We start from the raw sequence: 72,089 nt of genomic DNA, 5'->3' as shown, positions 1-72,089 counted from the left end.
GATGATTGACATTTTATATCATGTCATGCTTATATAGTATTTTCATCATTTGTCACCTAATTGCTCTAAATTTTTGCAATTTTAGAACTTGATAGTTGTGGCATACCATCAATGATGAAGTAGGTATAGATCTAGTGGTAAAAGTCTTCTTTCTAGAGTTCTTTAAAGAAATACAATTGAATTTGATATCATATAAGTTTCTAATGAGTTTAGAAATTTATGCAATCGAATCAAGCAATATAGTTTGTTATTAATTTCTATGAAGAATAGTTTTAATGACATTGAGAAAAGAAAATCTAGTTATAATCAACTTAAATTTAGTCAAGAGAATTGGTAGTAATGTGCTTTATTATGTATACTAGGATTACCAAAATGTGATTTGAATATGTAAAATAATTGATTATTTTAATATAAGCTATTTTTCAAATAGAAAAGTAGACCTGTACTACTAATTGAACTTCATTGAATTATGTGTACATATTTTTTGCAAGCAACCTAATTGTAAAAAATATTCTATAGACTCAATTACATTGAGTGATAATATAAGAAGTAAACCTTACTTGACTTAATTATAGTTAAGCTGAGCATTTCATTATTTTGATTGCCATCAAGTAGGTCTATTCAAAGTCCCAATTCTGAAAAATACAGGTCCAAGATCAACTTATAACTAGCAAGATATGCACATGCATTTGATAGTGAAAAAGATATCTTAATCACCTACCAACCTAGAGCCACTATCAAGGATAGTATTCGCTCATGTTACCCACCCTTGCTATATCAAAGAATAGATCATCGCTTCTATGATCAACTTGTGAGGTAGAAAAGTTGGTGCATTCCCTACCACACTAGTGAGGGATTCACTCCAATGAGTTGACCTTGTAAAACATTCCAAATTAATGGTCCTAATCAAAATCATTTAATATCAAGAGAGCTATGTGCCTTATTAAGCATGCCTTGAAATTTTTTGTACAACTAACTCATTAAAGTTAAAGCTAGTAATAACTATTTTTAGGCACATTAAAGTCCCATAGAGGTGATATTTATTAGCATATGGTTAATACCTTCACTAGTCATTGACCTTAATTAATCAATCAAGCCTATTTGTCCTGATTTGACTTGTTTACTTCATAAATTTCCTTGACTTATCTGAAGTAAAACATAAGAAACATAATTAAGAACGATTAACTAAGCAAGTCACCTATCATAAAATAAAAAACCAACTTTAATAGTTTATCATTAACAAACTAAAGTGTTGAATACAGCTAGTTTTAGACCTCCATTAGAGTTCAAGAGAACTTTCATGATTTTTAGGAATTGATTGCTCCTCATTCGTGAGGCGAAAAATATTGGGGGAGATTCATTCTCTAAGCAAGTCACCTATCATAAAATAAAAAACCAACTTTAATAGTTTATCATTAACAGACTAAAGTGTTGAATACAGCTAGTTTTAGACCTCCATTAGAGTTCAAGAGAACTTTCATGATTTTTAGGAATTGATTGCTCCTCATTCGTGAGGCAAAAAATATTGGGGGAGATTCATTCTCTAGAAATTAAAATTAGTAGGGCTTCTACTCAGATACAAGTAGAGGCAGAGGGAGATCATCATCTAGATGTCAAGATGGAGACCATTTTGGAAACAAAAATCATGGGTAGTAACAAAAACAAGATTCAAATGTATAAATAGTGGAAGAGGCCACTCTAGAGGCAGGGGGAGCCAGAGGGCCGAGGTGGCTGTGGCAAAGAAATCATAGTGCAGATAACACAGAGTATTATTATTATGGCAAACCAAGGCACATGGAAAAAGATTTCTATAAAAAGTAGAATGATATAAATCAATTCAATGGATTCATGAGTTGAGTTTTCTCTATAAATGTTAAAAATCAGGCATATTATGAATACCAAGGCCCTCTCTCAATCTAGACCTTACAATAGGACTATACATCTATAAGAACCTTAGGACAAGTAGATCTTTACAAGAATGGTGAAAAACATATTAAACAATGTTAAAGCTGATGTATAGGCATCAAAAATATATATAGAGAGATAATTCCAAACAAGGCAATGCAATTACCTTGGTTAGAATTCCAAACAATGTAATGTAATTACTAATACCTCACAAGATCTTCACTTGATAAAGTCAAACTTTTCTAGATTGCTTTATTCGAAAGTTAGGCCCTTTTGGTACCTTTATTACATAGCTTACACCGAACCGGAATTCCATATTAATGGCTTTTTTATATTGCAAGACGACTAAAGTACCAATGAGCTAATTAGCACATAGACAAGATCATTTCTTGTATTTGCATAGTGAGCAAAGTTAAAGGCTATATATGGTTAATCTAGAGCATTTCTGACAGCCCTATAGGTGCCAAAAACATATAGCAATGTTTGGGACAAGTATTGGCACAAGATAAACAATGTTACGCATTTTATTACAAAAATTTAATGAATTTTTAGGGCTTGTTGAAAAGGATTGGCCAATCAACTTGCTATAAAAAAATCCCCATATATAAAGGTAAGTCAAGGCTCATTCATTAGAGATAGAGGTTGTAGTAGAGTAAAGACCAAGGATAAGAGAGGCGAGACCAAGGGCATGCAACCATGACATTTAGGTAAGCAAAATGAACCCCTAAATATTTATTTTCCATTAATGCACAAAGGTGAACAATCTTATGCATAATAGCATTCAAGGTTTGGATCTATTTTAGATCTTTGCTAATCATTATAACTTATCATTCTATGGTCTTGGCATAGAGATGTTCCCATGGGGATCTTTATACTTAAGTTTCCTTGCTAGTTTGACTTAATTTTAAATTCTAACTAAACATGTGAGTTCTCAAGATCAAAAGAGAAAATCTCATTTAAAAATATTTTCAAAACTCAATATTCTCTCTCTAGAGTAAATTTTTCTCTCTAGAGTAGTTTTCTCTCTGTAGCTTTTTACCTTTAAAAATATAACAATTTTTACTTTTGGGCTTAGGGAGGGATCTTACATCCTTCGCCACTCAAAAAATCAAGATATCCTCACCTCACATACTGGGAATAATATCTAAGGAAATCCTCTTCTTCTCCTAAGTGGCATCTTCCATTGGATATAACTTCCACTTGACCAAACACTTTCTCAAAACCCTGTTTTAAAGGAACTTTTCTCAAATAGCTAAGATTTCCTTAGGTTGGAGTTCTAACTATCCTTTATGTAAGCATAAAACAGTGGGTTCCTCATAACGGCTAATGCACTCTAGCTATTAGTGAAGATGGAGGTCAGGGACTGTTATCCAATATAAGATCTACTAAAAGAAGTATAAGCCATACACACTCCATAGTCACTGTAAATGCTACCCTATACTCAGCTTCATAGCTCGAAGTCAATTGTTCCATGAATACATGCTACCCTAAACTCAACTTCATAGCCCAAAGTCGATTTTTCCATGAATACATGAATCACCAAAAAAGCCACTAGGCGAACACTCATGTGTCACATAACATCTAGCCTAATCGAAATCACTAAAAGCATGTAGATAGATATCACCCCCCTTAGCATAGAATAAGCCAAGGGGCTAAGTTCCCTGTAAGTAGCAACCTACCAATGCTTACTTTTGGGACTATGCATAAATCTGGTCAACTGGGAGACTCTAAATTGAATGCCTGGCCTTGTATTCCATAGATAGATGATGCACCCCTAATAACTTACTGATAAAGTGATGCATCAAATAGTTCACCTACATCCTAGATACTGGTGTAGTAGCATTAGGGAAAAAGGGAGCTCATTTTGGGGCCCTGTAAGAATTTCACTATTTTTTGATTTATTTCTCTCCTAAAAGACCTCAAAAATAGTAAAATACGAAAACGTCGCTCAGAACTGTCAGTAAGGACTACAGAACTGTCAGTTCAGAAAGGAATAAGATAATCTTTTGTCTAACTAACACGATTTTGTATTAAATATCTCCTTAGTTTTTTTTTGTTTCCCGAAGATTCTGCATCTCTTTTGACGACGTGTGCAGGCCTCTCATAAAGAATCCATCACTGAACTTGATGATTGTACTTTTTCAAAATATTTACATGGATACCGCCACACTTCCACGATTCATGTTACAAAAAGACTATGAGATTGACAAGCAAACTTCGCAACCTCAGAAGCACAAAAAATGGCCGATACTAGTGAGTCACAATCTCAGAAGAAGTGATTCCACCATCTTCACATAGACTTAGAAGAACAATATGCTCCAGCACAAAAAAGACGAAAGGATACGGTGCTGAATGCTCAACAACGGAAAAATATGAGAAGAGAAGGGCTTCAACATATTGACTTATGGTGCGATGGAAGCATATATCCAAAATGTCTAGTAAAAAACTCTACACCTCCATTTGTCAATCCAACCACACTACTGAGGTTTGCGGGCGATGGACAAAATGGACTTCTTGGTTATATTTCAGCACAGTCTGCATTTGCAAAAACGTATAAAATGATGTACCTACAAGAAAAGGGAGCCAGGATGCAAGAGATAGCCATTCGTGCAAAATTGGAGCAACAGTTGCAAAATGAAATTGAGGAGCATTCAAAGAGTAAAAAAGAGTTGACAAGAGCAAGAAGGAAGAGAACCATGCTTGGAGACAGACTACGAAGCAGGAAGATTAAAAACATTGCAAATTTGAAGGCTGGGACTGGTGGATGCAAGCGAAGAATTCAGGAAGCAAGGCTAGTTTGAAATTTTTCATTTTGTATACTCAAAAAGGCTCTCAAATGACTATATCTATTTCGTCCATTAACGCAAAACAAGAATGGAGGTGTTGAATGATATAGGCATATTGTGTTGTTACTATAGGAAACTATTGGAGCCTACAAAAGAAAATATGGATCCCAACCTTCTTCCTGTTAAACAAATGAAAGGATTGCTTTCTTGTGGTGTAGCAAAAGGTTTGATTGAAGAAAAAAAATACAAAACAATCAAACGTAATGTTGTAGAGGACTTTATATCCAATAATCAAGTTGATGGCACTACAATCCAAGAGGCTCTTGATGTTAGTGGAGTTAGCAGGAAGGGATATAGTTCGATTTTCCATGCGATATCCTCAACTTTGAAAGATCAAATGATTAAACAAGTTTTACTGCCAAATCCAGCAACCGTGTGGAGGATAAGAGGTCATTTGAATGAAAGTATAGATGAGTTTCTTGGGTAATATATCCATATTGAAGAAATATTTCATGGTGGTAAAGGAACCACTGTGTATGACCCTTGGAACAATATATTTGTCGATCTACAACAACTTCAAAGAAGAATGGTCGAGTTTTATGGAATAACATTTGAGGAGTGCAAAGGCATTTTGAAATTTGTTATCAAACTGGATGAGTGTGAGGTTGTAAAGGAAAAGAAAATGGAAAGGATTACTATTACATTGATGAATGGAGCACTTGATACATCATTGACTGAAGCGAGTTCGAAGTATTTTAGTGTGCAATCGGAGAAACACATATGGTGGTTAGGCTCATTCCAGGTATGATCATTCTTTGTTTCGTACTTGATTTTAGCCATTGTCTTCAAATCTTTTATAGTAAGACTTTTGTTTTCTATAATCACAAGTGAAGACAGAAGACCATGAAACACTATTGGGTGTTTCACCACACGAAAATACCAAGAATAATTAAAAGACAAGTGCAAGGAGAGAATCTCCATGTTGCAGGAAAAGGTGATTTTCAAGTAGAGTGGCACATGGCAGGGGATCTTAAAACACTTAAGTGCATGTATAACGTTAGTAAAGGAGGCAGCTCAAAGTCTCCTTGTCTTTACTGCAAAGAATCAGCTCAAGTAATGGATTCCAAACGGTGGAAGAGAGCACCTAATAGAGATAAAGTTGACCCTGACTTCAAGGCCATTCTTGACATTCCACTATGTAATGTTCACATATGCACATTGCATGGTCTATGTCGAATTATTGAGAAATTGGTATTTTTGTATATTGGATTTGCTTGGAAACTCCGTCCTGAAAAAAATAGAAAGGATGCTCTTCAAGCATTGGAAAAAGTGTTATCCGATATAGGTCTGCATGGAGGTGATCTTCATATCACAAAGGATTTTAAAAAGTCTACTGTGACGTGAAAAATTGATATCTTTCATTGTCAATTTTGTGCATATTTTGATGGTTTCTCAATGGTAATAAGGTGGAAGCTTGTCCAAGAAGATTGCGGCCCCCACAATGGAATAACGGCGTGGTGATGCAGCGGCTTGGCGGCTACCCTGATAACAGCATTCTATCTTCAAATATAATGGTTTTACTTGATTTAGGGTGCACACATTGTAAATGCCACAAGTATGCTTGATAAATACTTTGGTATGGTAGATAGGCTAGTGATGTGGAAAATAAAAGTGGGCCTTCATGCTCACGTGGATTTTTATTGTATTATTAATATGGTATTCACCATAAGGCTACAAGTTGGGGAGTGTGGAAGGCATGTGGAGAAGTGTGTGTAGGTGCATAATTGGGAAAGATTCTTCTAGAATGCCTACATGGAAGAGGAGAATTCCGCAATGTGTAAATGGGATCTCCACCTACATGCCACTTAGACTTGGCTATTATCTCATCACACTCTCAAAGTCAAAAAGTCTTCAATTTAATAATCAATAGAAGACTTAGCCTAAAAGGACAATTGATGGTGACATCTACCCTTATGTCACTGAAGAGTTGAAGATTTTTATGTTGTAATTTGTAACAATGGAAGAGAGGGTGATTCTCCACCTATAAAAGGAGCCCTCCTCTCCCTTTCAAATCAAGGAATGAGCCTCCTCAATTGAGCATTTTGTGTCATTGTTGCCATTCTCTTATCTTTCAAACCCCTATTCAAACACTCTCTTTACATGTGAATGTCTCATTTAGCATTAGCTCCTCATGCTTAACTCAATTTTGGACCTCTTTGATGATTCATGATACGTGGGATAAGGAGTTATTATCTTGATGGGCCTATGACTTCTCAAGGTAGCCCTTGCCTTATTTCCGCCCTCCTTTGGAGGTACCAATGGTTTTAGCGGTAATGAGCATGTGGAAAGACTTTGGGGACCATAGGTAAATCTTTACGATTGTCCACTGAGCAATGTTAACCCTTACCCTCTAGCTTGAATCATGAAGGAGATGAGAAGCAAGAGGCTATGTGAAAATTGAGGTTTCATGCAAAGAGAGGGAAGTGCAGTTTTTGTGGTCCAATATCCAAATTTCAACTGGTAATTACTCATCACTTGGGTATTGATTTCTAAAATTGATCATATGGCTAGGAAGCTCTTTATATGCTCTTTTCACTCATGTAACTAATTTCTTAATCCTTTACTTCATTGATGATCAGAATTTCTCCCAAAGTTGCTAACTTTTAGGCGAATTTTGACAGTTTTATAGTCTTGTGGTAAAATGCTCATAACTTTTCGCTCGGTTATCCGTTTTTGAAAGTTTTTATATGGACGCGAAGCTCTCTTCAAGCTCTACGCATCTAAATAATCCTCTTTTGCACAGCCTATATGGATTTAAAACTGCAATTCTCTATGTATCTCTGTTTTTATAGACTTTTGGCCATTATTTCTTCTTAATCATGATTAATTCCTCCTAATCTCTTATCAAAAGGCCAATCCCATGTGTCTTATCCTCTTGTAAGTGATTGCTATATTCATTTGCTTTAATATGTTCCGACCAAATCGTCCAATTCGAACGGATGAACCTTACCAATATTCTCCATATGTTTCCGTTCACATAATCCTGAGTCGGAAGATTTTCTTCCAACAAAGAATCGCCCTCTTGTTTGGAGCTGCAAGATTGGCTGAAATTCTTACTTCTCCGGAGCCTTTCATATTTCCTTCCATGAATTATGATCTCACCTTTGATGTGTATATCTTTATCTTATCCTAGGAAGAGAAAGGGAGGTGAGGAGGCTGTGAGGTTTCATACAAGTGTGTTTTGATTCTGAGAAGTGACCGAAGTCCAAACCCCAACTTCGTGTCACATCTTTTGGTGGAGATGACGGGCAGGTTTTACTTAGAATTATTCTATTTTAACCTCAAGGTCCCACATGATCAAAGGAAAGTTATTTTGAAATAAGCAAATTTTCCTTGTTACTACTCATCTTTTGGTGCAAGATGTTCAACATTCCGATGTTCCGAGGATCGGAAGGAGAAGACCCGGGGAGTTATCTTCGAGAGTTTAACCGAGCATGCCGCTTGACGAGTTGGTCTATGAAGGAGAGGGCAGAAATACTTCCAGATTTCTTGGAGGGTGTGGCCTTAACTTGGCATGAGGCTTTGCCAGAGGAGTCCAAGAATGATTGGGAAAGGTTGACCAAAGCAATGAAGGAGAGATTTGGGACAGTGGAGTCACCAAATGCTTTACTATTGCAATTGGATCAAATTTTCCAAAAGGAAGGAGAGTCAGTTTCTGCCTTTTCAGTGAGGTATGAAGCCTTATTCATCAAATATCAACAAGCTGCTTTACATGTTGTTGCTTCTTCTTCTTCACCTTCTATGGAAGATTCAAAGAGTTATTTAGCAATGGAGCACCTTAAGATGAGCAAGTTTATCAGGGCTTTGGATCCCCGCTTGCATGGAAAAGTTCTTAGCAAAGATCCCACTAATTTTAAAGAGGCTCTTCGTATTGCTTTGAAGAAGGAGGCCACTCTTCATATTGAGTCCACATTCCAATCTTCTCCGAGTGTGCCGACCCCATCACGAGTAGAGATAGCCTCAACATCTCAGGTACAAGCTCCATCCTTGGATCATAACATTGCACAACTTATGGCAGAATTTGCTGATTTGAAGTTACACTTAGTCAATGCGAGGCCACCTAGGGTTCCACGAGCTGAGGATAAACCTAGGGATAGAAGTAGTGTCACATGCTATGAATGTCAAGAGAAGGGGCACTATCGCATTGAGTGTCCACAATTGAGGAAAAGAGAGGATAAAAGTTTAGCACTTTTAGAGGAAACATGCTCAGAAGAAGAAGAGGAAACATTGATGCCATTAATGGCAAAAAGGGGGTCGTAAAACTAGGAGTCAGGAAGAAGAAGAACAAGAAGATAAATCTGAAGAAGAGGAGAAAAATAAGAAGAAGAAGAAGTCATCTAGGAGAAAAATTGGACAATCTGACTTTCCTCTTGGACAAGGATCTCTTAGTTATGACCTCTTAACAGATCTTAGGGAAAAAACAACACAAATCACATTTGGGCAGCTTTTGGCACTCTCTCCAAAGCTCAGAAAGGAATGGGGTAAGCTGGCTAGCACAAGGGAATCTAAGAAAAAGAAGAAGAGGGATAATGGGACTCCTATGGTTCAAAAGGTGGATATTGATGTAGGAGATGATGTGCCTATGATTGATGTCATCATTGAGGGGCAAACAATTTCTAATGCATACATTGATGGAGGTGCGTCAATCAATGTCATGAGTGAAAAAACAATGAAAGATGCCGATTTAAAGTTGTCTTCTTCTAACTCTCCCTATCGCATCAAACTTGCTGATAATACTAGGGTGAAAACCTTAGGAATTGTCAGGAATTTGGGAGTGGATGTATGTGGTATTTCTGTGCCTACAACTTTCCAGGTCATTCCTACAAAGCCTGATGCTAGGGCTTACCCATTGATATTGGGTAGGCCATGGCTTCGCCAAGTGAAGGCAATTCAAAAGTGGGAGACAGGTGATCTTCTTCTACAAGGTGAGAATAAGAAGGTCCACTATAACATCAAGAGTCGTCGCAAGAAAGTGGTAAGAGGTGAACCTTCAACTTCCGAAAGTTCAGAGTCAGAGTCATCCGATGAAGAGGAGACAAGTGGTAGCTCCGAGGATTCCATCTCAAAAGGGGAGGTGGAGGGAGTTGCATTTGGTCTTTCCCCGGGAAGGGATCGAGGGGATATTGAAGACAATGGAGCCTTGGAAGGGGAAGCTTCTTCAACCATGTGCAAGAAAGGAGATGTGGACCTCACTAGTCTTCACCAACAGAATGAACTTCTTCTTGATGAGTCCATAGTAGCAGGTACTGAAAGGGAGGATTACTTAAAAATGTTGGATGGATTTCCTAACCTTTTTGCAAACAGCTACTCACAAGTACGCCAAATTACCCTAGTAGAGCACAAGATTGATCTCAAGCCCCAAAGTAAGCCAGTGGTACAGCGGCTAAGGCGTTTGGGAGTAGTGCAAGCAGAGGTGCTTAAGAAGGAGGTAACTAATTTGCTTGAAGCTGGATTTATTTTTCCAGTAGAGAATTCAGAGTGGATTTTCCCAGTTGTAGTCACTCCCAAAAAGGGTGGAAAATGGCGTGTGTGTGTGGACTTTCGCCCTCTGAATGCATGCACAAAGAGGGATTATTATCCTCTACCCTTTCAGGATGAGATTTTGGATCAAGTTGCAGGTCATGAATTGTATTCAGTGTGTGATGGATACTCTGGATACTTTCAAATCCGGATTTGTGAAGAAGATCAAAGGAAAACCTCATTTATCACCCCTTGGGGAGTGTATGCCTATAGGGTGATGCCATTTGGCTTGACCAATGCACCAGCAACTTTTCAACGCTTCATGAGTCAGGTATTTGCACCTTACTTGGGGAAGTTTATAAGGGTCTTTCTGGATGATTTTTGCATTTATTCAAGCTGCATGGATCACTTGGAAAAGTTGAGGTTGGCCTTGCAAAGTATTGATGATGCAAAAGGGTGTCTTAATCCTGGAAAATGCCACTTGGCACGAAGGAAGGTGGTTCTCTTGGGACATGTTATCTCAGAAGAAGGCATAGAGATGGATCCTGAGAAGGTGCAGGCAATTGTGGCCCTCCCACCACCTACTAATGTAAGGGAGGTAAGGAGGATTTTGGGTAAAACAAAGTATTACCAACGCTTTGTTGACATGTTCTCTGAGAAGATGTATCCTATAAATCTGTTAACAAAGAAGAATGTTTCTTTCCAATGGGGGTCCGATCAAATTTAATCTTTTTGTTTGCTCAAGGAATGCATGAGTCAAAGTCCAATTGTGTAGCCTCCTAGGTGGGGGGAGGACTTTTATGTGAACCCAAGTGTCTCATCACATTCAGTGGGTGCTATACTCTTGCAAAAGGGAGAGCAAGGGCGTATGCAACCAGTGTACTATGCAAGCCGACAACTCACTGATGCCGAGGAGGGGTATGGTGAAATGGAGAAAGGTGGTTTGTCTCTTGTTTTTGTAGTAAAGAAGTTTAGGTCATACTTGTTACCTCACCCTTTTTTCTTCCTCACATCTCAACCTTCTTTACAATTCTTGGTCTGCAAACCCAATCCTGCAGGAGGGAAGATTGCAAAGTGGATTTGCGAGCTTCAAGAATTCTCTTTCACTTTTATTACAAAAAAACACCACTAGGGCCTCTCTTGCAGATTTGCTTACAGGAGGAAGGAAGAGGAAGAAGGAACAGGAGCAAAGGAAGAAGTATATGAAGATTTGGAAACGCCACCAACTGCTTTCACTATGCATTTTGATGGAGCCTTTAGCCCTTCCAGGCAATGTGGGGCTGGGGGGATAGTTTTATTCGATCCAGAAGGAAAAGAGGTATGGGCCAAGGGTAGGGAATTTTCAAAGGCTATATCAAATAATGTGGCTGAGTACAATGCATTAATTTGGGGATTAGAAGATTGCATAAAAGATGAAATTAAAGAGGTAGAGGTTAAAGGGGATTCACAATTGGTCATCCGACAAATGAAAGGAGAATATAAGGCAAGGAGTCCTAATCTCCAAGAATTGTATAAAAGGGCAATGGAGTTGAAAGAAGCTTTTGAGTTTTGTAAATTTGTGCATGTTAACAGGAAGGATAATCAAAAGGCTGATGAATTGGCTACTAAAACCTTGGCTTCTTTCAAAGTAGCTACTCTTGCATTAATGGATACAGGTTGGCCTGAGCTCCAAGATGTTCAACACTATTTAGATACAGGATACTTCCCTCCTGGATTGAATCCTCAACAGGAGCAAAGGCTTACCAGGAAAGCTCATCCTTATACAATTCTAGGGGATGTTCTTTACAAGCAAGGTAAGGATAAGATTCTTAGGAGGGTGGTGAGCCTAGAGGAGTCTAAAAGGATTATGGAATTATGTCATGAGTGTTCAGGTCACTTTGCCTCAGCGCCAGCACAACTCGGAGGATCCTTAACACAGGGTATTTTTGGCCTCGACTCAGCAAAGATGTCCATGAGTGGTGCAGAAGCTGTGAAGTATGCCAGGCATATGGGCACAAGCAATTGGTTCCCGGACCCTTAAACCCTATCCCAGCATATGGTCCATTTGAAAGGTGGGGATTAGATTTTGTGGGCCCACTTCCTCGCTCCTCACATGGGAAGTATTACATATTGGTGGCCACAGATTATGCAACAAGGTGGGCAGAAGCAAAGGCAATGGTCAATAATAAAGCAGTGGCTGTGGCATCCTTTCTCAGGGAATACATATGTGCCCGATTTGGGTGTCCATTAGAAATCCTTACGGATGGGGGGAGGTCTTTCAGGAATGACTTAATTAAAGCTTTGGTGCAGAAATTAAAAATAAAGCATGCTATGTCAACTCCCTATTATCCCCAATGTAATGGTTTAGTAGAGAAAACTAATGGACTGCTTTGTGGATCCTATGGGCCTATAGGACAACTCACAAACTCTCTCTTGGTTTCACACCTTTTCAGTTAGTTTATGGAATGGAGGCTATTTTGCCAATAGAATTGGAAATCACAAGCCTTCGCACATCTTTTGCACGCTTGAATAATGAAGAAGAAACACATGCCCAACGCCTAGCACAACTGGAGATCTTGGATGAGAGGCGACTTCAGACACTTCAAAATTTGGAGGCTGCACAACAACGGCGCAAGGCAAGGCATGACACTCTCACGAAGAAGAAGAAGAAGCCAGAACTCAAGCAAGGAAGCTTAGTCATGAGGTATGATGGCCGCGTGGAGAAACGGCTAGATAAGAACCTTCTTCGACGCTGGGAAGGCCCCTTCAGGATAAAGCAAAAGTTCAAAAATAACACCTATCTTCTAGAGGATGCAAGTGGCCAGGAGGTTCCCGGACGTGCCAATGAGTACCGGCTAAAGATATTCTACCCTCGAGCACCATGGCCAGCAGACCCCCCAGACAAGCATGGAGGATCTGCTGGGGGGGAAAGATGTGACGTGAAAAATTGATATCTTTCATTGTCAATTTTGTGCATATTTTGATGGTTTCTCAATGGTAATAAGGTGGAAGCTTGTCCAAGAAGATTGCGGTGCCCACAATGGAATAACGGCGTGGTGATGCGGCGGCTTGGCAGCTACCCCGATAACAGCATTCTATCTTCAAATATAATGGTTTTACTTGATTTAGGGTGCACACATTGTAAATGCCACAAGTATGCTTGATAAATACTTTGGTATGGTAGATAGGCTAGTGATGTGGAAAATAAAAGTGGGCCTTCATGCTCACGTGGATTTTTATTGTATTATTAATATGGTATTCACCATAAGGCTACAAGTTGGGGAGTGTGGAAGGCATGTGGAGGAGTGTGTGTAGGTGCATAATTGGGAAAGATTCTTCTAGAATGCCTACATGGAAGAGGAGAATTCCGCCATGTGTAAATGGGATCTCCACCTACATGCCACTTAGACTTGGCTATTATCTCATCACACTCTCAAAGTCAAAAAGTCTTCAATTTAATAATCAATAGAAGACTTAGCCTAAGAGGACAATTGATGGTGACATCTACCCTTATATCACTGAAGGGTTGAAGATTTTTATGTTGTAATTTGTAACAATGGAAGAGAGGGTGATTCTCCACCTATAAAAGGAGCCCTCCTCTCCCTTTCAAATCAAGGAATGAGCCTCCTCAATTGAGCATTTTGTGTCATTGCCATTCTCTTATCTTTCAAACCCCTATTCAAACACTCTCTTTACATGTGAATGTCTCATTTAGCATTAGCTCCTCATGCTTAACCCAATTTTGGACCTCTTTGATGATTCATGATAAGTGGGATAAGGAGTTATTATCTTGGCGGGCCTGTGACTTCTCAAGGTAGCCCTTGCCTTATTGCCGCCCTCCTTTGGAGGTACCAATGGTTTTAGCGGTAATGAGCATGTGGAAAGACTTTGGGGACCGTAGGTAAATCTTTACGATTGTCCACTGAGCAATGTTAACCCTTACCCTCTAGCTTGAATCATGAAGGAGATGAGAAGCAAGAGGCTATGTGAAAATTGAGGTTTCATGCAAAGAGAGGGAAGTGCAGTTTTTGTGGTCCAATATCCAAATTTCAACCGGTAATTACTCATCACTTGGGTATTGATTTCTAAAATTGATCATATGGCTAGGAAGCTCTTTATATGCTCTTTCCACTCATGTAACTAATTTCTTAATCCTTTACTTCATTGATGATCAGAATTTCTCTCAAAGTTGCTAACTTTTAGGCGAATTTTGGCAGTTTTATAAAGTCAAGCTTGCTTTTATTCTAGCCCAAAAGCAAAGACGAAGACAAACTTTGGACAATTCAATGGCAGCAGAGAGACATAGACAATGGAGGGATTCGAAGATATTTAGAAACCATAAATGGACAAGTAAACATGAATAGCAGTTTGTAACTTATTGGTGTTATGTCCACATGTTTTCAAACTCAATCAATAGAATTTTTTTTTGTGGAACAAGTGACTCTTGGTGTTATGCCTATATGTTTTGAGACTCCATCAAAAGTATTTCTTTTGTGAAACATGTGATCTATATTAACAAGCATCAATACATCCATGAGCTACACATAAAAAATTCAATCAATACTACTTAATTATGCTACACACTATTGATCCTTACCAATAAGGTACTGAGTGTCAAACGCTTTTAGAAGCTACTGAGTGTGGGAAGAGTACTGAAGTGTCGTACGATGATGGGACAAATGCAAAAGGGTACTGATCGTCCGTACGGACAAGGAACTGATGAATGTCAACATAATGTTTGTGCTATATTTGATGACTAAATCCTATTACTCCCAGGGCCTGCCAATCGGAACTCTCTTTTTAATCTTGATTGGACTCTTTTTCTTCCTTGTTGGCTTGATGTCGACTGTCTGTTTATCAATGCTTGCCTCTGTTGCTTGTCTGGGAGGGGTATCCTTGTCTTCAGCTATCTCCACGTGTTCTTCTCCTTGGATTGTGTCACCTGATGCAATCATGGGTGGCTCTCAAAACCTTATGAGCTTGTGTTTTCCATAGCCCTCCAGACATTTGGGCTCCTTAACACCACATGCTAATGCATAAGAAGTGTAAGACAAAAAGTAAGAGGCCCTAGAGGCTTGCTTATTCACATAATCCGCAAGTATATCTATGGCAGACAACCTCTCTATCAAAATGATCTTTTCCTTTTGCCATGAAAGATCATGTCCACCTAAAACCCTAGATAAACATTTAAAGAAGTAAACAATGGCTTCTCCATTGTTGCTCAACTGCCTATGGTAAATCAAGATCTTAGCACTGCCTAGATCATGAATATAATGAGCTAGGCTTGACAGTTTGCCAAACCCAGCCGGCCTGCTTCCACTTGTTCTCTGGAGGAATGTGTCATCCTCAATTTGTAGCTGCCACATATCAAAAGATTGGAGTGAGACAAAACACAACCTACAAAACATTTAAACACACACAAGATAAAGTATTTGATTTGAAGTAACAAGATCATACCTTCTCATTTTCATCAACAAAACAAGTAGTTCATCTTTCCAAAGATTTATTCCTCTCCGCTCCAGTCCAGCCTCTTCTTTAAGCTTTCCCTTGTATAGTGATGAGAGATTCATAGCTTCCTGTGTGAGCTGGGAAGGCAGCTTCATCTGGCTCTTAGAACTTTTCAGCCTCTTTGAAACAAATAGTAAGGGCCTCTGCAGGACCAAAAGTTGTTTCCAAAACCAGTAGTGAATGGTCATCCACTATGCCAACCTCCTTGTCAAGCCTTGAAGCCTGGGCAATAAGGGAAATGGCATAGTCCTCCCTCAAATTGAACATACACTCTATATCATGGAGGAAAACATAATCTTTACCACACCAATCAAGACACCTGGAAGCATGGGCACTGCATAGTTGCTGCTCTGAACATCAATCTTCAACTGGCTGTGCTGCCCTAAGAGTTTCGGTCCTCACTTGAACAAGGTCAAGAGCAGTCACTTGCAGCCCCTCATCCTGGAGGTTGATATCTTCTTCCTGCTCCGCCATTTCTGTTGCCACAGGAACATCCTCTTTTTCCTCTGCTTCAGATGTGTCTTCTTCTTCAGATGTGTCTTCTTCTTCAGCCTCCTGCCCTTGTTCTTCTAGAGAGTCCTGACTGAAGACAATGTACATAAGGAATGCCATGGTTTCCTCAAGCACTCTACACTTTCTGGTGTGCAAGTTACAGTTGAATTTATATTCCTCAGGCAGTCTGTCAAATCTTCTATTCAATTGGTACCTCAGCCTGTCAATGGAGACAATATGATTTATATGCACAAAAACCTTTTCACCTTCCATAATTCTTCCTGCCTCTATCAGTTGTTTGAAGGTATCCCAATGGTCTGAAAGAAAATATCTGTGATGCTCCAGTACAGAGCTCATAGTGAACTCCCTGTTGAAAATACTGTGGTATATGTGGAAGTTCCTCTGAGCCTTGCATTTGTGAAGAAACTCAAATAGGAGCAAATCTGGAGATTTGTCCTCTTCTGGTTCCTTTTGTTTTGAGAGGGAAGACTCAGCTTTCTGCTCTAGTCTCTTCCTTTTGCCTGAACCAAAATTTATATATGCTGACATATGCAATCAGGGAATGTATAGGATATCACCAAACAATTCCCTTCATGAGCACTCATGACTCACCTGGTGATTGCTGTGGTTTAATTATAGCAGCAGAAAAGTCCAGCTTCCTCTTGAAAGGAGGGGCCTGAGAATCAACTGTTCCAAAGCAAAAACTTTTCTCATCATCAAGGAAGAATTCCCCAGGACCAAAGAAAGCAAAACAATGAGGAAGAAGTGAAAACCAAAAGTGACACAGGAATTTGCAAGAAAACGCAATGTAGGGCCATTTGGAAAACGTCAAGCACTCTCCTCGCATTTTGTTGCAAATTTTCCATTTCTGTTGATATCCATCTCCAATCAAATGCTAGGATCATCTCACAGATTCCTGGACAGTAGGCAACTATGAGATGATCCTAGCTATGGATGGAAGAAATATATACCAAAAAACTTTGAAAAGAACCTAGAACTCTGACCTTTCTTTTCCTTTTCCATGCTGTTGGAGTTGCACTAGTGAATCTTCTGCTCTTTCCCAAACTTGAGCTACAGCCTAGGTAACCTGGAGATCTGGCAGTGGTAGTAGTCTTCAGGCAGGTTGCAGTCTGGAGTGTGTTGGGTAGGAAGGGATCAGAGAGGGAAGGAAAAGGATGATGGGAGGGTGCTGGCAGGGATGAAAGATTGGGAGAGGCAGGGGAGGGAAGAGTGGTTATGGAACTGATTATGAAATCATGATTGGCACAAGTTCCAAGGCAAAAAGTGTCCCATTCACATGTGCCAAGTTTCAAACTCCAAGAGATCTGGGTCCCATCCACACGTGTGAAAAAACGACTCCATTCCACACGTGTGGGATTTAGTAGCTGCCTTGTTTGTATTTTGCACTAATCTTTTCCCTCCTGTTTAATCTCTCCTGTCTCGGCCCTCCCGTCTCAGCTCTCTTGCCTCCCTACCTCCCTACCTCCCTACTCTGCACCATCAGCATCCTGACCAGCAGCACAGGTTCATCCCCAGCACAGGGTACTCATCAGTAGCACAGCACACCCATAGATAACTTCCAGGTCAGTATCCTTATCTTCTTGTTTAATAGTATAACACACATACCTTTGGGATGTGATGTAGCTTAGATATTAGGATAAATATTATAGGCATTCCTTAGCTTTTTCCACTGCAACCACAAGCAGGAAGACTTTTGAATTGGGCTGGTTGAGTGAGAGATTGATCATCTTTATAGATTTAGCAATGTTTGCATATCTTAAAGTGTGCTAATTACATTTAAGGGCAAAATTTTATTTATGGGTTCTTTCTTCAGTCTTCTGTGCACTCTTCTTGCGTTCCATAGACTCAACAATCCATCCTGCATCAAGTTGCAAACACAGTGAAATGACTAAAGGCATGTTCCAGCATGCTGCCTCATGAATTTGCAGAAAAACGTGAGGAGAAGGCTTTAGGAATTTCAAACAGCCGAAATCGCGTTTTGTTGCAAATATTGAACTGTTGCTTCATCCACCCCTCATTGTGGTTTTGTGTCTTTCCAAGTTGTCCATGGCTGTACTCTCCTTGCATAGACTCAATCCATATTGTATTTAGTTGTAAAGACAGAGAAATCACTGTAGGAATGTACCAGCATGTTACTTCAGGTATTTGCAGGAAAACGCGAGAATGAGCTGTTAGGAATTTTAAACTGTCGAAATCGCGTTTTGTTGCAAATTTAAAAATGTTGCTTCATCCACCCCTGTCATTGTCTTTTTGTGTCATTCCATGTTCTCCATGGCTGTAATCTCTTTCCATTGCTTTGTATGCAGCTTGTCAGAGTGATGGCAAGGACCAAGTGAACTGCAAGGAGTGCTGGCAAAGGGCCAGGGCTTGCAGCAGCAGCAGCAGCTGGGGCATGTACCAAGGAATTTAGTGTGCCTCCAAAGGGAAGAGGTGCACATGGCAGGAAGGGGAAGCCAATGAGCCTGCTCCAGCAAAAGGCCAAGATATTAAAACATGGTGCAGGTGTGCTAAAGGAGATCAGGAAGCAACAGAAAGCTATAGGTTTTGCAATCCCCAAGGCACCTTTTCAGAGACTAGTGAAAGACATATGTGATAGTTGGCACCTTGGTTTCAGGTGGAACAGGACTGCCACTCTTTCCTTACACCACACTGCATAAACTATATACCCAACCATGCACCCAGCACCTATCTCTAATGGTGTAGCACAATAGACCTATAGTCTTCAAGACCAAACCATGTAAGAAGCCTTTGTATGTACTTTGACTGCAACATCACAATACCATCATCATGTTGCATAAATTGTATACCCGAATAATAATGCACAATAAGCCTTAATTTATCATGTCAAATGACACATGTAATTCAACATTGAAGGCTGAAATATTCTCCTCATTAGGGTCTATGAGTAGCATGTCATCAGCGTATAAAACAATGACCAAAAAACAATCTTTACTCCTTTACATAGAGGTTACTCTTCGTTGGATTGTTGTTGTAAAAGAATCATTTGTAGCCAATATGCATTTATCTTCTCATACCATGCTCTAGGAGCCTGCTCTTAAGGCCATAGTTCTTCATGCCATTCCAAGCTTCACAAGGGGTAATTGTCTACAAGGCCTTGGTGGGGGGCATCTATTTAGCAAATAAGTGGCACACATAATTTCCTCCAACTAAAAACAAAAGGTAAATCCTAGCCTTTAACCATGCAACGTGCCATCTCAAGAGAGATATGCCTTTCCTATCATAGCCATATCCTTTTGTTGAAGTGTATATGGCACTATGCATTGAGATTTTATACCTCTTTCAACCATATATACATGAAACTCCTTTGATATATACGCCCCCCCTCCCGATCTATAAGAAGGGTGTGCCAACTTTACATGAAGACACACTTTCAACCATAGAAACAAAGTGTCTAAAGCATGTAAAAACCTTTGAGTCTACCTTCAACACCCAAGTGTGTCTAGAGTAGCCATCAATAAATTCACAAAGTAGACATATCCCCCGATTGATGGTATCCTCATAGAACCACATATGTCACATGTATGTGTGTCTGGAGTAGTCATCATCAATAAAGGTCACAAAGTAGAGATATTCCCCAATCGATGGTGTCCTCATAGGACCACATACATCAATATGTATAAGTTATAATTTTTGGACATCCCTTATTGATCCATCTTTCAAGAATGATTCCCATTGCATCTTTCCCAAAATGTACCTATCACATACATGTTTGATAGCGGCCTCAACTCTAACACCATCTCTTGCCTTTTGAGATGCAATAAACTGCTAAAATTCAAGTGACCATAGCAGACATGTACATGTGGTAATAATTGAACAAGAATTATGTGATAATATCTCATACTTTTCTAACGTGTAAATCCCATGGCTTAAAGTACCGATCTAAAAGCTTGTCTATTCTAGGTATTAGAGAAACTTGTCTTGATCATAAGCCAATTCAAACCTCTGTAATCAATGCACAATCTCAAAATTCCTTCCTTCTTCTTTTAGAAGAGAGCCAGCGCACCCTATGGAGATACACTTGGTTGAATAAATTTATACTCCAAGAGTTGCTTTAATTATTCCTCGAGTTCAATTACCTCTAGAACAACCATTTTATAGGCTCTCCTTCTTACAGCAGTCGATTGTGCTTCCTCCGATTGTGCTCTAGGTATAAGTTCTATCTCATGATTCACTTCTTGATTCAAACACATTTCTATTAAGTCTTCAAGAATTACATCCTCATATTAACTTAACCATTTAGGTTTATATGGACGTGACTCCTTTTCGATAGAGTTTAGCTTCACCACAAAAATTGGCTCCCTCTTTCTAAGTACTTTTAACAATCTAGATGGCTTTCTAAGCTGTTGGAGACCCAGTTACTCCGATCCCTTGGACCTTATTATTTTAAAGATCCAAAAAAGAGATGGTCCCTTTATGGCGATGTATATCTACTTAATTCTGAGTAAGCCAATCCATACCAAGAATTCCATCATATATGCCCAAGGGAAAAACTTTGAATTTACATTCGGTTAAATTTCCATCCAAAGAGAATAGAGATGATCTATCTCTTGGCATGAGAGAAGTAACTTCTCACTAGCGTCAACCTACCTAGGTTTACTCTATTGCAACTATAACTTTCACAAACAACTAGGTGAGATGAAATAATGTGTATTTCGAGAATCAATCAAAAGCTCCTATTGCTTAACTTGATAAATTGTAGGTGCCTGAATATAACAAAAAATTATCGGTTATGACCTTGATATTCTATGGTAGCATGAGCTTTTTCTCTTTCTTTATCTTCCATGTCAACAAATAGTAATAGATTTTGAAATAGCTAAATGAAAATTTTCTTCTTCAATTTCCCCAATTTTGGGGCAGCGATTCTTGGTGGGTATACCACAGCATGGTGCATTGGAACACTCACTCAAAGTGTGCCTTGGTTTCTCACATCTTAAATATTTTTGCTCTCTCCTAAGCTCTTGGAAGGATCCATCTAATACATAAGAATTTTCCCTCTTTGGTCCCCATTTTGAGAATCTTAGATCGGATTCTGACCTTTATTCTTCTTGGATTTAGATGAGTTTTGATTTCCTGATTGGGGAAAGGGTCTGTTTTGAGCCTATAGGAAGTAAGCTCCTTGACTGATTACTTTCCTTTGAAAAAGCCTTGGCAAAATATTTTGCCATTTGAACTGGCTTAATATAGAATCCAGCTTAGCATTCTTGACTAACGTGTCCTACACTTTTATATCTCTGATGATTAAGAAGTATGATACCCATTTTGTGCAACATTGTTTCATGCTACATTATAATTGGGTATTACCTTTTGGAATTCCCCTACATCATTGGGTTTGGTTTGATGGTGCTGCATCTCAATTCAAAGAAAAAAGGCCTTTCTACTTTGTTTCCACGTATACTACCATCACAGGGTTGCAAATAACATGAAATTTCTTTGGCTCTGGTCATGGAAAGGGAGAGCACGATGGTGCAGGGGCTATATTGAAGAAAGCACTAACTCATGAACAACTCAAGTTTAATGGTGCTAAGCTCCAATGTGCAGCTGATGTCATAAAGATTTTGTAAGAAATGCTGACCACTGGAGCTCAGTCCACATATGTATCACAAGCTCGGTACGTTAGTAGAGTCTTTTGGAAGATAAAGTGGGTGATATAGATAGACATGAGGCATGGGATGTCAAGGCTATAACAAACACAATATCCCTACGTTTAGTCTCTACATTCTCTTAGCATGATCCAATAGGATTGAGAGTGCATCAATTATCATGTTATTGTAGTAATTGTATGGGACACTTATGGTGTAGATATAGCATCAGTCTCATATTCATAGCTCAGACTACATTGCCCTTGAACCATTGGTAGATGGCACTAAAGAAGACAATGTTGACATTGATGTTAACATCGTAAACATTGAGGAGGCCACATACAAAGAGCACCATGATACCCTTAGTGATTTCCTTCTTGTAGGAGACAATTTCGCGAGATGACAGAAAAAGGAAATCCAAAGAATGCGAAATTCTACATCTTAAAATGCACAAAGGAGAAAGATCTCTACAAGAGACCTACCAAGGATAGATGGGGGAATTCCATTGCACAAGGTTGTTTTATTGTGAAAGGGTTCTTCTACACACCTAAAGATGAGCAAACCTACGAGTTTTGGGATGACAAGTCAGCGGCCTTCATAGCAACGCATCTTGTACGAGCAATCAAATTTCCAAACGACCCACACCTAGTTAACAAAAATCTGTTTATCATATCCCCTAAGGTACATGAAGCTGTGTACAATAGTATGCCATTCAATTTTTAGCATACTTGTCAGATACAAAGCTATGTAAAATAGTATGCCATCTAATTGTTAGCATACTTGACATTCAATTTTTAGCATACTTGTCAAATAGAAAGCTGTGTAAAATAGTATGCCATCCAATTGTTAGCATAGTTGACATGTTTCTAATGAAAAAAAAGAGACAAAAATATTCAATATCTTGTGAATTTCAGCTGATGCATTCATATATTTCAGAATATATACATGTCTATCGCTTTGTGTATACATGGGAGACTTTTAGGGCTAAATGTAAACACACAGAGATTTTAGATTTCAGCCGACGTATAGAATACAAAATGTAAAATATGGTTAGAGAAGTGCCGCATCTCTAAATATGAATCCTCTACATAAGGGATCTTTACAAAAAGTAGAAACACCTAGGGTTCTAGGGACGGTGATATCGATAAGCAGCACTGTTATGGCTCACCCAAACCCTCGTTGAAACACATCCAACAAGAAGATTACCTGGCAAACTGCAACTGTCATGGGGATCTTTCCAATGATCGAGCTCGTAACCCTTGAGGTCACAACTCCTTGAGAAGCAATTCTACCGCGCCTCCCGAGAGCATTGTCACACCGCTACATTGCACACATGTACTCATCCCTCCTCTCACCTCACTTCACTCACACACACTCACTATCATGGATGAGAGATAGATTAGCAAGAGCAAGACTCTATTGCACAATGGGAGAGTTTTTTGTATTATGAGAGATTTTCACTTATATACATGGTCATAAATCTTCACAGTCAACCTTTGGTAGCCGGTCAGGCACTTTAGGCTCATAAGAGTCATAAGTCTTCACAGTCAACCTTTGGTGGCCGGTCGGGCACTTTAGGCTCATAAGAGGTCTAATGCTATTACAATGACTACTCTCATAATATATCCATGAAGTATATTACTTGGGACTTCATCCTAACTTGCTCCCACACGCTCTTGAAGTGGAAATTGCCATAAGTATTCCATCGAGCCATTGTGAGAGAAAGAGTGGTGAGATAAGAGAGGTGATAGTCCTTGCAGGGGAGCACCCTCCTTGGTGGGTGACAGCTTGGAAGGGAATACAATGGAGAGAGGATAATGGAGAGAGGATCTGGCAATCACCACGGTTGAGCATGGTTGACTACGAAGTCCTGATCTCAGAAGCATGATAAGTTCCCTAATCGTGCTTGCTTCTCTTTCTTCTAGGTTATGGGAATCCAAAAAACAGGGTAGAATAGGTTGTAACATTTTTTGGCACCGCTACTAGGGAAGCTATCTAGCTTTCTCTATGCTCAACTTAGCATTGGTTCCTTCTTGTGAGATTACCATTTTATTATTTTTGCTCGAGTTTGAGTGTTCGGTGAAGTGGATAAGGTTTGTTTACAGTGTGGAGAAATTTCTATTTTTGTTGTTTTTGTTGTATTTAAAGGGTAGTGAGTACTTGGGAAACCTAGAGGAAAGTGCCTTTGGTGTTATTTTTTAGTTTAGAGAAGTGTAGGATGCAAGAAATTTGAGTTGTGAAGTTCTATTTTCCTTTGTTTCTTTTTTGTTTTCTATAAAGACTAAAAAATTAATAAAAATTGGAGCCATCTAGTCTAATTAGAGTTACCAGAGCATTCTCCATAAACATGAGGCTCAACCTGGAAACTTTGGACTAGTGAGAAACTCATTACAAAGCTCAAATATGCAAAATCAACAAAACAAAAGCCCATGGATATATAGGCCAGTGTAGAAGCTTTGTCATCTGGTGAAAACTCCAACATACTGCCTTCTTTGACAGTTTTCATTTTGCTTTCTTTGATTCTTTTACGCATGGTTTCAGATAGGTTATTGGTGGTTGATGTGTATTAAGTTTGGCCGATACGGTGGGTGGGAATGAGATTGGGTCATCCATGAGATAGGATGAATTTAGGACACCCAATCTAGTAAGGCACAGGGGTAAACCACGAACTATGGGTGGCTTGCCAGACATGGCTGAATGTTCATGGCTCTTCGACCCACTTGCTTGAAGATTAGGACGATGTCGGCAAACAAAAGGGAAGTATCATAGAGTGTCCAGAGCTTGGGGGTGGAATTGTGGAACACCGAGGACACTACCGACCTTGGGCATACGACATTGCTTTAACCTTTTTTAAACAACTCAACCGCACTGGATTAGCACGGACAGAGACAAATATTATACCTTGGAGGGAGATGCAAAGCATGCTTGATGGAATCATCATTGAGTGTGAAGGTTGCTGTCGTTTGGATTCATGGGTCCGTCGCCTCTATAGACAATGATTGGGATGCCCATGTGATTGGGAAAGATGGAGGCTTCTTTGGGGGCATCATCATGAGGGCCTAGCATGCTAAGCACGGATAGAAAGCTAGTAGCCCTTGTGGCGAGGATGCGAAAGCCAAAATTGTGAGTCATGGATGGAAAGAAAGCTAGATTGATCATGAACAAGACTCAATGAAGAAGTGAAGACAACATGATCAAAGGCATCCATGCAAAGTGTTAGCATGGGACATGTGTGCAAGAACACCGGGGACACTACCAACCTTGGGCATACAACATTGCTTTAACCTTTTTTAAACAACTCAACCGCACTAGATTAGCACGGACGGAGACAAATATTGTACCTTGGAGGGAGATGCAGAGCATGCTTGATGGAATCATCATTAAGTGTGAAGGTTGCCACCGTTTGGGTTCATGGGTCTGTCGACTCTATAGACAACAATTGGGATGCCCATGTGATTGGTAAAGATGGAGGCTTCTTTGGTGGCATGGTCATGAAGGCCTAGCATGATAGGCACGGATAGAAAGCTAGTAGCCCTTGTGGCGAGTATGCGAAAGCCAAAATTGTGAGGCATGGATGGAAAGAAGGCTAGATTGATCATGAACAAGACTCAATGAAGAAGTGAAGACAACAAAATTAAAGGCATCCATGCAAAGTGTTAGCATGGGGCATGTGTGCAAGAATGAGATCCAGTGTCGATGTGGCTTGACAATGTTTGTGTAGATCATTGGCTACGACGATTGGTAAAAGGCACGAGTGTATGGATGAGTTTCAAATTGGCCACCATAAGGTAGGAAGGAATGTGTAGGTCAAAGTTTCTAAGTATCAATGGCGAACAAATATGAGTGAAGAGGGTTGACTACACACCAAAAACTTGCCAAGGTTTGGTTTTAAGTGGGTTTGCTAGTAGCGGGATTTTCTTTGGAGTTTACGGGTGGTTTAGCGATTGGACTATTTTACGATGTACTTGCAAACAATCCTAAATATACCAGCTCTACACTCCATGGGGAGTACTCTACCCACTCAATGGGGGAGCCAACATATGCAATGAAAGGAGGGTGAAGTGGTTACGTGCACTTATTGGTTTGTCGAGAAAACGTGGATGGACGTTGATGTTGCAATGATTGTTGCTTGTCATATTGCCGATAAGGGCCAAATGAATTCATTTGCATGCCGATTGCTTTGTGTTGGTGATAGTGTTGCCTTGTTTGTTGGCATCTAAGTTGGTGTACCAGATGGTGGCTTGCGATGGTGGCACCAACTTCGTGGTTGATGACTCAACATCTCGGTCTCATTATCGAGCTTATAGCATTGCTGAGAAGGCTTTGTAAGGGAGCCAAGCATGCCAATGGTGGGGTGGTGGTGTTGAAGAGCTTGGTTGGCTTGTGTGGGTATGCCGACAGAGGTTTGGTGAGGCCGAGCACGTTGGAGAATGATTGGGGGTTTTGTTGTGGTGAACAAGACAAAGCATGGGGGGCTGGTTATGAAGTTGGAAAGGTAGGTGGCTCTTCTCTCTCGCTTTCTCTGAAATGTTCCCTTTGTGCTCTCAATGCCTCATTGACACACAAATCAAGGAGCTACGCATGTGCTGACCAAGTAGACATCTAGAAAGAGTGCAATAGCAGCAAACAAAAGGTGCAAGGTCTCTGTGTAGGTAGTCCCAATATAAAATGCACAACCCAACAATGCAACATGCTATAGAGTAAAGGCATTAGAACACAAGCATGATCAATCAATAACTACGAAAGTTAAGAAACTATTCACACTCTCTATTCACACACACCCCCTATTTTGTTATATACATAAAAGAAGATAAGCATGGAAACCACATGTGATGGCATAACACATTAGAAGGAAACCGAACTATTGCTCTCTTTGCCACACACACACTTGTTCTTTTGCACTCCTCTTGCTCTCACACAAACACTTACCAATGCCCTGATCATAGACATATGCGCTTTCAACCCTCTTCCCTTGCAAGGGAGGAGCAATAGCTCGCTCTACTATATTTCTATTGTGCCTCTATTATCCTTGCACATCATGACTCTCATCCTTGAAGGCAGTAAAAATGCCTTCTGCTTTGTAGTATTGGGGGTGGTTTCTTCTAAGAAATCCCCAAGGTTGTGATATGTAGGACATCCTACCTCCAAGTCTTCTAAAATGTTTACATTTCTTTCCTATCTGGAGGGAAGAGTAGGGTATGGACACAATGCTAGCTGTGATGGGGTGAGGGTTAGAATCCATGGAGTCAAAGCAATCAAGCAATATGAGCTCCCACAGTGATGACAATGGCATCATTTAAACTGAGATGATCACCCAACTTACCAAAGAAGTGATCTGATAAGCACACCGGGTCATCCTCACTTTGAAAAATGTTATAGATAGCCATATTATCCAACAAAACAACCACATCATTGTGATCAAGCAATGAGTGGGTTGACAACATACTGTTATATGGCTCCACTCCCTGAGTTGGACACCTAAGGAGATGGATACACAGTAAAGCCCCGCTTTGATTTCTTCTCATTGCCTATAGACAACAGCTCCAAGAGAAGCGAAGCAAGACCACAAACAGTTCCACCTCCCACTGCAAGGAAGACAAGGAAACCCTGCATATACCAGTGAAATTATTTGCAAGATTTCTAATGCGATCAAGGCAAAGGTCCACGATCTCCCACTGGCCATGCGAGCAAAGTTGTTGGCAAGCATCTTCTTTACCACTGATGAGTTACTCGGTCCTCACCTCATGTATGGCAGTAGAGTCCAGATCCAGGACAACGGCATGCGGTACATGCTTTCCTACACCAGTCTCATTGAAGAATTTGTTGAAGGAATCATCACCACCTCCAACAGTCTTGTCACTTGGCATTTGGCCATCAGCATGGATGCCGTGCTTGAGGTAGAGTAAGGCTCCCAACAGGTGTTGTTGACCTGGATGCCAACCGGACCAATGTGTGCTGAGGCGTAGCCCACAAGGTAAAGAACAGAAGGAGAAGAAGAATGCTTGAAGAGTTTTAGGGTTTGCAGGGCCACTCGGTGACCAGATCTAGCCCACTCTACACTTGGAAGAGGTAGATCTATTTCAAGGAGCACCGTTGTGACCCCCTTCTCCTCTTCTCGCTGCATTGGGCATGTCCAGGCCTTCTATTGCTTGTTGCTAGGGAAGATCAGTGCCCATAGAGCTCCCATCATTTGTAGCCAACGACCACTGTCGTCAGATGCTGGTGATGGTGAAATCGATGATGATCGCTCCACCCTCTCCACTGGGCAGTGGATAGTCCCTCTGCACTGGTGGTGGCCAAGTGCCAAGGGCCACAAGCCTGCTCTTGCCTTGCTCTGGCAGCCAAGAACAAGAGCCCATTCTTTCCCCTTATCCTCTACAATGCAATGATAGTAGAGCAGGCAGCATCTCCCATCATTCTCCATAGGGATGTCGATCTCCCTTTGCCTCTCTCTATGGAACGCACCCCTTCTCTCTCTACACACAGGCGTGAAACATGAGGCTAGGATTTTATTTTATTTCTCTCTCTCTCTCTCTCCACGCCCTCGTGCTGCATTCCCGACGTTAGTACCTCTCTCTCTCTCCAGGCGTGAGATAAGGGTTTTATCTCTCCAAGCATGAGGCGATTCACTCTCTACACGTAGAAGTGCCATGTCATCATAAATCATGATCCAAGAAACCCAGTCGTGTGGTTGCACTTTCCTAATGTTTCAACATCTTCAATCTTCGATCTCAATTCTACGATCGTGATTTGACCCCATCAATCTCACATCTTGAATTGTTGGTTCTTGGATCGTGGATCGCAAGATGATCCCACTTTTCAGATGATAGAACCTCCTTAATCGTATCGTGCTTCTAAGATCACAATCAAACCTCACCGATCCCACATCTTGGATCATCGATCTCACTTCTATGAGCACGATTCGACTTCTTTGGTTCCACCCTCTGATCATTGCCTTTGAATCATCATCAATTCGACTTTATGGATCACTAGACCCTTCAAATCGTCCGCAATCCGACCCATGTCCATTTGGCTTTAGATCAACAATTGGGCGATCAAACTTTTGAGATCACCAATTTGAAGAACTTTTTTTTTAATGCTTTAGGGTTTTTTAATCATTCACGGGTGAAGGTAGTGGCTAAGTACAACTGCATAAGGAGGTTACTTTACATATGCACACATGAGTTAGGGTTCGATGCTCATCGTGTGAGCACTTAGCAGGGGCCGGCCCATCCACAACGAAAGCTTGGACGCCACCGTGGGTTGTCTTTGATAGTGCGCTTAATTAATTTGTATCTTTCTAGTTCCGCTTGTTTGCGAGATGGTGTGGCACAACGTGGCAACGTGGCACACATGGTGATCCTTTTCAAGCTCTGGGGTTGCTTAACTATGCCCCAAAAGTATGTGCTCCATTCTCTTTGGGATTTGGCACCGTGGGAGACTCTTCTTTGTGATGACAAAAAGAACAGGATCTCAACTAGTGTTGTGGACATTGATGACCTACTTGGGTGATAGCTTCCACACTTACGCACTAGTATGGTTGGTGAGATTGTGGTTGATATGCTGTCAGTGGACAACCAACTGTGTTTGACAACCACTTTGGAGTACTAGAGTTATGGCATAGCTATAGCGCTAGCTCTTATGGTAGGAGAGTACTTTCCCTTATAGTATATACCCTTATCTCTTTATTTTAATAGTTGTTGAGATGATAAGAAGAGAAGAAAATTCACCCATCCATCTCTCTCTCTCTCTTATGTCTTTCTCTCTCTTGTGTGTGTGTGCTTGCTTGCAAGGAACTCAAGCTCTCCCTTCCCCGGTGCATTCTCCTTATGGTATTAGAGCTTCGGTTCGTATGAGAGTTAAGGAGGTAAGCAAGAGGCAAGAACAAGGCAAGCAAGGAAGCGGTACTACATAGGTAAGGGTATTTCCATATCTTTCTCTCTTTGATTTTGGAGCAACTATGAGAGCTACTGTCAACTAGGGAAGCCATTATCTCAAATTGAGGCATCCTCCTGGGTGAAGGAAGAAGACCATATTATGTGTACTTAACTAAATTCTTGCACATTTCGGCTCGATTCGAGTGCGTTCTGGGCCCCGTTTTAGTTGTGCAAGTTTTTTGCAAATACTCTGTGAAGTTTCGATTTTGACTGTATATACCCAATTTCTGGTTCGGTGCAAAGTTATAGGTAGAAATTTGTTTGCAAGATAGTCTGTGCAAAAATCGAAGTGTTAAAGGTGTTGGCAAATATATGTGTATGATGTGACTGATTCACATACAATGGCATTATAATAGGTTTACAATACTGTTGTAGAAGGTTGCAAATTTGTTGCACAACAAAAGTGAGCTTTTTTCCAAGCATTGTTTGATAAGTTGCTATAAGTAAAGATGTCTGACAGTCTATCATAGATTGTGAGTGATGAGAAGTTAGATAAGTATAACTTCTAGGTATGGAAGTTCAGGATGACCAATTTTCTTATGTGGGAAAAGGGTATTAGGAGCTCATTAACAATAGATGTGATGAAAAGGACTCAGAGTTTGTTGAAGAAAATTTGACCCCTCAGCAAGTGTAGGCATATAAAGCATGGTATGAAAAGGCTAGAAAGGTGATGTATTGGTTGTTTGTCAGTGTGATAGATTCTATGATTGTGCATATACAAGATACACAAATGCTTAAGAAGGCTTGGGACACTTTGGTAAAGATGTACAACACAAACATCCAATCTTGAAAGATGTAACTAAAGCACGAGTTACATAATGTGACCAGAGAAAAGTTGAGTATAAATAATTACTTAAGGTTGAAGGGCTTGCAGCAGTAGAGATCACTAGCAGTAGATGATGATGATATGGTGTCTGTGACTTTGAATGGTCTGGCAAAGAATACTACCAGTTTCAAGCCTCCATTGGAGTTCGAGAGAACTTTTTTGATTTTTATGAATTGATTGCTCTTCTGATCTGTGAGGAGATAAATATTGTGAGAGCCATGTTTGCGCATAGAACACGTGTCATTGTAGATATTGACATATGACATAAGTGCATTGGCCATGTGAATATATAGCAGTTATGCAAGCCCAAAATATTGTTGTAGATTTGCCAAAGTTTAAGGTTAATGTATGTATAAAGTATGTGACGCAAGCCAATTTGGTAGTAGTAGGCTAAACATGCTTTCCCACATGAAATGCATGTTAATGCAAGGCCATTGGATACAATTACACATTCGGATATATGGGGAGGACAAACTAATACTACAATAATTACAGGTTACATGTATTATGTTACATTCACTGATGATTACATGAGAAAAGTGTGGGTTTATTTTATGAAGGAGAAAAGTAAGGTGTTTTCTTACTTTCAAAGATTTTAAGCCTTGGTCGAGAAGGAAAAAGGTATGCAAATAAAATCCTTGAGATCAGATGGTGAGGAAAAGTATTTCTCCAATGAGTTCAGTGGTTTCCTAAGAAAGCAAGGAGTCAAGAGACAATTTACATGTAGGCACACTCTGCAACATAATGGTGTTGCAAAAAGAAAAAATAAGCACATTATAGAAGTGACATGTGCCTTGCTCTGCAGCATACATTATGAACAGGACTCCCACTACAGTTGTTCATGGTATGGCACCTAGATAGAAATTTATAGACATAAAACCATATGTGTCTCACTTGAAAGTGTTTAGGTGTATTGCATATGTGCATGTTCCTAATGAAGTAAGAACAAAGTTGGATCCAAAGACAGAGAAATGCACCTTCATTGGTTATGCTTTGGAGTTGAAAGTTTATAGATGTTATAACTCTACTACTCGTAAGATGCGAGTGAGCAGAGATGTATTTTATGAGATGCATAGTTGGTATGCACCAATGAAGGCAATGGAAGATGCAAGTGTAAGAAGTAATGATGCTACCCCACATGTAAGGCAACAATCAAAGGTGCTTTTAGTGGGCGTGGAGAGTCCTCTAACAATGGATCCACTATTAGTTCCATGGTCAGGCAGGTTAAGGATGTATGTAGGTATCCCACTATGTACATGTGGATAGTGGGTAGCTTAATCTACATGGCCATTACTAGGCCTGACTTGAGCCATGATTTTGGACTTGTAAACCAATTTTGTTGGAATTAGGGTTGCAGAAAAGCACACAAAGCTTGGAGAAGAAGAAGCAAGAATGCATACAACACATTGTGTATTAGATTGTGTCAATGTACAAAGATAAGTTAGCCCTAGAATCATGGGCGTATATATAAGCCGAGGAAAAAAACCTCCTAAAGAGGAAAAAAGTGCCCCGACGGTCCTAAGTGTGTTCACACACATCACTGCCTATATATATGGCAACAAATCCCCCTTGGGAGTGATGGTGTGAACGAGAGCTAGCACTCATGTATAGGGAAGTGCCATGCCCGAGGTAGATCAGTCCACAAAAAGGGGAGCAAGCCCAAAGCTTTGCGGAAAGTTTCAAACTTCTCACGAGGAAGCGCCTTTGTGAAAAGTTCGGCGAGGTTGTCCTATGTTGGTACATATGCCAAGCTGATCTCTCCTGCTGAGAGTCTCTCCCTGACATAGTGATAATGCACCTCAATGTGCTTTGTGCAAGCATGAAAAACTGGGTTTCTCGCAACTGCCAATGCGCTCTGACTGTCAGTGTAGATAGAGGTGGCAGACTCCTGTCCAACGCCCAACTCAGCCACCATAAGCCGTCTAAGCTACACACACTCAACCGTAGCTGCGAAAGCTGCCCTGTACTCAGCTTCACAACTAGAAGTGGCCACAGTAGGTTGCTTCTTGCTCAACCAAGATATGCATGAGCTACCGAGCATGAAACAAAAACCACTTGTGGACACTCTTGTGTCATAGCAACCAGCCCAATCTGAGTCCGAAAAAGCATGTAAATCTGGCAGCAACGATCCCCCCTTGGGATAAAATAACCCAAGATGTATGGTGCCACTCAAGTAGCGAAAGATACGTTTAACTGCCTTCTAATGCTGAGACCTTGGGCTATGCATAAACTTGCTCACCTGTGAGACTGCAAACTGAATGTCTGGCCTCGTAATGCATACATAAATGAGGCAACCAACAGTTATCTGATAGAGTGTGACATCAAAGTGATCTCCAGCATCATGAAGACTCAACTTCAAACCTGTTCCATTGGAGTAGCAATAGGCTTGCAGTCTTCAAGGCCAAATCTCCGCAACAATGTCTCAATATACTTTGTCTGACACAAAGCAATACCTCCATCACACTGCTTAAATTGTATCCCCAAATAATGATGCAAATGCCCCAAATCTGACATCTCAAAAGAGGCATTTAAATCAATCTTAAAATCAGCAATATGACTCTCATTTGGTCCTGTGAGCAGTATGTCATCGACATAGAGAGCAATGATTAGATGTACATCATCCACACGTTTAACATACAAAGTGCTTTCTGTTGGACTATTCTGAAAACCATGTGCAGTCAAATATGCATGTATCTTTTCATACCAAGCTCGTGGAGCTTGCTTTAAATCATATAAAGCCTTTTTCAACCTGCACACTTTGTTTTCTTGCCCTCTTTGAACAAAACCACGAGGCTGCGATACATACACCTCCCCATGCAAATCTCCGTTCAAGAACACAGTCTTTATGTCCAACTGATGTACATTCCAACCATTATGAGCTGCCAATGCACAAATGCTACGAATGGTAGTCATACAACAAGTGGGAGCAAAGGTCTCATCAAAATCAATGCCCTTTTCTTGAGCATAACCCTTTGCAACAAGTCTAGCCTTATAGCGATCAACACTGCCATCTGGCTTTCGTTTCAACTTAAAAACCCACTTACATCCAATGACCTTTTTACCAATAGGCAAATCACACAAAGACCATGTACCATTCTTCATTATAGCATCATATTCACTTTGCATTGCAGCCAACCAATTTTCTGATTTTTGTGCCTCATCAAATGAAAGAGATTCTTCCTCTTCACACATACTAGACACAGCCAAAGCATAACAATCTGATGCATAAGAGGCATGCTGAAAACCTGAACGAGTACGACTAGACATAGGTGCATCAATTTTACTATCACGCAAGGTTTGCACCAGCCATTTAGGCATACCTCTAGCCTACTCATTTTCAACCCTATCCTCATAAATTACATCCTGTAAATCTGCATCAGAAATAGGCTGATCTATGATGTTGTTTGAAATCTACATAGGCTGAATATTTGCCTCATTAGGACTTACATTTGAATTCCCACCTGTAAACAGAGGCAACAACGTATCAAATACATCCCGTGAGCTCACACTTATCTCTTTGGTACATGATAACAAAGACTGCACAGCATCTTCCACAAAAACAACATCTCGACTAATCAAGATACGCTTTGACTGCAGATGATACAATCTGTAACCCTTGCTCTCAGCACTGTAACCAACAAAAATGCATTTGACAGCCTTATCATCCAATTTTCTACGTTGTTGCACAGGCACTAAAGCATAGGCCAAGCAAACAAAGACACGCAAGTGACCAATAGAAGGCTTCCTGCCATGCCAAGCTTCGTATGGAGTAATAGACTGCAAGGCCTTAGTGGGACACCTGTTGAGTACATATGCAGCACACATGACAGCCTCAAGCCAAAACGCATGTGGCAAAGCTTGGCTCTTGATCATACATCGTGCCATCTCCATAAGTGACCTGTTTTTCCTCTCAGCAATACCATTTTGCTTAGGGGTATACGGCACTGTACATTGGTGTTTTATCCCACGACTAGCCAGAAATGCATCAAACTCTTTAGACATGTACTCCCCCCCTCGATTAGAAGGGAGGGTGCCCACAGTACAATTGGATACATTTTCAACCATAAGACAAAACTGTTTGAAGCACAAAAACACTTCAGACTTTGCCTTCAGTGGATATACCCATGCATGCCTTAAGTAATCATCAATGAAAGTCACGAAGTACAAGTGTTTACCAAATGACGGAGTTTGCATAGGCCCACATACATCACTATGTACAAGTTGCAATTTGCGAGTGGCCCGCACAGAACCATCCTTTGGAAACGCAGAACGCTGCATTTTGCCCAAAATATAGCCTTCACAAACATGTTTTAATGGTGCCTCAAGAGGGGGCAATGAAGCAACCATATCAAATTTCTGCAAACGCAGCAAACTAGCAAAGTTCAGATGACCAAAATGAGCATGCCATAGTTTTGCATCTGAAACTGCCTTTTCATCAGAAACTGCATTTGCTGAATCTTCCACACACTTGTCATAAGAATTGAGCCTATACAGCCCACGAAACAAGGTGCCAGATGCAATAATCGTATCACCAGAAGTCAAATCATCAATAGTACATTTGTCATCCACAAATTTGACTACAAGTCCAAGTCTAGCAAGCGCAGAGACAGACAATAGATGCTTCTTTATCCCTGGCACATATAAAGCATCTGAAAGTGTGAAAGCGCTGCCATTTGCAGTAGTAAGCATAATTTTACCAACGCCCTTAACTGGGTAAGAAGCATTATTGGCACATGTGACAGTATTCCCATTAGAGACAGCCTCAAGACAAGTGAACATATCACGATGCGAGGTAATGTGCTTTGTAGCACCACTGTCAAAATACCATACATCAGAGTCAACAAAAACTGCCAAACATGCATCATGTACAGATGGGTCATACTGGCAATACACGCTAAACGTTCGGTATCCTGCACAACATTTGCAGAATCTACATTTGTAGAAGCATCCGCTATTGTGGGTGCATTTGACTCTTTCTTCTTTGCCTCTTTAGCCTTTAGCTTAGGGAAATTCTTAATGACATGATCAGTTGCCTTACAATAGTTGCACTTGATCTTTTTCTTGCCTTTATCAAGAGCCTTCTCCGAACTATTGTTGCTACCTATGGAAGGAGAAGAAGTTGCAGACCTACTAATAGGAGAAGAAACAGTGAAAGGGGTTGCCTTACCACTTCTTCTCTGTTGGGCAGCAACAAATGCCTGATCAACTACACGCTGCCTAGCCCTATTTTGCCTGGACTGCGCTTCTTGCAAGAGCTTGTTGACTAAAGTATCATACTTGACACATCAGGTCTGTCCTCACTAACAAGTCTCCACATGGAAGCAAAAGTCTGATATGACTCAGGTAAAGCATCAAGAACAGTCTGATATGACTCAAGTAAAGCATCAAGAACAGTCTGCACAAGAGAATGGTCAGGAATAATCTCACCTGCAGAAATCAACTGCTCCTTGAGATCTTTAATCTCAGCAAGAAAAACATTCATGTCATCATCTTCCTGCATAATCTTCGATTCTAGCTCTTTACGCAGGTAAGAGATTTTTGCCTCGTTTTACGACCTGCATACAAACCAGCTAGAATATCCCAAGCCTATTTTGCTATTTTAGCTGAACGAATATGTGGAGTGATGTTACGTTTCACAGAAAGTGCAATCAAGGCATGAGCCTGTGCATCTTTACCATCCCAACGAGCTTGTTCAGCAGTGCGTAAAACAGCAGCAACAGTAAAGCTGCTAGAATCTGCAACATCCTCAACAGATCCTACATCCACAGAACCTGGACGTACATCCATACCCTGCACAATGTTCCACACTCCTTTTGCAACCAAAACATGTTGCATCATGTATGCCCAAAGTGGGTAGTTGCTGTCTCCATCTAGTTTGTCATCAGCAGACAACATGCGAAATACATCATTGTTGTTATCAGCCATGGCCACTGACTGAAACTGATGCAAAAGCTACCTGTAATGAAGCAAAGACTGAACAGAAAATAACTCGTGCTATGTAGCACGGTCCACAATAGAATACGTATACCTGTTTTGCAGAAAACTGCACTGTCGAAATTTCTGCACAAAATGACGAAAACACCTGTACAGAACTTGTAATGCAAAAACGGAGTCCGAAACGACCTCAGATGCAATTTTTGAGAACGCAAAGCCCTACGAATCAGTCTACAGAATATAGGGACATGCAAGCGCTCGTGAAAGCTCACCTCAATCAAAGAACATGAGTCGGAGGGTGCTAGCGGCGTAGCCTTGGGAGCCGATGCCTGCTCTGATACCAATTGTTGGAATTAGGGTTGCAGGAAAGCACACAAAGCTTGGAGAAGAAGAAGCAAGAATGCACACAACACACTGTGTATTAGATTGTGTCAATGTACAAAGATAAGTTAGCCCTAGAATCATGGGCGTATATACAAGCCGGGGGAAAAAACCTCCTAAAGAGGGAAAAAGTGCCCCGGCGGTCCTAAGTGTGTTCACACACCACTGCCTATATATATGGCAACAAATTTATGTAGGTGCCTAGGAAGCCACACTTAGATGTGGCTAGACAAATTCTCAGATACATAAAGTCCACATTTAATTATGGACTTTTCTATGAGGTTGGTGCAGAGATACAACTACATGGGTACACATGCTGATTGGGCTGGTAGTGTCACAGATAGGAGATCTACCAGTGGCTTTATGTTTTCGTTTGGGAGTGTTCCTATGAGTTGGAGCAGCAAGAAACAACCGACAATTTCTTTGTCAAGTATAGAGGTAGAATATAGGGGTGTTACTAATAATAGCTTGTGAGGTATCTTGGTTTCAAAATCTACTTAGGTGAGCCCATGGATAGGGCCGTTGTCATTTATTGTGACAACATGAGTAGCAAATAGTTAGCCAGTAACCTAGTATACCATGCTAGAATAAAGCACATTAAGGTGTATTATCACTTTGTGGGGGAGAAGGTTTTAGTAGGTGATGTAGATCTAGTATATGTCAGCATAGAGGATCAGGTGACTGACATCTTCATGAAGGCATTGGGCACACAGAAGCTCCACAAGTTTAGGAGCTTACTTAGAGTGTAGTGTGTGGAGTTGAGCTCGAGAGGGAGTGTTGAGATATCGAGCTCAAATAGTTTTGCGGACATTGATGACCCGCCTAAATGATAGCTTCTATACTTGTGCCACTGGCATGGCTGGTGAGATTTTGGTTGATATGCTACCAGTGGTGGATGACAAGCTGTGTGACAACCACAATGAGTGCTAGAGTTATGGCATAGTTATAGCAACAACTCATATAGTCGGATTCACACTATGGATTGACCATTGTATGTTATAGTAGAAGAGTACTTTCCCTTATAGTATGTACTCTTATCTCTTTCTGTGGTTGTTGAGATGAGAAGAAGATAGAAGAAAATTCAGCCATCCATCTTTCTCTCTTATGTCTTGCTCTCTCGTATGTGTGTGTGTTTGCTTGCAACCAAGCTCTCTCTCTCTCTCTCTCTCTCTCTCTCTCTCTCTCTCTCTCTCTCTCTCTCTCTCTCTCTTGCATTCTCTTTAGTTGGGGGCCACTAGGGAACTGGTCGGGTTCCATGAGATTTTTTGACTTTTCTAAAGGTGGTGTCAACACACGGGTTGAGATGGAAGCCACTGCTAGACATTGTATTGACCCCCCCACCCCCATTATTGCTAACATTGAGAGAGCCACCGCCGATATCTGGTTGTGGGTGCTACAAGGATTGTAAAAATGCAAGGTCACTGTTTGTTGTTGATTTCATCATCCATAAGAGCTATTTGAGAAGGCCCATTCACTAAGAAATAAACAAAGCTTATATCAAGGGCGAGCAAGGTATGTGTTGCAGCAACATAAGAGCGGGGACCAAATCCATCAATGTAGATCAAATGCATGCAAGAAGAATGTAAGCTTTGTCGTGATCTAATCCATGGAGGTAACAACCCGAGCTAAAAGCTTCCAACAAAACTGGGTGGTAGGATGCTCAACGCACCAAGAGGATGACGATAACGAAAGTCCTAGATTGCCTAACCCCAAGTGGGCCAATTTGCGCTTGGAAGAGTTGCGCAGTTAGGCGGTTGAAGCAGACCTACAGAGGCATAGACATGGTAGGGGTGATGCCTATGGGGCAGCGCAGGCCAGGCACAGGAGGAGTGAATGCAACACTTGGTAGCGGGGCAAGCATCTACACACGAGTGGGGCACGTAGGCTAAACCTTAGGGTTGGTTTTTTGTAAATATATATTTCTAGTACTTAACTCGCATGTTGTTGCGGTATGTAAAAGACATTAAGAAGCAAAACACAGGAATGGAAGCCGGAATACAAAGGGTCAAATTGATGGGATTTTTTCCTCTTATTTTTTAAAAATCTAGGATTTAGATTTTCTCTTCTCTCCTTGTGCCTTGGTTGTCCATGGTTAATATGTAATAGATAGTACTCAACCCGCACATTACTGCGGTATGTAAAAGACATTAAGAAGTAAAACGTAGGAATGGAAGCCAGAATACAAAGGGTCAAATCGATGGGATTTTTTCCTCTTCTTTTTAGAAATCTAGGATTTGTTTTTTCTCTCCTCGCCTTGTGCCTTGGTTGTTCATGGTTAATATGTAATAGATTATTATTAATATTATTATGTGTCTACTATATCTATAAATTCATAACTTCCGATTTGCTACATCTAAGAGAAAAATACAACCATATATATGTTTAAAAATTCATTAGAAAAACCCTAGGATGAAAACATGGAAGTTCAAACCTAAGGTTTCAACTGTATGTTTTTTGCTCGCAGCTTCTCCTCGCTTACACCTTGTCATGGCCATTTTGTCGTGTGCTTGTAGATGGATAAAAAGTTTTTTTTTATGTGCTTGCTAAATGGCTCACCCAAGCACCCCCTTGCACTCTGATACGTGCAATCCCTAAGGTTAATGCGTGAGACTGAGAAAGAGAGAGAGGCGTGTGTGTCTTAGTGTCCCTCCTCGATGTCCCTTCTCCTCCTCACTCAATACTTTAGCCTTGGCTCTCCATGCTACCCTGCAATGAGAGAGAGAGAGAGAGAGAGAGAGAGAGAGAGAGAGAGAGAGAGACCTATTATCCTAGCATAATCCAGAGTGTTTCTCTTTCAACTCTCCTCATGTAGGAAAGAGCGCCAGATCTAGTGTGTGAGAGAGAGAGATGTAAATATCAGTTTTCTCTTTTTGTGAGCAAACACAAAGCGCGCATGATCAAAGACAGCAACAAAGAAAATCAAGAGCACCTCCTAGGTTTCATGCTACAGAAATTTGAAAGCCAAAGAGCGAGTAGGGGTGGAAAAGAGAAAATGTGTGTGTGTGTGTGTGTGTGTGTGTGTGTGTGTGTGTGTGTGTGAGAGAGAGAGAGAGAGAGAGAGAGAGAGTTGCGTTTGTGATGAGAGAATATCAAGGGGTGCAAGTGTGTGGTTTAATTTTTGCATAAAAACAAAGGTTTCCAACCTTAGCAAGTAACTCTTTAATGCCTTTTCGCAAAATTAATTAATGATTTTGCATTTTTCACTCATTGTAGAGTCCTATTGGGGGGGATGTAGGCATCGGGGTCACCGAGGAGGGGTTTTTTTTTGCACAGCCATAATACAAACATTTTTTTATTTTGCATTAATTTAATGGTTAATTAAGGAATGGAATTGATAATGGCAACAAAGATGTATTTATTTATTTATTAAAAAAGGAAAAATAATTATGTAATTAATTAATTAGTTTTTAATGAAATTATTTTTAAATTAAAAAAGAAAAGGAAAAAAAGAAGGGGATGTGTTTGTTTTGGTGTTTGTTTTTGTTTGTTTTTTGCTTTTTATTTTTTAATAATACCAAATAAATAATAAGGAAAATACGGGGCTTCTTTTGTTTGTGTGTGTGTGTGTGTGTGTGTGTGTGTGTGTGTGTGAAATTTGGGAAAAATCAAAAGCAAAGTTTGTTTTCCTAAATACTAAAAAAGAAAAAGGAAAAAAGAGTGAAAAATTAAATGAAAAATTTTTAAAAAAACTAAAAAAGGTAAATAAGGGAGGTTTTTTAAAAATAATATATAAGAGAAAAAAGAGAATATAGGGAGAACGTTTTTTAAAGAATGATTAAAAAGAAGAAAAACATAAATTTAAAAAAGGAATTAAAAATAAAAAAATAAATAAAAAATAAAAATAAGAATAAAAAATGTTAAAAGAGGAAGGTGAAAAATAGAATAAAATAAAAAAGAAGAGAGAAAAAATAAAAGTAGGGGGATTTTTTGTGTTGGGGGGGATTTTAAAAGGAGGTAAAGGTGGTGAAAGTATTAAAAGGAGGTAAAGGTGGGAAAAATATTAAAAGAAGGACGGGAAAGGTGAAAAGAAAGGAGAAAGGGTAACTCCCCAAAACCCCCCTTCCTATTTCTTCAGCCATTCTCAATAGGTCGGTACGTGTTGTGAGTCCTATGTGAGGGGTTACTCTAATTGGCTCTCCCATAGAGGAGCCTCATACGCCATCCTTCTTATTTCCATTCCACCCCTACCTTGGCCTCTTTCTTGCGGCTCCAGCATGTCGATATATATGTATCATGGGTCAAGTGGTATTGGGAGAGCTCCCACATTCGTGTTCATATCATCACCCAAGACTGTTTATCCAACGTTCCCTTCATGTAACATGTCTCTCATTTACTCCTGGAACTCTGGGGTTCTTAACATTGCACTTACTTCGATCTTAGTGTAAGTTTCCTAAAAATTCCTTCTGATAGATCCTCATTGCCTACAAGAGCGGTTAGGTCTTCTTGAGGCTCCTCTCTGGAATAGGCTCGAAAGGTGGCATACTATACCCCATTACTTGTTCAATTTCCCTAGCACTGCCTCATGTAACCAAATCCTCTTTATGCCTCAATCCACTAAGGCTAGTGGAGGTGAGCCCAACGCATAGATGCATTGCTAATAACCTTCCCCATGCATTGTCGTATATTGAGGCTCCTCTAGAATAGGCTCGAGAGGTGGCATACTATCCGCCATTACTTGTTCAATTTCCTAGCACTGCCTCATGAAACCAAATCCTCTTTATGCCTCAATCCACTAAGGCTAGTGGAGGTGAGCCCAACGCATAGACACATCACTATAAGAACCTTCCTCATGCATTGTCGTATCAAAATCACGTCTCTCACCTAACTCCCTTGCGCAGATCTAAGCTAATCTTCTCTTGTTCAAGCTTTCTAAGTTGGTCTTGTGCTTCCCTCATTCTTTCCTCAATTTTTAGGTTCCTAGAGTTGGGGAAATACACTGCACCCATCCTTTGGGCACTTATGGGATCCCTTCAAATTCTAGGAGTAAGTTGCACCACAGGTTGAGGATTGCTTTCCCTTGGTAACTGTTCTCCCTCTTAGTTATTGCCCTATATTCCCAAGTCTTGGAGTGCTTACTTCCCTATCTGAGCTCGATGGCAGCTTGTGGAGCTTCCCTTTTAGGCTCATAACTGTATCCTAGGATTCCATGGGCTAAGCACCTGAACCCACCAGATAGTGTTGGAGAAGAAGTAACCTCCTCCCTTGCACTTCCTTTGTTAAGAGGTTTCTCCATGGTATCCTCACTACTTGTGATGATTCAAAAGAATTCATCCTTTGTGTGCTGGCCATGCAAGTTGACCCTAAGCTTCTCTAATAGGATGAACTAGGATAATTGGATGCACTATCTTCTGGAGTCAGATCATTTCCGAATACCTTACCTGATCTCAAGTGTATTAAAGGTTTTTAATTGGCTGAGTATACTCATAAGTTCAAAGATAACCTTACTGTCAAAACTTGATTCTCACTGGAATAAATATTTTCTTGACGGGAAAATGCTAGATCTTCTTGAGGGAAAAATAGGTGGAACTTTTGACTGGGGGGCATAAGCCTGGCCCATCCCCTAGACCTTCCTACAATCAGTGATTTTCCATGCCTCATCTTTGACCACCCCACCTATTCAATCCACTCGGGCCCCTAGCCCCCCACACTCGACAACACCGAGTCCATCGAGCCACATAAGCCACCAAACTCCCTTGCAGATCTGGGCATAACCTTGTGTAAACATGCCTCTAACAAACTATTAATCTTGACTCCCGATGAAAAGGGATGTCACATAAATATCAAAGAAAAGAGACATCATATTTATCTTGACTCCCATGAAAAGAGACATCATATTTATCTTGACTCCCATGAAAAGGGATGTCAAGTAAATATCGAAGAGATTAAGGTAATGAGATTAGCACTAAGATCCATCCTTCTAACAAGGATCCATCCAGAAAGATGATTAATCTTTAAAAAAGAGAGATTTACTAATCAAAAATATTATATTTAAACATAAAAGATTAGCATTAATCTATCTAAACATCATGAATCACAAAGAGTTGAAGGAATCATTTGTTTTGGAGAAATCCTTATATTGGAGAAGTGCACCCACACGAACACACCTTCCAACCATTGCCCATGCAAGTCACTTGCATTTTTTTACAAAACGGACATCATGTTTTTTATTTCACTTCTCGCATCTCAAAACACACACACACACACACACACACACACACATGCACCTGTAAATAACCTCGTCAATGCCAACCCTCCAAGTGCATCTCTAGATGGGGGAATATATTGAGAATGCAAGCTCATCGAGAAACGTGTGGACACCAATCTAGTAGTGTGTGTGTAGATAATAATGGCCGTGTCCAACTTGCCAAGTGTGTGGACATTAGCATTAGGTTTATTTCAGTGTGAACTTATCATTAGGAAATGTGCAATGTTTTGTGGAGTGCAATGAAGGAAAGATATGGAGCTTCTCTACTTGGTTTCTGTTGATGAAATGAGAACAAGTATGGTTTAGTGTGTCTCATGTGTTCCCCTCTACTCTCTTTTCATGATATCAACAGAGCCTGGGTAGCTCTCATTAGGGTTTCTTGAGTGAGTAAGAAAGACAGAAAGTTTTGGTTTTTGGAGCTTTCCATTGGAGTTGTGAGTAAAGAGAAGTTGTGGAGCACACTAAAATGAAGTAGATATGAAGCTTTTCCTAACCAGTGAGTAAGCCTAGACACTCTACTACTACGGATTGCAGGTATTTGCAAAGAGATTGAAGCCAAGTGGTGGCTGCCCCATACAAAGGAAAATAAGCTTTTGTGAAGCTTTCCATTGAAGCTTCATATAATATGTGAACATGTATTTTTAAGAAGACCGGATGTTTTGATGTATTTGCCATTAGGGGTGTATTAGAAAGTGAAAGATGTTGCAAGAGAGCAGGGTTTGCTTGTGTCAGCTCTCTTGAGTATGTATTTGGCAATTAAGCAAGAAACAACAAAATGATGCCATTGAGGTGGATGTACTTGAGCAATGTGATGATTAGACACCTTAGATGATGTACTATGACTAACACATGCACCCGGGACCTCATGCAAAGCACAAGCTTAGTTGCAAGCAGCCTGGAAATCAGTGCAAACCTTCCTACATGGCTAGAAACGCATAAAAAAGCTCAAATCGAAGCATACAAGGCATAAATAGCTTAGCAATTGACCCCCGAGAAAGCATACACTCTTGGTTGAAGTCTACAAGCACTCATTTGGTGGCATTGATGCAAAACGAGCTGGATTAAGGAGGGATAATAGGGCTATTAATTGTGATTAGCAAGCACTCATTTGGTATTGATGCAAAACAAGCTGGATTAAGGAGGATTAATAGGGCTATTAATTATGATTAGCAAAATAGAGTCACTTAATTACTCACTCATTTAGTCAAAATGAGTGAAATTGAACCTATGTAGAGCTAGAGAAATATAATACAAAGCCAATGAATGCCTGGGCTCCAAATTTGGATGCGATTTGAGTGATTTGGAAGCGGATTGGTGCCGATGTTTGACGGTTAACAGGTTTTTTGGTCAAAACAATGAACTATTTTTGGCATGTATTTGGCACTCGGTGAAATGATGTTTATATATGACATGGAGAATGTATGGATGTAAAGGCATAGGTATTCACTTGATTGGATCAATTCTTGATGATTTGGTAAATTAAAAAGCTCGATATCAGAAAGTGGATGTATGTGAACAAATGGATATAAAGCATTAAGATTGAGCTCGTGTTGTGAGTACATTGGAGTGTTATGGAAAGTGGAGGATTGTTTTGGATGTGTTTCTCAAAATTTGAGAGCGACGCCAAGTGATTTTCAACTTATACAAATAGTGGTTTTGAGTTCCAAATTCAGTCTCCATAAAATTGTGGAATGTGTGGACATAATGGGTAATCAAGCACATGTATGTATGTATGAGTGTTTGAATTGATTGGTTGCTATACTCAGTGAACATTGTGCATAGCAAGATGAGTGATGGTCCATATAAGATCATTGGGGAAAATCTTGATAGAAACAACTTCTAGATTTGGAAGTATCACATGACGAATTTTCTGAAAGGCAAAGGACTTTGGAATTTAGTGATAGGTGAGGAGACAAAGCCAAAGGTTCCATCAGTTAATGCAACACCCGCTCAGCTTACGACATATAGGAATTGGACAGAGAGGGCATTCAAAGTGCTACATTATTTCTCGATTTGTGTGACAGATGGGATGTTATCCCATATTCAAGGTACAGATAATCCCAAGGGTGCATGGGATACATTGGTGAAATTGTATGATAGAACTACTCAACCAAAGAAGATACAGTTAAAGCAAAAGATACATAGGAACATCAATGACTATATGTAGGAGATTAAAGGTACTCCTGCATTTAACCTTTGCCAATTCCTTAAGTACCTGCTTAAATCTAGGCTTTCCATTGTGAGTTTTGTGTATCGGGGTGAGGTTGGTAATTGGAGGCCTTCTAAAATGAGTTCTAGGCTTTCCATTGTGAGTTCTCTATCGATGGCCACCTCCACTGTAACCTACCAATTCCACTATTCCCATATTTAAATCTGCATCATAGGTGCTGAGGAATTTGAGAATTTGAATAGGATCATGATCTTCAAACCAAGAGCTCGCTAAACAACCAAGTCCTATGGCTTCTTGCAGCTTCTCTTGTACTGCCAACAACAATTATATGGTGGACTTAGGCTAATAATGGACTGGGGCACTTTTTCCCTCCTTAGGAGGTTTTCTTCCCCATGTGTGTGTGTGTACACACTCTTATGAGTGTCTGTAAGTGACCTTATCATGCCACTTCACTTGTACTTTACTAATTCTCATCAATCTACTTCAAGTATTGTGCTTCTCTCTTTCTCTAGTTGCTTGTTGTATATATGTGTGTGTTGTTAACTTTCTCTCCACTCCAACAATCGATATCATAGCGGGTTCTCTTGGCCCTCATCCCCTTGTCATTCTCCTCCAGGTGTTTTTATTATTATCTCAAATTGATCTATTCTCTCAGGTGGAGAAGGTATATCCTATAGTGTGAAGGTAACTAGGCTAACGTAGTTTTTATGCATGTTAGGGAGTTTCAAGTGCATGCATCAGGACTCATTCGCATGCTATAAATTTTTTGTAGACATCTTGGGGAGGGTCAGTTCGAACTGTCTTTGTTTGATTTTGGGTTTTCTACATTGTAGCAGGATTCAGTGTTTTCTACATTGTAGCAGGATGTTTGATTTTGGGTTTTCTACATTGTAGCAGGATTTAGTGTTTTCTACATTGTAGCAAGAATTTGGGTTTTCTACATTGTAGTAGGATTTAGTGTGTAGACAGGGCCACCGTCTCATCATCAACGTTGCATCTTCGAGCTCATTGTCAACAGCTTCAATATCCTTGTGTCATTAATTATTTTATTCTTGCTAGTAACATTTCTACTCCACAATTTGCCTTTTTTCAAAAATAATAACTAAACCTTGGACATAATTTAATCATACATAACTAGCACATTTCTTTCTCTCTCTACAAATAAGCCATCTCTAAACCTTAAGCCTACCTTTAAATTGGTCTTAAACCTCCAATCTCTAGTCAAGTTTCCTAACACAACATTAAGTGTATTCAATTTGTGCATGTTAATGCACACATGCCAATTTCTATCTCAAGACTAATTAATTAAGGTTTAACCATAAATTAATCAATTCTTTTCCTAGATTTAATCCAATTCTCCTCTACCCTATGTTTTCATCTTAAGTTTAGACATCAAAGGTTTGATCTATTTTAATGTGGAATAAAAAAGGGTTATACATACTTCTAAATTAAACTAAGGCTATGAGGTCAATTTAGCACCTTGGGAACAAAGTATATTAAGGGTTGTGCATACTTCTAAATTAAACTAAGGCTATGAGGTCAATTTTGGACCTTGGGAACAAAGTATCTTAAAGGTTTTGCATGCTTCTAAATTAAACTAAGGCTATGAGAACAAAGTATCTTAAGGGTTTTGCATGCTTCTAAATTAAACTAAGGCTATGAGAACAAAGTATCTTAAGGGTTTTACATACTTCTAAATTAAACTAAGGCTATGAGATCAATTTAGGACCTTGGGAACAAAGTATATTAGGGGTTGTGCATACTTCTAAATTAAACTAAGGCTGCAAGGTCAATTTGGGACCTTAATATATGCTATTCTTAGGAACAGTGCAATAAATGAGGGTCCTCTAATTGACATTTTCCATAAGCTTTCATTCCCATAGAAATGTCTAAGAATTTCCAAGGAAATGAGAGAAATTGCATAAATTAAATAAAAAGGGTTGTAGTACCTTGATACCCTAGCTTTGGGGTTGACGTAAATGCTGATTTGGATGATGTTGATGCTTCCTCCTCTTAAACCATACACGCCTACTTTTGAGTTCTCAATCGTGCAACCACAGATTTTGACTTGATTTGAAGTACTATGTAGGAACTCTATGCTAAAAGCTTGTACAAACCTAGTCTAAGCACTAAAATTTATGTAGAATGTACTCTCCAACAAGCTAGAAAAACTCATGTATTTGCAATGGGCTTAGGAGGAGCTCTCTATATATGTTCAAAAAAATTAAACAAAGAAATAAAGAAACCATTTTTAAGAGCGGGATCTTGTGTGGCTAAATATTTCTTATTTAGATATTGCCTTGGCAATGTGGATAAAACTTGATCTTGCCTTAGTAATGTGGGTAGATTGTTCATATTTACTGCTAATATCTTCATTGGTAATACCTGCAAAACCAGAATTTCTTTCTTATGTGAAATTGACCTTTTGATAGGTAAAATATTCCTTTGCAATAGCTTCATCTAGGCTTTATCTTGGCATATTAATTTGCATTCGCAATAATCATTTACTGATAAAAATAAACTCTTTTTGGATACTTTAAGTTTACTTAGCACTTTAAAAATCACATTGATTTTCATATACCATGTTGTAAGTCAACCTTATAGTATGGGATTAGTTGCATCACTTTTTGTAAATCATTGATGTTTGATTAGCTACACTTGAAGCAAAAGGGGTAGAGATCGAAGAGGTTAACTTGGTGAATGAGTGCCTCAACTAAGATGATTAAGCTTAGTTTGAGGACTTACATTGTTACATGTTTAAGATCATTATGGCTGAATTTGACCTAAGGTTAAGACCAATAACTCTGATTGTATGGGTTGGAAGTTGATAGAGTGTCTCTAGTTATAGTATGTCCTAATAAACAAGAACTCCAATTACCAAGACTGATTCAAGGACTTCTCTATTACTAGATCAAGCCATCTCTACCTAACTAAAATGGAACACAAAGACATAGCCACACATTTAGTGATCACTCTAGGGCACAATCCGCCAAAATTGGCATAGGTTAGATGCGATTGATGGAACATGTAAGCCCATATTCATCTGTCCGTCCGTAAGGGCTAGGCATGTAACGAGGTATGGGTTGAGAAAGATCCGAAAAGCAAGGGCTGAGCTTGCTCGGATAAGAGTATGTGACCCGCACCTTTTGAATCGAATTGAATCGAAGGGTGGACCACTTGGGTAAAGTGGCACAAATCGATTAAAGCAAAGAGGGAGGCATAAAGGCTTAATGTAAAGCACCTAAGTTTGAACAGATATGACAAGTTCTAAACAACCTTGAAAGATTACCATATTTTCCAGGCCATTAGCTTTCTCTTGTATAATATGCTAGTCAAGGACTGATCTCATGCTTTTGGAGTTGTTGCCAAGTCCGAAGTCCCACGATGAGTCTCCCGAAGTCGACAAACTCCCGTTGCACTTCGGTGGTGTCATATGTGAATACACCGTTTGGCTATGACATAGACTAATCTCATACGAGCCTATAGGCTATTATAAATTATATTATATTATAATATTAGAACGCATATGCCATATTCTCATCATTTCACAAAAAATCTGGGAAAAAACACTATTATGTACTGAGTGTATGGAATTTTCCAGATCTCTTGACGGCACCTTCGAAAAGCATGCGTGTGGCGGACCCCACATTCGAAAGGAAAGAAGATCTCAAATGTTTCTCAAAGGAGAGCAACCCCAACTCCAACTCCAACTCCAACTCCAACTTGAGCTCGAGCTCGCTGGCTATGGCGACGGCCTGATTTGAACAGGTGCAAGACCTACCTTACCCCTTCCTTTTCTTTACGTTTCGGTTGAAAGCTGCAGCAGATAACAACAGCTACTCTCTCTCTCTCTCTCTCTCTCTCTCTCTCTCTCTCTCTCGCTCTGTCTCCCTTCCTCCTCTCCCCGATCAGGAAAAGCAAGTCTTCTGAGAAACTGTAATTTCCGAAATTTGAAATTCGTCTTCTTCTGTACATCTCTGCGTGAACCCTAGAACCTGGCCGTTTTTGCTCTCTTTTTGGCTCTGTGAAGAGGTCTTGTATCCTCTACAATCTCCTTTTCAACCTGCTTGCTATCCTTGATACAGAGGTTCTCTCTCCCATCTTCTATGGGATCGCAAACCATGTTTTCGTCTTCTACTGCTGGGAGCTCAGGTCTAGTATCCTACTCTCCCATAGCCAGACAGCCTTCCATCTACAATTCAACGCTGGAGGAGCTCCAGAATGCAATAAATGAACCAGGTAAGAAATTCGGCAGCATGAACATTGATGAGTTCATGAAGAACATCTGGGTAGGAGAAGATAACCAAGCCGTGTCTGCGTCTATCGTGGCAACTGGCCCTCGCGCTGGGACCCCGACTCGGCACCCCAGCCTGCAACGCCAAAATAATCTCGTTCTACTCCCTACATTGAGTGGAAAAATTGAGGACGAGGCTTGGAAAAATATCTATCAGCATCCGCCCGACGCCGATTATGCAAACCAGCTGCAACAGCCGCCCCCGCCGCCTCCTCCGTGGCCTCCCCAAGAAACCATGGGAGAAGTAACCCTAGAGGATTTTCTTCTGAGAACTGGCATTGCCAGGGAAGATGCTGATGGGATGGTCCCCGCCATCGCTGCCCCTGCTGCACACCTCTCTAAAACCAATGGTGCTGCCCTAGGTCTTCACCCCCCCATCCCAACGAATGGCGCTCTTACCCCCGCAATCATTGACAACTCAGCTGCACCAGATTGGCTGAACTTTGCTAACCGCCAACATCATCAACAATTGGTGCAGCAAGCAGAAGCTGCTTCTGCATTAGTGGTAGCCAAAAAGGGGCGCTCTCCTGCGCCTTTCATGCTGCCAGGAGGCAATCCCATGTATGACGGCATTCTTGATGGTGCAGGATATGGTCCAGGCAGCCGTGTGACGGCCCTAGCACTATCCCCTGCCATCTCTGACTTCTCCATGCAGGGCAAAAAGCGTAGCGCTTCTGAGGCTGTAATTGAAAAAACAGTGGAGAGACGGCAAAGGCGAATGATCAAGAATAGAGAGTCTGCCGCTAGATCCAGAGCCAGAAAACAGGTTAGAAGCACATTGTAAAAGTGCTATGGAGGATTTTTCCCAGTTAGGTTTTTACCTACTTGTGATATGCCTTGTGATTTCCCAGGCTTACACGGTTGAGTTAGAAGCTGAGGTAACTCAATTGAAGGAGGAGAATGCGAGACTCCAGCGGCAACAGGTGTGTTTCAGGCTTTGTCTTTTCTTTGGGTTCATGGATGGCTCTTTTGACTTTATAGTGTTCATGAAAAAATTCAACTTTGGCATCTACTACGGTAAATCAAGTATTCTCATTTTGTTTCTGGACTGCAGGATTGTATTGTGAAGTTCAAATGTTTTTTTAACAGTCTATATACTGAAATGCATGGCTAGTTTTAAACGAGACGCATCAGGTTCAAAGCCTAGAATGAAAGGGCCTTGCGATGTTTAGGCATATGGCATACCTCTCCTCACATTGAAGGAAGCACTCGTTATAGCTTGAGATAATTTTAAAGCTGGTTTTTAGCTTATAGCACCCTCCTACTCTGAAGGAGCTACTATTGTACACATTGCTTAGTGTATTTAGGAACTAAAATGACAAGCAGAAACGACAACGGATCTTGAGAATGGGTAACGAATGATTTGTTCCTTTTACAAACAGCCTTCTGGTAGGTTAACTCATGGTTGGTCAGTCACCCTGATCTTAATGTACTGCTGCTGCCCTACCTATTCCACGAACTCAACTGCTGGCCTGCTATGTATATCCCATCAATGCAAGGGTGCCTCAAAATTTATTTTCAACAATGTTCCTTAAAGTACAGCTATGGTGTAGTGATGCACTGATGCCATGCAGGGTTCCATGCTCGAATCTGGGGAGTTGTTGGGATGGCAATGTGCTTTGGCATCAAACCTATACCTTATTGGTAATCTCTTGCTGGTCTTCATCCAGAAAAGAATTCTATAATGGTCTCTTGTATGTCTTCAGCACCAAATTGTGCATCCTCCAGCTGAGAGTCAGCTTTGACTCCATTTTGATTTCTAAGGTTTAAAGTAGCAAATTTTGGGCAGTGCTTTGGAGAGAGGGGTTCTATTAATAGACACCCAAAATTTGGTAGACAACCTCCCGTTGACTAAACTGGGCACTTTTGCCTTCCTTTGTTTAACCATAACCCTAATAAGTAAGCCTTGTATGGCTCGTGCATCTTAGTGTGGGCATGCTGCATGTGTCATTATTCATATTCAGTGCTTCAATTTTCGTTAATTTTAATGCAGCAGTGGTCACGGCTAGTGTTGATGGGGTACCACAAGTCATGAAACTTGTCAGTGATCCCTGTTTTACAGATAAGCGATGCTGCCAGGAGCAGATGGCTATTTATTCAGACAACGGATTGAGATTGCCAGTAGACTGACAATAGGGCCACGTTGCCAGATACTGTCCCAGAGTCAAGGGCTGCACTAGGAGATGGCACAAATGCACACCCCCCCCCCCCCCCCCCCCCCCCCCCCCCCCCCCCTGCGCGGCACAAAAATAAAGAAAATTCCCTGCCCCAGCGACAGTGCCCGTGGCCCCTCCAGCCCCTGTTACTCCCAAACTTTGGCTTATTTGGGTTTATAGACGGGTTGACAGACATGCACCCACTCCTATTCCATTATAGTGGGACAGTTGCGGATGTTGATGCATCACCTTCACAGCCATGATGTATCACATAGGGATTATTGCATGAGGATGTGTTGCATGGTGATGTACAACAGAGTGTGCAGGCATAAGAGTCAGATGTACACGCCTTGCAGCATCTTGGTGATGCTGTCCATGTTGATGATGATGTCTTATGCTCCTCGATTGCCATCACACGTGATAACTTTTCGCCCCATATAGGGACAGTGCAGACCTATGAGAGGTGCCAAACTAGATCTGGCGCCATATTTTCTACCTCTTTACAATGAGAGTTGTCTCATGGAATGTGCAGGGCCTTGGTGGCATCTTTCCTCGCTGCCAAAAGTAGGTCATCAGGAACTAGCTTCACCTTGCAGTCACGGATGGTCCCATGGATATTTTGCTCATGCAGGACCATAAGCTTGATGTCGGCCAGTGCACTAGATCTGGCAAGCTTTTATTTGGGCACACTTTTTGGTCCTTTGCACATGTAACTAAAGGTGGAGTATGTACTTCAGTGACAACTGCATTTATTCCTTATATGATTGGTCATGGAGTTATTATCCCTGCAAGAGCACAATGGATTATGCTTATTCAGGGTTGATTGAAAATTGGTGTGCTGAATGTGCTAGAGGAGAAATTTTGGAATGTCATCATGGACTCTCTACCTCAGGCAGACCATTGGATCGTTGGAGGTGACTTCAACATGATCCGCGGATAAGAAGGGGGACATGAAGGCATCATTCACCCACTCAACCTGGGAGATTTATCTTTTCCTTTCATGGTAGGGACTGCTGGTCAGAGAATGACTTCCATAGAAAGCCATAGTGACTCCTCTTTTCTTGGAGTAATCGCAGGAGTGGTGCAGGTTGCATTTATGCCTGCTTGATAGAGGTGGCAATATCTTCATTGCTCCAGGCACCTCAAAGTCAGACCATTGTCCTGTAGTTCTGTACATTCAGATCTATTTTGGCGTGGATTCCTCTTGTCCTAGATGCCGAGCTTCATCCAAGATAGTGTATCATTACTTATGGGAGTGCAGAGGAACACAGAGGATCTGGGGCCTGGGCATCTATAGCCCAGCTCTTAGACAGATTGAGGAGCGATCCTATGATCTGTCTATATTACTTGGGGTGCTATTGCATGGTTGGCTCAGTCTGGCCCACTGCTTCTTTTTGGGGTAGGGGTCCGGGGAGCAGATCCTGTTATACTTGCTTGTATGGCAAAGCTCAAAGATTTTTTCTGCAGGGTATCCCCCAATTACAATGCACACCACCTCCACTGAGTATTGACACCACATGGGAGATTAGTGCTAGCATCACGGCGTGGCATATCTGGAAGAGCAGATGCTGAGAGGCCTTCGAGGTTATTCATGTTTATGACACCCAATGTATTTGCAGTGTATGGAGTGGCATCATTCACACTCTTTTGCCCACCATGCTGAGAGGCCCTCGAGGTTATTCATGTTTATGACACCCAATGTTTTTGCAGTACATGAAGTCACATCATTCACACTATTGACCACCTGGGCCCGCATACAGGGACCTACTAGAGCTGTGCAAACAAAAACGCAGCAGATTTATGAGAGAGGGGAACTAATGGTATTTTATTCTCCTCGACTCCCCAGGGTCACTATGCTGCCATAAAAGTCCGTCTCCTCAACAGACTTATGAGAGAGGGGCTTTTATGGCAGGATACTGACTGCGGTTGTTTGTGATCTCCCTACCTTTTGGTTTGAGATCTCCCTTTGCATGATTTTATTTTACTTAATAGAAGTCCCCCTATTAATGTGCTTGGCAGACATCTCTGCCGTAGTAGCAAATGCCCCCCCTACTTTGACTGTTGGCTGCTCGGCCAGCCCTTAAGGCTTAACCAACCAATAGTGTGTGTGTGCTTTTGTACCTGCAAAAAGCATCGTGAGAGACCTGGAGGATCAATTTATAAGAGTATTTTTGGACAACTTTGGAGAAAATCCATTGCTTTCTAATGTCCATCCTCAAATCAAATGGTTACCACTGGAATCTACCACCAGGTGGCATTTGGTGTGTTCAATGTATTTCCCATGATTAGCAAGTGAAGTGTGAAGAGTTTTCTTTCATTGGCAATGCCATCTGCTACAGAGCTCATAAGGCAGCTTTGGATGGAAGTTCTTGTCTTAAGCGGCCCATATTTATGGTGTATAGAAACTTATGCAGAGATCTTAAAGTCAGTCAAATAGAGGATTAATGATGCACATACTAGTTATACTCATCAAGTATGTAAGGGTTACATGCGTGAGAACCCTCCTTAGGGTTAGGATAACTCGCAATTTGAGATAGATGACCGTGATAGTGATGCACTTCCCAGCCGTAGGTTCCTGTTCAGAACCATTTGTAAGCCAGCGGGGCGTGCAATGACAGACTCAACCACGTGTCCAAGAGATAAAAATATAAAGAGAGAGAGGGGAGAGAGAAAAGGGAATGGGGATCTTGCAACAATACACACATTGAGCGGGGAACATGCCACGCCCCCTTTCAGGAATTTATTCAGGAGCAATCCACGGGCATGCTGGCCAGGATCAATACAATCAATGAATACAAAACAAACAAATATGCTGATGTAGGATATCCAAGTCAATGTCGATGTCGACGTACAAGGTCTCTGATGTCAAGCACACCACGGGGATGACCCACAAGTATCTCTCACCGGGCTAGTACCAAATCCAAATATCCAAATCTAAATCCAATGAATCCAAATCCAAGTCCAAGTCCAAGTCCAAGTCCAAGTCCAAGTCCAAATCCAGGGCGTGCAGTGACAGACTCAACCATGTGTCCAAGAAATAAAAATATAAAGAGAGAGAGGGGAGAGAGAAAAGGGAATGGGGATCTTGCACAATACACACATTGAGCGGGGAACAGGCCCGCCTCCTTTCAGGAATTTATTCAGGAGCAATCCACGGGCATGCTGGCCAGGATCAATGCCCAACCTATATGTCCAAGCTCTATGTCCAAGTTCTCCACGTCCAAGCTATATGTCCAAGTCCAAGAAACACTCGCTCATCCCATGAGTAATCTCCATAACTCCTATAGCCTTGTCCATGAAGAAAACCATGGAAAAGCTCTTTCTCGCAAGAAAACTGATATAAACCTGTTTTAATGGTTTTTGGGTGATAAAAACATCCAAAAAGCAGTTTTTAGGGTTTTTGGAGCAGTTTTACGGTTTCTGAAATTTTTTTTAGGTTTTTGAAATTTTTGCCCATACATGTCCGTACAGCTCTGTACATGCACATCCGTATCGCCCATGCATATGCCCATACAAGTCTAGGATTGACCGTACATCTGAAAAGCATGTTAGAGAAGGTGTTGATGGCGAAGAAGAAGCTCTTCATGATCACAATGATGTCCACACATACTCCACAATCTCCTTCAATCTTCAATGATCTTGTTCATAGATGATGATGAAGAAGATAATCTCTATGCTTAACAAAGATGGCAACGCGATGAAGAGGTTCTTCTTCCACTTGATGCTCAAGAGAGGCTCATGCTTCTTTTATACTTGGGGAAGCCTTGCTTTTTGCCAAAAAGTAATGCTTTTGCTTTGCTTATGTCTTTTAATTAAATATTATTAATAAGAGTCAAAGTTCTTGATTTGTGCTTTTACAACTTTAGGGCCTTGCTTTTTGGCCCTAGAGCTGCTTTTTGAGAAAGCGGCTTTTAGCTTTTTGGTCCGGCTTAGTGTCCTTTTTCCAATGGTGCCCTTGGCTCACGGTCAAGCCCGTTTGACTTTTTGCTTTTTCCTGCTTTTTGACTAAGAATGGTGCTTTTTCTTAATCAAACCTTATGGACCCTGTTCCCATGTCTTCTTTCACCTGTCTGGTGTCCGGGCATGGATTTCATTATGTGAAATAGAGCTAGGAGAGCCAAACAGTTACACCATTACCAAGCCCAAGGCCCACCAAGGCCCAAATTGGTGTGGACAGCATGCCCCTGTGTACCACCCAGTCACCTACTTGCCTTGGCCTTGAGGTCCAACGTCTCTGCCGTGATCATTCTCCGTAATGATCGAAAGTGGCCCAAGGTACTCTTTTATAGATTAGTCTTGGTTATTACTAGCACCCAGCCGTATTATTAGGCTTATTGCTCTTTTTGGCCACATCATGCTTTGGACCCAAGGCCAATCTAGACTTCATCCTTGTAGCTCTTAGCCTCCTGGGCGGATCCTATCAGTCCCTAATCTCAGCTAAGTTCTAACCCTAATTTGGGTTAGCTTTTCAACCCGAACATCAACCTTTGCTGATCCATGGAGGGCTAATCCATCCCCTTAACCCTTCTTAGGTCATCAACCCCTAACTAGTATGGTCTCAGCCCAGTTTAGGATGTAACAAAGAAGATCAAGCAAGTACAAAGTCAGAATCTGATGTTTCTTCCCATCACAAGAAGATTCTATTAATTACAAAGGTGATAAATGATCTACAGGGACTTCAGCATCAGGATGACTGAACTATGCATGTTTCATTGCTTAGGAAGCACATTAAATCACCGCAAGTAGAGTCTATGAGCACGAACATCCAAAGTTGATAAGTTGAGAAAGCGCTTAAGAAAGTTGATCTTTGCGTAGTTAGGAAAGAAGACAAGACCATAGTTGCGTGCTATACTTTGCAAAGTATGTACAAACACTTTACTTACCCTACCCATGTATAAGGAGGGTCATAGCCAGTGTTAATTAGTGTTTTGTAGGAAATTTGTGCATGTCGTGAGCCCAAAGCAGCTAGCTAAAATACAGAAATTTTGTCAAGATGGGAATCATTAAATTTTCTCTGTTCTGTTTCTCATCATAAATTGTGCTCCACCACAGACCTGCATGTAACACTTTTCTCGCTGTGATGACTGCACCCTGATGTCCTCCCGCAGCTCTCAAGTGTGCTTCTCTTAGCACCACTCTTCTCTCTTCTTGTGGCACACATCTTCGTAGCACACTGTCTACTTTGAGACTACTTCGAGACAATATAGTGCTCCAGCTACAACTATGTACTTGCAAGCCTTCAAGACTGATGCTTTCTTCTGATTTGTTGTGAATTCCTTGAAAGTACTCCCATGGTGAGTTATTCCATGATGTCTTCCCACTCTGGATCCCTCATCAATGTCTTGGTCTAGTTGAACCTTTGATCTCACAATTTTTGTTCAAAAAGGACATCCATTTCTCAGTTAGAAATTAAGGTTGATATGAACCTTCAAAGTTGATTTATTTTCTAGCAAAATGTCTTGCTCAAATAAAGAAATCATGTAACACAATCAATGCTATAGGTCACAACGTGAGAAAGTCATGGTATGGGCGGGAGCTTCCTGAATCTCGTTACTCTCTTGTTTGGTTATCTTGGTTGTGTCTGGCTGTCTTGTTTATGGAAACAGTGGCAACTTATTTGTTGATGCAGCACATGATCCGGGGCCCGCCTGTGTTCAGGTGGCCTTCGCAGTTACCTGGCCATTTCCACTTCTTTCTGCTTCTCTTCAACTTTACGTGGATCTTACTGCTACTAGACAGCTTTAATTGTTTCCCATCGTGCTGTTGTCTCTTGAGCTCCTTATGCTTCATTTTCTTGGTGCCCTAGGCACTTGAGCCCTCTATCCTTCTCTGCTACTTGGATTTTAGTCTTGCTCTCAGGGACAGAGAGAGAGAGAGAGAGAGTGTGTGTGTGTGTATCCGCACCCAACATCCTTAGCGTTCCAGCCATCTCTCTACCTATTTACATGAGCTACCATCTGCAACATTATCTTCACTTACTGTAATTATCAGTCCCTTTCTTGCCTGCATCCTTGCACTCTCCCCATCTTGTTGGCTGCTGCTGTACACTTTCAATAGCTCAGCTATGTGCATGGGATTCTCTGTGCATTGTTCATATAGAATTATTGTGTGCCAGAGGATATGGCCTACACTATTGATGGATACACCATTTCCCATCATCTTTGTAGCAATCATTAGTATGATTTGTTTAAATCTCTCCCCCATCTTTTTTTTTTTGGGCGCAGGCTGTGAGGAGTAGACTGCCAGAGCATCCACAACATGTACGGATTTGTGTACTTAAAAGAACTCGATCGTGTTGAAGGCATCCATCCTTCATGCTGTGAAGTTTTTCATGAAGGATTTACAGATTTTGTTCTCTTCTCTTGCTTGAATTGAGGACTTCTTCATGCACTTTGGAACTTACATCCATAGTTTGTTATAGAAAATATATCTATGGCAACAGGTTAGATTGTATATTTGTATGTCAGACTTGGAATTTCCGTTTTAAGTGCTGAAGTTAGCTTTTGTACATGTAATTGTCATAGCTATTGTACATGCAATTTTCTACTAGTCGGCAGGATCGTGTGATAAGTCAGCTCATACGTGCCCTTCTCAACCTCTGTTGGAGAACGAAAATTTAGGAAAGATTTGGAGAGAGAGAGAGAGAGAGAGAGAGGGATTCAGGGTTAAAAGGCAGTTTACTTCAACAAAGCTCATATCATGATAGCAAAGGTACAATCTAGAACTTATATTGTGCTTTTTATTGCTCTTTGGCTATCCCTTGGCTATCTCCTTTCCTTGGGAGTCAAAGGCGTTGATGTATTTCGTCAAGATAGAGTTTCTATTGTGTATCAGGTAAATGAAACGAAAAGCTTATGCAGGCTTCCCTAAATAATCAGACAGGTGCATGCAAGGCTATTTTGTGGTAAGTGACGAGAGAAAATGCTATGTTGTAAAAGAAAATTTATTGGATTTGCAGGAAAAGTAACTCATGTGGATTGTTTTCACTCTTGTTAATGTAGTAAGCATCTTAAGACCTCATCTTCCAGGCCAACTATCTGTTTCAAGTGGTTGGTCAATCTATTTCATTAAACTGTATCAAAATGTAGGGCTGATCCATCTGGTCCATCGAACTTAATCAAAATATAGGGCAGCAACTCATTACATCCTACCATTGTAACAGTATACCTTCAACAGCTACAATAGTTCACACCTTCTATACTCCTTGAGGTTCTCCATCACGAGTTCTGGTGACAAGTGCTAATAAAATCCTGTATCCTCTCCCTCAATTGAATCATAAAGCTACAAAAATTGAGCTAGATACTTAACCAGTTGAAGACCCAATTAACAAGGCATTAAGACCATTGTTTCCTCTTGATTCTACAAAATACCATAGGGAATTGAGTCCATGGCCCATTTCTTAGCTCTCCCTTTACCCAAAGCCCATTTTTTCCTAGAGTTTAACAAAAAACCATAGGGAATTGAGTCCCTGGTCCATTTCTTAGCTCTTCCTTTACCCAAAGTCCATCTAAAGTATTCAAGATTAGGGCTATAAGAGGAGAAGACCATATTCTAGTAAAATCCTTCTCCCTTTTCCTTTACCCCTAGAAAAGTCCCAAAGTTTATTAAGTCTTGTTGCAAGCTCCATTGAAAGTTTCTCTAAGATTTTTGCAACTCCATTAATTAATCGATTCATCCCACCTCTGCATTTTAGTCCATCCAAGGGATGATGTTGATTCTTTCAACCCCAAGTGTGTGTTTCTTTCCCCTCATTTTAATGAAGGTTTAGCTCTACTAGAAGGTTGTCGAATGCATCTCCATAAGTTTGAACTTGAGGTCCAAGTTTCACGTTGACCACTCAGCAAGGTGACTTCAAGAAGGCTACTCCAAGCTTTCTGAACAATTCTGATCGGAGAGGTCCCACCTTGTTCAGCTATTGTTTTAACATTAATTATGCCCAATTCCCTTGCTTTCTTAGGAGTGCACAAAGACTTCCCTTGATTTCACATTTCTTCCCATCCCATTAGACACTTGTAAGAAGCTTTTCCGACTTGCCTAATTATCTACTGGATGCATCTCTTCAACAACAAAAGAAATAGACACTAGCAATGGCATTATAAGCATTACCTTTCCTTGCAGACTCAAAATAGAGGTGAACCATTGATTAAACTTGTGTAGAGGTGAACCATTGTTTACACGTGTGTTGCAACTTCTCTTGAACTACTTTCATCTTGGATTCATTAGTAAGTATTTGCTCAAAAAAAGCCCTAATGATTTTTTTTAAAACCATTTGTTTTTTGTTTCTTTTTCACGAGATCTTGAGGCCATGCAAAGTCACTAATAGATCTCTCCAAGCGTTTTGAAAATTTTCCACATCCCCATAATATTCCCACTCTCGAGGGTGGTGTTATTAGTAAATTGTTCACAACATTGATTTCTTACAAATGGTAGAGACATAACTTCAACCAAGCCCATTGATTGTTTCCACTATAGATCCTAAGGTAGAGCATTCAATGCTATATCAAACAATAGAAGACAAAGAGAGGGGAACCTTGTCTTACACTCTTGCACAAAGAAATTGAATCAATCTAATGTCTATTGACCTCAATGGCAAAACAAGCATTCCTTAGCAATAAAGTGACTATGCTTATGACATTAGTCTCAAAGTATGAGACTAGTATCATGAAGATAACAACTAGTAGATAACAAAGTCCCAATTCATATGATCTTAAGCTCTATCTAGACCCACTGCCTTCTTCTCCTTCTCACACCCAATTTTGACCTTCCTTTACGGTGATGATGGAGTCGAGAATCCATCTACATTTGTTGAATCTTGTATCTCCTTTTTTGACAATTAACCCATGAAGACCATGATATTTCCCTCCCTCCCTTTGGCTCAAGGCATTTCCCACTTTTTCCAAGCAAAACGGTTTACTAAATTGGATTTTGGCAAAAGGGCTAATGGTTTGAGGCATACTATTTGTTCTAGTCAAGAGCTTATCTTAGCCTCGATGAAGCATGTGTCGTTGGGTCTTGCCTTCGAGCCAAATGCAGCGTCCATTGTGGGTGCGTTAGCTTGTTCGTTGTGTCCTTGCTTTGTTGTCACATCAAAACGTTATTTGTCAAAGGGGTGAAGGGAAAGCTAGATTTCACACTAGGCCAGTCAAACTAAAAAATTGTCCGGTATCTATTACTAGTCTTAAGCAACTATGTACACTATTTGACAGTTGCACATGGTAAGGCTCCTTTATATGTTCTAATGTTGTCTAACAAAAGATAAGGTTCGTTCATACGGGTAAGATGGCAAAGCGTCTTAGGATAGGTCGGACGGGTGAAACTTTAAGCAACTATGTACAATATTTGACAATAAGTGCATGATGGTAAGGATTCTTTATATGTTCTAGCGTCGTCTAACAAAAGATAAGTATTCGTTCACGCAGGTAAGATGACAAAATGACTTATGATAGGTCGGTCAGGTGAAACTATATTAACTGAGAGGGTGCTTAACATACCCCTCTTCCTAATGGTAATTGTATCCTCACATCACCCAAGTCAATGGTAAAGCTGCTTCTACGGGGGGAAGTTGATGGTCCATGATATGTCATGGAGTTAGTGGTTAGATTGGTCCACAACCAGATGCAGAGCAAAGTGATGGGAAACTTTGGGTAACCTTGATGGTAGGAAGCTTATCAAGGTGGCATGGGAAGTGATAAGTGATGTAGAGGTGCTGTTAAGGTTAAGTGGTGAGTTTGGGACCGATCCACAGCTTGATGCAGGGCTGGCTAAGTGATGGGTAACTTTGGGCAACCCTGATGGCAAGCACCTTGTCAAGGTGGCATGGGAAGTGATAGGCGATGTAGAGGTGTTTCATGCCAGGTCTCTGTTGGTTGTGGAAGGGGTGTGGCCCCTTCAATGTGAGGTTGTTGTGATAGAAGCAATCCGTACCTTGTGATGTTAGCAGAATGAGTGTCAAGACTCCATGGAACGATAGGCATGGAGAGATCGAGGTCCAGGACATTTTCACGTGACAGGGTATTATGCTTGGATCTCATAACGTGATGCCTAGAGATTGGGAATTTTCTTGACGAACACGTCAAGAGCGAGGTTTTTTTGGTGTTAAATTGGAGTTGAAGTAGAGAATATAGGCATACACGCGTGTTGGAAGTGCTTGCGAGGGCGAGGGTTCTCTAGGTCATACCCAGGCTTACGCTTGTAGCCATGGTTTTCTCATCCAGAGATGTACTTGGAGGGTTGGCGTCGACGAGTTTAGTTGCAGGTGCATGTGTTTGTGTTTTCATAAGATGCGAGAAGTAAAAAAATTATGATACTCATAGTGAAATATGCACGTGTCGTGCATGAACAATGTACGGAAGGTGTGCTCGTGTTTGTACACTTCTACAATATCAAAATTTCTTTAACTTAACTGCTCTCTTCAACTCTCTTTGTTGCTTTATTTGACATTTACTTGACGTCGTGATTCTTGGGGGGAGCCAAGATTAATAGATTGTTGGGGGCCTGGTAGTGGACTTGTGCATGGTTGTGCCCATAGTTGTAATGAAGCTGGGTGATGTTTAAGTCAAGAGGTTACTTAGCCTTGCCAAAGCATGTGTTGTTGGGTCTTATCTTAGAGCTATAATTTGTAACTTTCCATGTGGGTGCACTAGCTCGTGCCATGTCCTCACTCTGTTGTCACACCGGAATACTTCTTTGCTAAAGGGATGAAGGGAGAGCTCTCAATGTTGCTTAGAAGGAGGCAAGAAAAGATGGTTCTCTCTCACAAAAGGTAGGAAAGGAAGAAGCTAATGCAAGAGAGAAAACTACAATCACACATATCCAAACAAGCATCCATCAAGCAACTAAGAACACAATAGCATGCAAGCAAGCAAGAAGAGGAAAGGAGGAGAGCTCAGAAGAAAACTATTACAAGGAAATTTATATGTATTACTTATTGTCAAAAATGACTTTAGTCTTAAGCAACTATGTACACTAATTCTGTAGACTTTTCTTATTTGACATTAAGCATAAGGTGAGGTCTTTATATGTTCCAAAATCGTCTTACAAAAATTAAGTCTTCATTCGGTAAGATGGAAAAGCACCTGATGGTAAGTCAGGGGGGTGAAACCATGTTAACCAATGGAGTGATTAACATACCCTCCTTTCTAATGGCGACTACATCCTCATGTCACCTAAGTCAGTGGTAAAGCTATTGGAACGTGGATGGTGTTGATAGTCTAGGATACGCCATGGAGTTGGAAGTTGAGGTTAAGTGGTAATGTTGGGGATCAATCTGAAGCCAAATGTAGGGTAAAATGATAGAAAGATCTAGGAAACCCTTGATGGCAGGTAGTTTGTTGAGGTAGCATGGAAAGTGATAGGTGATGTAGAGGTTCTTTATGCTAGGCCTCCATTGGTTATGGAAGTGGTGTGGATCCTTCAACATAAGGTAGTTGGTAGAAGCGTTCCACAACTTGTGTTTGGTGAAATGAGTGTCAGAATCCCATGGAATGATTGGCATGGTAGATGGAGGTCTGAGACATCTTGGCGCGTGACGACTCTTAGAAATACACCAAAATATCATGTAACATTGGGGATATGGGCAAATGGTTCTATGGTACACGGGATAGCCATAGCATATTAAATAGTCTTTTGGGTTGCACTCCATTCTAGGCAATGGGTGCTCTTTTTCATGAACTTTTGGGTGCTCTTTTTCATGAACTTTTGGATTAGGTAGATGGGATTATTCCTTAATAATCTTTTAATTACTTTTGCTACAAGCTTATAAATAGGTTGGCTACCCATTGAATCAATATATGAAATTTGTCTCTCCACTCTCTACATTGCAATTTTGTTGAGCTCTTGCTTTCTCTCTCTCTCTCTCTCATTCACCATGGATTCTAACACTGTATTAGAGCCATGATCTATATGTGATAAACTTCAAAAACCCTAGCTATGAAGCTTGCAGGTTTGTTACCTCTGCCCCCCTAGACAATGGAGAGATGATTTCTCCTCCACGCTCCATCATTGCTCATTCTACAACTTTAGCCATTTGCCCAGTCCGTAGGCAGCCGCTATGCTATTCAATTTGGAGGAAATGCTATCACCATCGCCAGCAATAGACGATTAAAACAAACCTAGTTTTTTTTTTTTTTTTGGTGTGTGGGGGGGGGGGGGGGGGGGGGGGGGGGGGGGGAATGCAATGGTGAGCTACTGGAAGCGTTTCAATCTAATTCCACTTGTCTTCGAGGTTTTTAGGTGCTGCGAATCCGGTGTTAGTCTCTCAAATAATCGACTGTATTAGCAGCTGTCACACTTTGTGTGCATCATAGTACGCTTCTTTATCAAAACTTGATTAATTCTTGATTACTTTAGTTAATCAAGGTGTTATGGGCTTCAAACACAAGCACATAGGGTGCTATTTCTATGTCTTGAATCTCTCTTGAAGAAAACATGAAAAAGGGACAAAGTGCTGTTATTTTTTGTCCCATAAATGTCAATCATTCGCTAATCATAGTGGATAATGATTGATTAGCCACTAATGTTTGAGCATAATCAGTAAAGTATCAATCATGCCTTCATCTTGTAAGTCTTCTAATGCAAGATATATCAAGCAAAGAAAAAAGGTCAAAAAATCCAAAACCAAAACCAAATCCAAATCTCTTTATTATTATGATGTAAAGAAGATGGGCTTGTTTGAATTTCTTGCTACTCACATGCATTTGTATGGAGAAGGTGGCATCTAACTTTTTTAAATCTCTCTGTAAGGGTTTTAGACACTGCCCTTGGACTAATTTTCTAAGTGGTAAGACTAGCCCACATCATGTGAAACTCATCCAGTTTCGAAAAGTTTTGAGGGTAATGGTTTCCATACATAGCAAACCAAAATTAAGTTTATGCTGCTGAAAAAGGGATTGTGGGGGGTGTTACAAATGGAAAAGAGAGAATGCTTGCCACTAGAGAAGGAGAGAGCATATGGGCTAGGAAGGATGAAAAGGCACTGGCGATCATTGCCTTAGGTTTAAGTGACACTTACATCCATCATATAGATGGAAAAGGAACTTCTCAACAAGAGGCCTAGAATACTCTTGACACTTTGTTTGGACCTCAATCTAAAAACTCAAAAATCAGTTTGCTCATTAAATTCTTTGAGTTGAAAATGAATCCAAAAGAATCCCTTCCAACTCATTTGAATTACATGAAGAGTATCTTAATCCAGCTGGCATGTATCAAGAAGCACATTGACGAAGATGTTATCATAGCAGCTCTTTTAAAAAGTCTCCCTCAGGAAGAATATTGTAACATTGTAACTAATCTTACCAACTTACCTCCTATACCTACATTGATGTATGTTGCAGCAACTTTACTGGAAGATTTTAACAAAATTAAGCACATGCAAAGCATCTCAGAAGGAGCATTTTTCAACAAAGGTGGATTTAAGAAGTTGGTACAAAAGCTCCTTTCAAAGGTGCATATCTAAAAAGGGATCTTTCTATGAAGTCCTGCAATGTCTATGGGAAAAGAGGGCATGAAGAGAAAGATTGTTTCTTTAGAAACAAAGCAAAGAAGGCACTCCTTGCAGTAGGTGATGATGGATCAAGTGATGAAGAAGGAGAAAGAAGCAGTGACCCCAATAGAGGTGAACTTTGCTCAAGATGATTGGGCGTTCTTGACCAGCTAAGACAAGCCCACCCTTTATCCTAAGTGAAATGTAATTATAACTAGATGTCCAACATGTGTGGTCATTGACTGGCATTCTAAACCACCATGAGTAAGAATTACGAGCACTTGGTTGGTCATTATAAATAGCTTTATAAACAGTAACTAGAGCTAGCATTGACACCATAGTAGCCATGGATATTTTGTTGAGGAAAGGTGTTAGAAATACACCAAAATATCACGTGACATTTGATAACAGACTGATAAAGAGAGAGCACACACACAAGAGACCAAACCCTAATCCATTAGTGTAACCCTAACCAAAGAGGGAATCCATATCCACTCTCACACAATGCATAATAGAAGAGAACTACACACCACATATTAAATGTGTTGTGTTCACACACCAAATAACCCTATCTAATGTCCACACACTGTGGCCAGCGGGACGCAGCCATTTATTGTCACACACATGCTGTTATCAACCATGCCAGCACATCGTGCCTAGCTCTAGCTGTCTCGAACTTGTAATCTCAACAACCCCTCTCAAGCTCATGATGTACATCCATAGATGAAGAAGATGAGCTTGGGCTGTCAACACTCCTCCTCAAGATCATCATATCCATCTCTCGTACTCCAAGCCTGACTCAAAATGAGGCTTCCTGCATAAACTGACTCACTAGTCCCACATTATAATATAAGTCCGACCTCGTAATAGTCAAGTAGATAAGACTACCAACCATTTTCCTATACATAGTGACATCTTCCACTTAATCACCCAAATTAGCCTTCATATTCTGCTCCAAAGGTGTCATCATAGGCTTACAACTTGTCATTCCGTACTTTTCAAACATGTCTAAGGCATACTGCCTTTGCACCAGCCATATACCATGAGATGTCCTGATCACCTCAATACCAAGAAAGAATCTGAGTTCACCCAAATCCTTCATATCAAACTGTGTGCTTAAAGATGTCTTCACATCCTCAATGTCTTTCCCGTGATCACCTGTCACAATCAAGTCATCCACATAAATGACTATCACAACCAATCCATTCTGTGTCCTCTTCACGTAAAGTGAAGAATCTGAGTTTCCCACAACCAATCCATTCCGTGTCCTCTTCACATAAAGTGAAGAATCTGAGTTTCTCACATGAAAACCAATGCTCATAAGATACTTGCTTATTTTGTCACTCCAAGCTCTTGGTGCCTGCTTTAAACCATACAATGCTTTCTTCAATCTTGAAAGATCCTGCCCCCTCTGTGCATCAAATTCTGGGGTGCTAGCAGTGGAAGTAGCAACTTCTTGTGCAGGGAAGGGCCTCCCACTCGGGGCCTCGCCCCTCACGAATGTTCGGACAAGAGACTAATCCCTTGGTTCTTTGAAAATCGAACTCAGAAAAAACTTCCCTTGCCCAGAAAGCATGGGCGACTCCAAGAGAACTATCAAAGGCCTTAACTTTCCTTTTTCATTCCGATTGAATCCACGGATCACATGGCCAGATTAAGGGAGGAACTTGCACTTGGATCGTAGAGACCAATGTTTTTTTCCTCGTCAAAGAGGCACAGCCGTTGATTCTTTTCCATAGAACAAGGATCATCTGTGATTTACTTCAACTATCGTAACTTGAACAGAATTGAATTTTAATTATAGGGATAGCCTAGCCCCATCCAATCCCATGGGTTAACCACTGTATTGAGATAAGATCCATTTAGTAATTTACTTCAACTATCGTAACTTGAACAGAATTAAATTTTAATTATAGGGATAGCCTAGCCCCATCCAATCCCATGGGTTAACCACTGTATTGAGATAGGATCCATTTAGTAATTTGGTTATGTTTTGTCCTGGGTAGTACCAGGGAAAAGAGTTCCTAGGTTCCCTATCCAGATTCATGCAAAGTACATTTCAGACATACCACTTACGCACCCAATATGAAATTGCGTTTCACAGATTTGGCTATCTTTAAAGCAAACTTTTAATGAAACCATAGTATCACTGATCATAATCCTCCAAAATATCTAGCTTGAAGTCCAATTTCCAATCATTCCTTCATCGGTGTACCTATAGCATCGTTGGCAACAACTAGAACACTCACCACCTACTCACACAAGGGCCTTTTTAATAGTTCCTAGCTCATAGTACCTAGGAATATAATCACATAAAATCTAGATGGGATCTCTATTGAAGATTAGCTAGATCAATCAACAAGATCCATATAAAAGGGTCATGAACTCATTTGTTGAAGACTAGCAAGGCCAATCAACCAGATCCATGCCCTTGTTCAGAAAATAACTCCAACTCATTTTCTTCCCCGATGCACGCGTGGGTATCTTCGGTGACCCAGAGCCTGAGCACCGTATGGTCAACACCCTCTAGGCTCCTTTCGCAAGTCACCTAGTGCTTGACTCATAGGTCGCTTCCTTGGTTCCTCATCCATTGTACACCGGAAGCTCACCATTTTAATTAAGCCGAGGCTGGTCAAGACCTCGGCCGACCTTGCCACGCGAGACGTCCTTCCTTGACTCTCCATTAGCTGTTGCAACCTTTTCACTTAGGTCCTCACGACCTTAGTCAACAAGATAGTCAAAATGCTTCCCTAACATTCTTGACATAAAACAGTCTTTTAAAAAGAGGTTTCATATATACAAATACAGTTTCCAACGAACTCCCTCTTTCCACATCGTTCCACGTCATTTCTCATTATTCCACATTCTTCTACATTAATTCCCATTGCATCATTCCTCATCCATTCATATCTATTCACATCATTCCACATCCATTTACATCTATCTAGATCCATATCACATCCATTTACATCTATCTAGATCCATATCACATCCATTCACATCGTCCTACATCCATTCACATCATTCCACATCCATTCACATCCACTCACATCCACTCACATCCATCCCCATCCATTCCCATCCATTCACATCCACTCACATCCATTCCCATCCACTCACATCCATCTCCATTCATTGCCATTCATTCACATCCATTCAGATCCACTCACATCCATCTCCATCCATTCCCATCCATTCACATCCATTCAGATCATAACACATCCATTCACATCCACTCACATCCATTCCCATTCATTCACATCCATTTAGATCATTCCCATCCATTCAGATCATTCACATCCATTCAGATCATTCCCATCCATTCAGATCATTTCCATCCATTCACATCCATTCAGATCATAACACATCCATTCACATCCATTTCCATCCATTCCCATCCATTTCCATCCATTCACATCCATTTAGATCATAACACATCCATTCAGATCATAACACATCCATTCCCATCCATTCAGATCATAACACATCCATTCAGATCATAACACATCCATTCCCATCCATTCACATCCACTCACATCTGTTCTCTCAGGTTGAAAGTACAGTTACTCTACTCATGATACTGATAGAAATTTTTCTAAGTTTCTGTCAATTGCTTGGCTTAGTTAAAGGTAACTTTTTCTCGATTCCGATAAATCTAAGTATCAGAGTGTTGATGAAGGTTTAAAGAGGACAAATAGATTTTTATTAGAGATTTATAGTAGTAAAAACTCAGGAAGAGCATTTATGTATTGTGTTTTCATTCTTTAAGCTTCATTAATGAAGACTTTTAATTGACATCCCCTGTTTAAATCTAAATTTTTATTAAATATAAATTTTCGTTCACTTTTTAGATCCTTGATCCTCTCAGGGATTCCAGATTCATTTTCCGGAGAAACTAGGAATAAATCGGTCATACGTTTTGTAAAGCTTGGATTAATATAAAGAGCATTCTCACGAAGCATCTGGAAAACGATCTCACGAAGCACCTGGAAAATGATCTTAAGATGTGCCTTGTGTTCTTCCATATTATGACTGAACACGAGGATGTCGTCAAGATAGATAATGACAAACTTGTCCAGAAAAGGACGAAAAAGATCATTCTCAGACTCATAAATGTTTTAGGGACATTGGTTAACCGGAATGGCATGACCACGTACTCGAATGACCATATTTTGTGCGAAAAGCTGTCTTATATTCATCACCTTCGCGAATGCGAATCTGATGATATCCAAACTTAAGATCAATTTTAGAGAAGACCTTTGCATGGAGCAATTGATCAAACAATTCATCAATGTGCAGAAGAGAATACTTATTCTTGATAGTAGTCAACTTATTAAGGGCACGATAGTTGATGTAAAGGTGCATAGACTTATCCTTCTTTTTCACCAAAAGTACTGGAGCTCCAAAAGGGCTTTTGCTTGGTGGAATATGTCCTTTCTCCAAAAGTTTAGTAAGTTGTTGTCGTATCTCCTGAGATTCCATAATAAAGAAACTCGATATGGAGCACGAGTAGGTGGAGCATTGCCAGGAAGGAGATCAATAGCATGGTCGACTAGTCGCCGCCGAGGTGGGAGAACCGTAGGAAGCTCCTGAGGAAAAAGATCCAAGTATGGAGCAAAGAAAGGTTGCCTGAGGTGGTACATCACCTTTGTATCTATGTCCTCGGGAGGATCGTTGGCTGAATAGACCATTAAAAGTGCTGAGGAACAACCACTCTTGTGGACCCATCGTTTCACTTGAAGAGCTGAAAGGGTTGATGTAGAAGGTTGGTCTCTGATTCCTTCGAGTGCCACAAGCATATCATTTTGAGCAAATTGTATGGAATGGTTCCGGAAAATTGATCAGAGGATCATATTGATACAACCATTCTTGACCAAGGATCATATCATAATGTGCCAAATTTGTGACTTGGAAATCCAATTTGTCACGATAGTGTTGGTGTACGGAACTTGTGTAGGAGTGGTGATCCGTGTGGAGCTGCTGGATCTGCGAAGCCAAGGAGGCCATAGACTCCTAGAGTTGCTATTGGAACTACTGCTGAAGTTGCTGCAAGGCTGGCTGCCATTCCAGAGGGGATGGTATGTCAACAGGTTCTGCCATCATGAGAGAAGATGTTGATGTAGAGGCTTCAGGGTGACGAGGCTCTAGGGGTTTTTGCTGTTGGTGGGCTGACGCCGCTGGACTCTAGTAAGAACCATCGGCTGGAGGGTGCGGCATTTGGAAATCCCGAGAGGAGAGGCTATGCACCTCCTATAGAGCATCCAGTATAGTAAGGGCGATCCTCTGGGGACTGGGCTCGCACGAGAGTCTACTACTGGAGAAGAAGGTACATCGGTAGGGGCAGCTACTGGTGTCAAGGGAGTATACTTTGGTGTAGAGGGGCACACCGTGAATGAAGATGGATAAACGTCCTCAGAATAGGTGCAATATTCATGAAAAATGATGCTACACTCGGGGAGGATAGCGCCCAGATAAGGATGACGCCTGAGTATAAAACAGTAATGATCTAGATCTTGTGCAGAAATACGAACACGGATCACCCACACGTTGAATTCTCAAAGGTGAGAAGTTGGTGTGGCTATCTGAATACGGTAATGAGTGGGCTGAAAAAAGGAGGCACACTCACTGTAGGGGTTCAAATCGATGGAGAAACACGGGTAGGAGAGGGCACTATTGACTGAGAGGGTGTATCCTGTAAATAATTGAAATCATAGGTTTCCTCTGCCGCCATAAGCCGTGGAGAAGAGGGTAATGTGTGTCTACGTGATTTGAGAGGTGCTCTTGAACCCGTAAAAAGTGATATTGGCCCCCGGATGAGTGGAGAGCCCACAAAAGAATGAAATGGTGGGTTTCTGATATGTTAATACTCCACATTATGTGAGATTTTTATGCCCAAGAAAATGGAAAAATCACATCGGAAGGAGGTTGCCATAACAAATATTGTTGCTGGAGAAGAAGCACCAAGGATAGTAGCCGTCAATTCAACAGAAAAAAGCACCAACTACAAGTGGCTGGTCCAAACGCAAGCATAGACAGTAGGATGCCAACGATGAAGAGGGGTACAGGTACTGAATCCGTGGAGGAGAGGAACGACTATAGGCTGGCGCGCATAGAACCTTGTGCAGGATGGTGACGAGTGCAGGCTGAAACTGGTCAGGTAGGTGGCGTCATTTCATAGGGACCCGTAAAGGTGAGTTTATGGTTTTTTTTTAAATAAATATTTGTAGACGTGGCATTAAAGCCTAAGGGGCATAACCCTTGGGTAATTAATAATGTAGGATTGCCTTGTTTTTGTTTTAATAAAAAAAATAAGCAACCAAACGACGCTTCTCAACGATAGCCATCCAGGGAAACTTCCACGAAGGGGTGCGACTGCTCTTGGGAGGGGTGCCTGTTCATGAGAAGGGGTGCCGCTTGAAGAGGTAAGCCTCCTGATTGAAGGATTTTTTTGCTTTTGTCTTCTTTATTTAAGAGTGTCCTGCATATGGCTGGCCCAAACTTAATCAAGAAAAATTGGGAGTTGGGGGCTGAATTTGATAGGGCATTCTCTCTCCTGCTCTTCCATTCAACACTTGCTACACCCAATTTTAGGGTTTGGGTGGGCTGATTTTAGGCTTAGGGTTGGACTGATTTTAGGAATAGGGTTAGGGTTTGGGCATGTCACAGGGCAGAAAAAGTTTGCTTTGATACCACTGTGAAGCTTTTATAGCTTTATTAACATGATTAAGACTTAATCAATGAACATAAGACAAATACTGCAGGAAAAGACTGAGTTATTTGCATTGAGAGTGACAGAGGTCTTTCTTAAATAGAGGCGTAAAGGGTACAAGTGAAGAGACACATCCCTAGGAAGGGATGTGGCTCTTGAATCAATGGTTATGTCCTTTGGACTTAG

General features: G+C 40.7%; 1 protein-coding gene and 1 pseudogene across 2 annotated transcripts; one reads left to right on the top strand and one right to left on the bottom strand.

The window, feature by feature from the left end:
* Nucleotides 1-27,066: 27,066 nt before the first annotated feature.
* On the bottom strand, nt 27,067-28,347 carry LOC147612643 (tubulin alpha-2 chain pseudogene; annotated as a pseudogene).
* Nucleotides 28,348-48,895: 20,548 nt separating this feature from the next.
* LOC147612642 (ABSCISIC ACID-INSENSITIVE 5-like protein 2) lies at nt 48,896-58,262 on the top strand. 2 transcript variants are annotated; one of them, XM_086783220.1, is made up of 5 exons: nt 48,896-49,032; nt 49,350-50,324; nt 50,410-50,481; nt 51,133-51,202; nt 57,939-58,262. In XM_086783220.1, exons 2-5 carry the CDS (start codon nt 49,371-49,373, stop codon nt 57,950-57,952), a joined length of 1,110 nt encoding a protein of 369 aa, XP_086639346.1. In that variant the 5' UTR covers nt 48,896-49,032; nt 49,350-49,370; the 3' UTR covers nt 57,953-58,262. The 2 variants fall into 2 exon arrangements, with proteins under 2 accessions (XP_086639346.1, XP_086639347.1); XM_086783221.1 differs by lacking the exon at nt 51,133-51,202 and having other exon boundaries at nt 48,909-50,324.
* The last annotated feature ends 13,827 nt before the right edge of the window (nt 58,263-72,089 follow it).

Source organism: Cibotium barometz, chromosome 45 (genome assembly GCF_041138505.1).
Source record: "Cibotium barometz isolate CiBa-2024 chromosome 45, ASM4113850v1, whole genome shotgun sequence".
NCBI classification, from domain to species: domain Eukaryota; kingdom Viridiplantae; phylum Streptophyta; class Polypodiopsida; order Cyatheales; family Cibotiaceae; genus Cibotium; species Cibotium barometz.
The sequence above is the reverse complement of the archived record's forward strand: the minus strand, read 5'-3'. Positions and strand labels throughout refer to the sequence as shown.

What these genes read in the sequence shown, in the direction of transcription:
- LOC147612642 (XM_086783220.1), top strand. Translation starts at nt 49,371, where the DNA reads ATGGGATCGCAAACCATGTTTTCGTCTTCTACTGCTGGGAGCTCAGGT. An exon ending in GATCCAGAGCCAGAAAACAG is followed by an intron (nt 50,325 to 50,409) that starts GTTAGAAGCACA and finishes GTGATTTCCCAG; the next exon opens with GCTTACACGGTTGAGTTAGA. An exon ending in CGAGACTCCAGCGGCAACAG is followed by an intron (nt 50,482 to 51,132) that starts GTGTGTTTCAGG and finishes GATGCCATGCAG; the next exon opens with GGTTCCATGCTCGAATCTGG.